Here is a 72,089-nt window from a genome sequence, read left to right as displayed (position 1 = left end):
GGCTAGCCACCCTATAGCAAAGATGCACCAAACAGATGTAGCATGGCAGCATAGTCTATTTAGTCAAACTACGCAGTATAAAAGTTGACAACCTTTCCCGCATTGCGAGATCAGCCTCGATCTAATAAAAAGTGAAGAAACTATACAAAAACCTGTGGACGCCATAGTAGAGTACGTGGCGGACAAGGGTCTGGAATGCTTCCCGGAAAAGTCGGAACTCTTGTTCTACAGTCCGGCGAGTATACAGGCATACGGAACAGAGACAAGCCCAATGTAAAAATTTACGTTGCTGACAAAGAAATACCCACAGTAGACATTAGAATACCAAGGTTAAGAATCGCTTCAAATAGACACAATGGAGAAACAATCAGAATCCTGGAGAACAGCGCACAGCAAACCATTGGTTTAATCAAAAGAATTGCAAGTATAGATACCATAACACTAGAGAGGAAAATATGATAAGACTAATACAGGCATTTCTCATTAGTCGCATCACATGCCCGCCGCAGCAAAGACGAGCGCTGTAGTCGAAAAAAATGCGTATATGTAAGGGTAGCATAGGTGTGAACTTCAGTACATCCGGCAATAGTAAGCGTAAGTCGATTCACAAAGCCTAAACAGCCGTCGCAGATGACGACTTAAGACGAAATTTCTACGATAGGGGTATAGCAGTCTTATACGAACATAATTGTGTCTATCTGCGCCGCTCGAGCTGACGCAGGTAAGCGTTGGAACGCACTGTTGCGGCTGATTGGCAAGAGACCACAACTGATAGCCGAGAATGGCGCGTTCTTATATCTTTGTGGCACGCTCTGATTTATTATCTCAAAGGGCATTCAGCTGTTTCAGTGCATAATTGTATTGAGCCTGCGCTGCTGTGGAAGGCAGAAACATTAATGCTGTGCGGCGAACTTCTGCCTAATGTCTAATAGTCTGTGTTTCCGTATGCGCACAGTAGCCTGAAGTCCCGGTGACCTTATGGGGGCATTGCCCTGGCCTTAAGGCCATACGAACTATATATTATGGAGCTTTTTTTCATTTCCGTAATTAGTATCGAAATAAAGTCATTTAGTAGCTTCGTAATATAGGGTGGTGATCTAGGACCCGTGGGCTTTCTGCGCTCGGGAAGCGCGAGGCGTCTGCTATGCGCTCTAGTTTTTTGCGTTCAGTTTCTGCACAAGACACTTGGAGGCAATACAACTTCAATGGTGTTGTACGGCATGGAACTTACCCATCTCTAAGCGTTGTCTTAGTGCTGAGGCAGCAAGATAATGCAAAAAAGCATGTGTTGAGTGGAATCAGCGCGGCCTAATTCTGGTGCTAGAGTTCGGGAACGGTAATGTGGGAACTGCGCGTGCGTAGAAAGGCGTAAAATGAAGTTATACGCAAAAGGAGAGAACGAACACAAAGCTTTTCGCATGGGTAAGCGGGCAAAAGGGTGATGCATGCAAGAATTAAGAGTAACGAAAAAATTTAATTGCTGGCGCAGTCAATTAACTGCAGTAGTTACGTGCAGTGACAGCTTAGCTCACCACTACGAGCTGATTTATCAGTCACAGTCGCCGGTGGTTTACAGCCATATCCACATGTCTTCATTCGACAATTTGTTAGCCTCGACTAGTACTCTATTATGCAAAGAGGTCAAAAAAAAAGGTGAAAGGGTACGGGAGAAAGCGTAGGGACAGCGCCGTAATAACGACTTTCGCGGTGCTTAAATGAAGCTTGTATTAAATGCAGGCATTAGAAAGAAAAGCAATGCCAGGTAAACAATTCTATTCCACAAGTTTTTTACACAAAAGGTGTCCCACACAAAGAGGCTTTACAGATATCCAGATAAAATTAAAGGCATAAATACCAGCTGCATAAATTACATAACTGCCGAATCAAAAATACGGTAAGCAATGTACAAACAATGTACAGTGTAAGCAATGTACAGTGGCTTTAGAAAATTGCCCAGGAACAAAGCCCTGCTCTATGTAAATAATAATCAACAAATACAGAGATCTCCTATATGTACCGCGCCTGACAGAAATATACCATGAGACAATAAATATACATTATAAACAGGTGCAGACTTGCTCTCCTTCATGGATAGGGAACAGCCGGAGCAGAACACCCATAAAACCGTTGCAGATTACATGCGGTTCGAGCAAGCATAAGCGCAACTTGGAACAAAAACAATAAACTGAAAAGCTACTGGCGCAGCGAGCTTAAATAAGTTCAGTACGTGAGACAGGAAAATGAGGGCAACATTGGAGGTGATGATGCAAAGCCTAGCAATGTGGCGGAGGCTCGTAACCAGAGAATGAGCGAAGTGGGAAAGGAACATCAGGAGCGGTGATGCATTGTGGGGACGGCGTATGATAGCTCAATATGAGCAGCGAAAAAGGAGACTGGAGGTGATGCTGCAATGCGGAGACGACATTACTAAGATTACACCGTATGATTAAAAATGTGTAGGGGCTTTACTCGACGTATGAGAAGAGAGAAAGGAGCGGGAGGGGATATGATGCGGAGACATCCAGTCATTGCGCCAGAAGCACTGAATCTTACATCTGCGTCATCTGCCCGGCCCGGCCCTTCCTCCTTTTCGGCAATTTGCCATTTATACACACGATAACGACATGCTGCCTCGCATCTTTCACGTAACCGGCTAAAATTTGATGCGGACGAGGGAAAAAAAAAACACATATACACAAAAATTTATACACAAATCTATTTTTTTCTAGATTGAAATGACTATAGATAGCTATTACTGGCCCACCCGTTTACTCATTTCTTATGTGAAAGTTTAACTGGTACAACAGTTTTGTTATATAATCCGTGAATCCTCTCTTAAATCATCGACATATAGCTTACTTAATTGTCTCATGCTATCATATGCAAATGGTCCGCCAGTGGGATAGTTATCATCATCATCAGTTGCAGGGGTATTTTATTGCTTAACGTATGATTGTTACGTAAACTAGCAAGCATTTAAGGCGCATGGCGATGGTAGGTGTGTTCATATAATATTGACATAGCTGAGAAAATTATCACCTTTGATGCACTACAAATATTTATATCAACTTTAAATATCAGTACTGCAATGCCTTCAATGGCAATAAAACATGAAAAGTTTACGTTCCTTTAGTAAGTTGTCTCTTTTCATTGTGTAATTACAACTACGTATTAATTGATCAGCAAGTATATTTGTTATGTGCGAACCGGCGAACATACGGAATAAATTGCTAAATTTACTTTCATGTTAAGAAGGCATTCTTGTAAAGCAAATCGAATGCATGAAACAAAAGTAAATGAAGGGCGCAAAGCGTTAGTATGAGCAAACCGGTTATATCCGCTTCGTGCTGCTAGTTATGCGCGCCATCTCGTGCTTATTCTATTTTGCAGCACATTTACGTTCGTCATGCCACACTTGAAGGAGTGCTGACACAAAATTTTTCAATGTTTTTTTCTGCTGTAATAAGTATAGCTAATGACCCAATAATCACGGCACGAACGCTCATTTGCTTCGGAGCGCGACAGGTAATTATTTGGAGTCTTGTTAATTGTAGCGACCAGTCCAATTTTCGGTTTCAGAGAGCAAAGAGATGGGAAAAGAGGGATTGTAAACACAATGGGCACGGGATCGCAGAAAAACTGACGTGCAGAAGCCAGCGCGCGAGCTTCGTGTTGCTAGTTCATCTGCTATACGCCTGCACGTGCTTTGCAATGTGGTCGCCGTCATCGTCGTTTTCGTCGTCCAGCGGCGACTATTTCCTCCAGGCGGTATAGTCGCCACCGTATTATACGTGGCTAACCACTTTTGATTCGATCCACTACAAAGCAGCGACTCGGAAAGTGCGGCCAGTGGCAGCTATATAAATATGCGTCTACGCACCGCTGCAAGCAGTACGAACCATTCGTCGAGGGCGCTTCGGGAATGAAGCATATTCCGGAGCAGGAACAAGGCGGGTAAAAAGTCGGCACAGCATCAGGCTTGGGGCTATCGTAGTCTTGGTGGAAGATCATCGGACTGCTCTAAGCTGATGAAGCAAGCAAGTCTGGCTGCTCTTCAATGGGGTCCATTCTATGCGTCCAGTAGCGCGCACGAACTGGGACCACTTCTGCCGCTTATCGACGCCGACGGCGAGCTGGCGATCGCTGGGAAACGGTATAGGCTTAGCTCGCTGGCCGTCTGATTCGGGGCCCTTGCGATCCGCCTGCAGCTCGCAATAAAGCACCTATATTTAAAAAATAAATTATGGGGTTTTACGTGCCAAAACTACGATCTGATTATGAGGCACGCCGTTGTGGGGGACTGCGGAAATTTGGACCACCTGGGGTTCTTTAACGTGCACCTAAATCTAAGTACACGGGTGTTTTCGCATTTCGCTCCCATCGAAATGCGGCCGCCGTGGCCGGGATTCGATCCCGCGACTTCGTGCTCAGCAGCCCAACACCATATATCCACTGAGCAACCACGGCGGGTCACCTATATTCGCCAAGACGAATAATGCGTAGGATGGATAACCGGTGGACCATTAGAGTTACAGAATGGATACCAAGAGAAGGGAAGCGCAGTCGAGGACGATAGAAAACTAGGTGGGGTGTTGAAGTTAGGAAATTTGCGGGCGCAAATTGAAATCAGCTAGCGCAAGACAGGGATAATCACATGGAGAGACCTTCGTTCTACAGTGGACATAAATATAGGCGGCTGCTGATGATTCGTCAACACAATCAACGTCTGCACATTTATGTCGCTCACAACTGACAGTACAATTAGTTTTGGCGATGCCGTTGGTAGCGATCCGAAAACATGTTAGCAAGACGAGCCGCTTCGTAGAGACGATTGCTGCGGCGGCTGCGCTGACCGCTTACGAGCCAAAATCACGCCAACGATTTACTATGTCGTATAACGTTTTATACCATGCACACTTTCTAGGTCACTTTACTCCAAGAGTTCAGAAACAAATTAGGCCGATTTTTGTGCCACCGTCAGCGGAGAAAGAGGCCAGCGTCTCGACCAGGGAGAGAAAAAAAAAAAAGCACAGGGACGATTGGAGCAGCGACACACTTGTTCGCCGGCCCCGCCCAGACGACAGCGAAAACTCGTGACGTGGCGTTTTCTCGGTTGTTTACAATCCCTGCTTGATATCAATGTCACGAGGTGCTTCGCTTTGTGGTTGGCTGCGCGCACGTACTTTAAAATTGATTTTAAATATATTCTAAGGTATATTCGCCGCTGATATTTTGTAGACGATGTTTGTGTGTCCACCTAAATCGATCTCACCAGTTATCTCGACTTGAAATTTTTGTGTCAGTACTCCTTTAACTAAATAAAAATACATCCACTCCCGATTAAATGTGTGCCTGAAACAGCCGCGTAGCAGAATGCGTACCGTTGCTGTGACAAAACCTGCAAGCATAGATGCCCGTATTTACAGCACACAAACAAGTTCTCTGTGCGGTGAGTGACTGCAGTATTATTTTGCAGTAACGCAGCATTGTAGTGGAGCTAAATTATCGCAATGTTTGCGAATAGCGGACAAAATATCAAGCGCTGCATGCACTTTGGCGCATGAAGCTTCACGCTCCCCCATGTATTCGCGCGGCGCTTTGGCCACTCTCCCAGTGTTATAGGTAATACGTTTAACTCCATGTTTTGCGCCACCTGTTTCGAGACGACACTGTCGGCAGCGTCCGGCGCGGATGTGCGGTGTGGTGGGCTGTGCCCTTGCGGCCATGCACTATACCCACTTTAAGATTGCGGCATCTCCGACCAATCTGCCGGTAGCCATTTCATGCTTACATCTACTCTCGATTACGGGAGAGCCTACATTTTTTTTTTTTTTTTTTTTTTGGTTGTTGGCTACTATTGGGCTATTTCCTACTCTCGCTTCAAACGCTTGTTTCAGGGTGCTTTGTTAATGGTTGTTCTGCCTCATAATTGACGTAAATAATATGCGACCATTAACCGTGTTGTTTACAATGCGATCCCTATAGACGTCTGACAGCCGTTTGTAGGGTGTAGATAACTGGCGCCTCCGAGAGAAACGAAAGCGTCGGTGCGCAGCGGGACTTGCATTCTTTGTTTCTTTTGCAGTATTTTTACTTTTGCAAATGTCTTATCCTATATCTCTTGTTAAATAAACAATCGATTCGTCTTGCTCTGAAAATGAAAGTACGTCTCCTGTCGTTGTGTAGTCCACAAAAAGTGTCTTTTATTCTTCCATTCAACAATTGATATCAATGGTTGATACTACTGCCGAGATCACCGAGTGAAAATATATAATAAAGAAAAATGGTTCGACAATTTTTCTGCTTTGTCTGCCTCACAAAAAGTATGTAAAATAAATTTTTTCTGAGCGTTTTTGTCTTTGGCTATTTTTGGCGATATGCAATTCTAATGTAGGATACAACTTCAAGAAAACAGCAGTTGGCAGCAAAGGCACACACAACGCGCGGGTAGAGTGACCTAGACTAGAGTGACCTAGAGTACTCGGGAATGTCCAAAGCGCCGCGCGAATGCATGGGATGGATGGATGGATGGATGGATGGATGGATGGATGGATGGATGGATGGATGGATGGATGGATGGATGGATGGATGGATGGATGGATGGATGGATGGATGGACGGACGGATGGATGGACGGATGGATGGATGGACGGATGGACGGATGGATGGACGGATGGATGGATGGACGGATGGATGGATGGACGGACGGACGGACGGACGGACGGAAAACTTTACTGAGTGTTGCAAGTACCGGCCAAAAAGGCCGCTAAGTGGGCAGCTCCCACTCCGGGACCCGAAGGCCTCCCAGCCGCGTCGTGGGCCTGCTGGACAGCCCAGAGTTGCTTCTTACTGTCCGATCTACCAATGACGTCCTCCCATCTGGCTTGATTCTTAACTTCTGGGCCGCTGATGCCTTCGCAAGACCAGAGTATGTGTTCAAGAGTGACTAATTCGCCACAATCCCTACACCACGGATCGCCGTGCGATTCCGGGTCTATTTTGTTTAATCAATACGAGGAGACGGATATGTCCCTGTCTGTAAAAGTCTGAGGGTAAGTGCCTGAGCCCTGTTTAACTTGGTACATGGACGTGAGAACGTCCTCCTACCCAATCTGTAGTGTTTAACTAGTTCATTGAAAGAAGACAGCGCATCTCTGTTCTCGCGGAGTCCATCCACGCCGTGGCGCGGGGCAGAGCGGAGGATGAGGTTTCGCGCTGCCTCATGAGCGGACTCGTCGAGATTCAGGACTGGTCCGTCAAAGTTACCCAAGTGAGCGGGAAACCAGTACAGAAAGTGCAGAGCGACCTTTCCCGAGGAGAGGATTCTGCTTGCTATCTTGGAGAATGCGCCACTGTCAGACGCTCTGGTGGCCGATCTCGAGTAACTCTAAATGTTGTACCGCGGCTCATTAAGCAGTACGAGCGCAATAGCTGCTTGTTCTGCCACTTCAGGCCTTGTAGTGCGAACCGAAGCCGCACTGATTACCTCGCCTTGGCCATCGACTACAACTAAGAGGAAAGCCCACCTCTCCTCGTTGTACGCCGCATCTACGAAACTAACATGTCTGTTCTCCAAAGCTCCGGCAGCGGTCGAACTTGATGCTTCGCTCCTCGCCGTTCTCCTAGGTCTGTTCCGCTCAGGGTGCATATTTCTTGGAGTGGACTTGAACCTAATGCGTGCCCTGACCGCTGAAGCTCGTCAATTTCCGTCTGTGGAACTCCTAGGTCACTCAGAATACAGCCCCAAATCAACCTGAAGTCGCAACAGAAGACGTCACCCTCACACACAGAAAAAGAAAGAAATAACACGTGAAACGAGCGGGGCTCAAACGCCGATCGACGTGCGATGCAGTGAAGGCTACACAAAGAGTCTCCGCGCAACTTTGCGATAGTGCAGATCAATTTTTTTTTCTCGCTTCAAACAAAATTTACTGTCTATTCATTTCGAAAGCTTTAAAAGAGTAAAGCATACTATACAATGCTATTTAAGCCATATTTTTACTTGGACCGCTACATTGAGAAAATGATGTCTCAACTTGAGTCAGAACGGCATTTTTTTTTTTCATTTTTGTCATGACTTTACCAAAAAGGTAAGGTTTTATTCCTTATCAAATTATTTTTATCATGTAGTAAACACACATACCAAGCCCACATTGCAAATGTATTCCTCATGGAACAATTAGATATTTTAATAAAAATATTAAACAAGCGGCAATTACCAGCTTTCTCTCGTGCCTAAAAATTATGTGAATTAAAACAAAAATTTACAAACGACATTAGTCACGAAAGAGCCCCGTCTGCAGATTACAGCAAAAAAATCATTCGCAGTAACAGGCCCAATCAATAATTTTGTAGCAATTTTTATTCCTGACATAGTTTCACGTGTGTGCGCAGCATTCGAAGTGCCTTCACGGCATCAGAAATTTTTTTCAGGAAAAAATCGCTTGAATAATTACTATAGTATGATTTTTTTTTCACCAGAATCGAAGGTGGTCCAAAAAACACCTAGTACACTTCAGATGGAATGACCCATTTCTCTCTCTCTCTCTCTCTCTATATATATATATATATATATATATATATATATATATATACTTAGTGACGTCACCACGTTTTCATATATAAAAGGGAGACCCATCTAGCATCCCATTCAGTTCATTCTACGAATGCCATGGGTAGACCACGGAAATTAAAGACACCAGGGCCAGTATTTTGTAGCGATGCCTTGCCGATGCTAATGCCTTTTCGCGCTTGGTCAGTGGTCAGAGCGACGGTCCGCTCACGTTATCAACAGGATCAGCCGGCCGTTAGCGGTGGATAATAAGACTAGTATAGAATAAAGCATGATGCATCGCTACAAAATACCAGTCCAGAAGAACAGCGTCAATACAATGCTTGACCATTTGTGGTGTTTGATACAGCTTCGCTGGACATTCACGTTCGCAGGGCGGCATGGCGGCCAATTTTTTTTCGTTACTCTTATTCTTGCATGTATGGTGCTATTGCCCGCATACCCATGCAAATACCGTTTTTTGTTTTTTTTTTTTACGTTCCTTCCTTGCGCGGGCTCATTTAACGCGTTTCTGCACAATTACCGCATTACCGCTCCCGAACTCTAGCACCGGAGCTACGCCGCCCTGATGAGTTTGACAGTTTAGTTTTTCCATTCTCTTGCTGCCCAGGCAAAAAGACAACGCTCAAAGATGGATAAGCTCCATGCTGAACCACACTGTTGACGTTAGACTAAGTGCTGTGGGTGGAACCTGAACACAAAAAGCTACAGCGCATACAGAGGCGTAGCCAGAAATTTTGTTAGGGGGGGGGGGGGGGGGGTCACGTTGCAGCGCGGCATGCTCCTTATAGACCGTGTTTTCATGGGCGCCGCCATTGCGTAGGCAGTGGCGCCATCTATGGGCAGTTGGCATGCTCGCTTGGGCGAACGCCCGTGTTGTATGCTGTGGTATACGCTCGGGGGCATTTTCTGGTGGATTTTTTCGCACTCGCGCGGTCTATTTAGCATGAAATGGCGTCTTCTACGTGGGGAATGGTCCTGTGAGGTGTACTGAAGGAATTTAAGTCTAAAGTAATTAAGCGGCTGGAGTAACTGCTGGTGTTAGGGCGGACGCAGCACCCAGCGCGAGGTGTGCGCGTTTGTTTGAGCTTACAATCAGCCTGGAATATCAGTTAGGTATTTCTGAAAATTCGTTTCACGAATGTTACTTTACTGCAGCACTCTCAGCACTGTAATTCTAAGCTCTGGTTTAGTTGCAACGCATAGTTGCGAAACATTTGACGATCCTTACAGCGTGGATACCGTTCTGCTGGAGAATCAGTCGTGCTGTTTAGTTTGACAAGCGTTCAAGTTATGTATAGATACACTGAGCGACTGCCTTGTTTTCTGGGCAAGATTTCCGCCCACAAATAAAATAGTTTGATTAATAATAACCGCATACCGTACAGTGTGAATCACACTTTTCGAGTGGTCGAACGACCAGCTGCAGACTGTGCGAGTGCCCGAGGCAGTACTAAATGATGTGTTATATATCTCTCTGTTCTATATAGCGTATGGTCCAAGTGGTCCAAGCATGCGGCACGACCATGCAGAGTCTCATTGAGTCGTTGTGGAGTCTTATTTTGCCGCAAAAGGAGGACATATGAACTTTTTTTTTTCAGTCTCGTCAGTCATTTACGACGCATTCACTCACGTTACGGAAATTGTGTTCTTACAAATAGCTGTTGGATTCTCTTTATGCGATCCCCTTTGTATATTGTGCCTAACAGGGTAAAAAGGCAATGACGATCTAAGCACGAAGCAATTGTGTGTATCGTGTTGGTTTGCCAACCGCAGTGCTCGCTGTGTTGAGCCAAGCCTTCGGCCTCTTGCAGGAGGCTAACGTAGACATAGTGATTTGAAGTCTACTAGACTTGAAATGCGTGAGAACGATGCCGGTGTCCGATGCAAATATTTTACAACTCTTCGTCGAGTGAAAACCGATACATTCAACATAGTTCACAACACATACACACACCGCGACTGATGACGCGCGTCGCATTTTTTGAACATCCAAGAGAAATTTCCAGATACTGTAGCTACTGCTCCACCTAAAGGCTACACAGTGGTTGTTCGACCACCTCGTAAGAACTGACATCTCGTAAATTGCACTCAGAACTAGCTAAAACACCTCCGAATCGTTCCGCAGCGCGCGACCGGCAACACATTCAAGCCGCGCCGCGCCGGCTCGCACAAGCCAGAGAGGAGGAAAGGCTCGTCGTGCGCCCTTTCCTCCTCGCCCGATGAAAAGGTCTATAGAATTTGTCGAGGGATCACATACATGAATAATAACTGTAATACGATTGCCAATGCCATTGTATGTTAGATGCTGCCAACGAATTATTGTACGCTACGCACTGTCAAGTACAATATGTACTTTTTCATAAAAGAATAGATTCGTATGTCCCAAAAAACTGTGGGAGAAATAAGTCATATCAATGATTTTGCGCTTTCTTTTTTTTGTCTATTGAATAAGCAAAGACAATACCACACGAACTTTAGAACTGTATCAGTTCGAAACCAGAAAAACAGTGCGTGCGGCTGACATGGAAAACGTACAGGTCATGAAATGGACAAGTTGAGGACAAATATTTTGATGAATCTGTCATTCAAGAACCTTGTTTACATTTTTGTACATATGCAACGACCAGGGAAAGAGCTTATTGACGCTCTCCTTAGTTGCAATAGATTCCGCAGGAGCAGCTGTTACCGGTCGTGCAATTTAATTACACCAAGATTATAGTCGCAACATTGAGTACATATAAAAAGCAGCAGTTCTGCAATATATACATTAGAAATGTAAAGATAAAATGGAATATCTAAATGCGAAGATACAACTTGATACAACGAAAATGTGTAATTTTCTAATGTAATGTAGATACAACGAAAATGTGTAATTTAACTGCCTGCAGAGCGGCAACAAATATTCTGCACCCAAAATAAAAGAAGGTTATTGCTTCGGTTCAAAAAAGAAGTAAAAGCAGGCAGCTAAAAAAGAAAGGCCAAACGAAAGCCATAGATGATGCGGCAAGTTGAACTACCCAATATCCGAGTGTGTTTGTTGGGAAACGCCGCGTGGTCGATCAAGCAAGGTCGGTCAAAATTAGTTATTGATGTCTTCGCAATTTTCGTAGGCGCATGATAATTTCGATCATGATGCTAACTGTTAGAATAAACCGTGAAAATTTCTGCGGTTTTAAAAGCTAATGAACAGTCATACGTTTTCATATTACGAATTTATGGACCTGAAGAAACAGAGCTTTTTACTTGTATTGATTTTTGCTGCTTCGCTATCTAAAGGACAAACTTGACTCGGCGGGGAAGTTTAGCGAAGCGGTCAATGACTTCGGACACGTTGATGCCGACGTCTCTGTGGGCGTATAGAAGCGCCAGCCCAACCATGCGTTCCTCAGACGTTGTAGAGCGCAAGTAGTTTTTTAGTAACCTCATGTTAAATATATTCGCTCTGCGCTGGCAATGATCACTGCAAGGGTGACTAGAATCTGCAGCAGTTTGTGCACATTTACATAGAACTTGCAGTCGCAATGAGAGAGGGCACATATATATCCCGGTGCCAAAACATAAAAACACTCCTTCGGTGTCGTTGGCATCCTTTTTGTTTAGGTACCTCGCACAAACAGTAAGCGGTTCGATTTTAGCAATATCCGTTGTTTCGTCAGAAAGTGTGGAGAAGCAGCCTGCAGCGTTTACTTTTGCATCTAGGCTTTCTTTGATAATTTCAACACAAATTTTTATAATTTCGTTCTGTACATCTGGGCTTAAATACGAGGCATTACTGGGGCAACCTTGAAAATGGTTCTGCAGATATGTATCTCCACCATCAGCTCACCTGCGAAGAAGTGCTCTGAAAATACCTGTATTTTGAGCGGGGGCTTTGCTTAAATCCATAGCACCACTGTCCCTATGGCGACGGAGAGCCAGACCTTGTCGCCCGCAAACAGAACTCCCCTCAATAATAGGCCGTTAACTTTCTTCTGTTTTCTCTTATTTTACATTGCCTGCCCTGGTCCAGCTGATCGATCACATTGAGCGCGCTACCCGCCGGGGTGGCTCAGTCAGCTAAGGCGTTGCGCTGCTGAGCACGAGGTAGCAGGATCAAATCCCGGCCGCGGCGGCCGCATTACGATGGAGGCGAAATGCAGAAACGCCCATGTGTTTGCGTTGTAGTGCACGTTAAAGAACCGCAGGTGGTCAAAATTAATCCGGAGCCCTCCACTACGACGTGCCTCATAATCAGAACTGGTTCTTGCATGTAAAACCACAGAAAGAAGAACATTGAGCGCGCTTTCTGTAAATGCTTGGAGAAAATTATCAGCTGACAGTCACGGAGATATTTAGTATTTTCGTGTGTGTGGAAGACTGCGAGCGCGTGCTTCCATTTCTGGAACGGCTTGGACACGGGGGCGTCAGTGCGCGCTTATGTTGGCCCAAGAATACTAAACCCATAAAGTTCCAAAATTGAAAATCTAAAGCACGCCTTTGGAAATGTCAGTGCACCTTCCGCGTCAAAAGTTTGAGAACTTTATTGATCCTTTTCGCGGAGCAGTTTGTTTTAGAGAAACGAGATGGCGCTCACGGCGGCGCGCCATTAGAGTCACTGGAAAAACAGAGTACCGCAAAGGTACGCGGCATGCCGGCAACATTGGGTGGCGGCGGCCATGTTCCTTCCAGACCACCGACGCGCTGTAGCGGTGCCAGCGTGCATTGAGTAGCGTTGACTTAACTGACGGATTTCCCCCCTAGATTTCGAGTCCCTATTCGCGAAACTGCATTATTTTTGTGTTTTTCTTCAAGTGGATGCCACAAGTGACATCAGGATATCGACGGAAATGAACGTACTGCGCGGTAAGCGACGGAACGTATAAAATGTGCGGCGATGGTTCCGATGCTCTACGTGTCGCTTTTGGACTTCGTCTTGCGTCAAGTGCTATGTGCAGAGCTGCTGCAAACATACTTGTATGCGCCCAGTGAATTCGCTTGAAACGTCTTTTACATGAAAACTGGGCCCTGAGGTTGTGTTTGCGCTAAAAAGCGCAGCTTGACAGCCGATGGAATATGCAGTGGGTGTTCAGGTTGCCTTCATAGTGCTCGTTCGCGTCCTTTCGAAGTACAAAAGCAAGCAAATGTAAACAGCTTACTGCTGCGCTTGTTTATCTGTATAATCGGAGCGAAGTGTAAGCAGTAATTTTTATGTAGATTTATAAAGTTGCCTGTCACGTATCAGTGATAAAACGCCAGCAGCCTCTGCAAGCAAACTTCGCGTCTTGCGGCTACTAGCGTGTTTGCGAATGCGTGCTTGTAATGTTCTCGTCGAATTGTGAAATAAGCTCTCCGGAGGTAACGTTGTAAACGACTGGTTAACAGCTTTTAATTCACGCGAAACTCAAGCAGGTATCCGCATACGGCTATAAAGAATGTGTACGAATGTTTTTTTTTATACATTTGATAATGTCAACCTTTTAGTGCACTTATTTCCAATCTGTTACTGTGTTCTGGAGTATTGTGTTGACATTGCCAGTACTAAACAGTGGTGCGGTTTTCCTATATTTATTTTCGATCATGCTCATTTTATTGTATACCCTTTATGTGAATCGGATCATAAACAAAAAGATGTTTTCGAAAAAAAAAAGTTGCGAAGACACGGTAAAAACTAGGTTTCTGAAACGGAATTGTAACATTGAGCACTTCTATTTTTTAAATGATGTTCTTATCGCTGCACTCACGGCATAAAAAGATGTATGACGCTGTTTATAGAGGTGCTGTGCCAGTTCACTAGCATTCGTAATCATGCTGTAGCAGGTTTGCAATAAAAATTACTATTTTACAGCCTCCCTGTATAAGGGACACCATACCATTTGTCCCCGAATTGCTTCATGCTGTCAGCAAAATTCCCATTTTCAGAACAGCATGCAGTCACAAAGTAAGATGTGGAGGCAAGCAACATATTTATTTCACAACAGTCACAACAACAATTTATTTCGTCAAGCATGACAACAGCATACCAGTATTCCGATTGGACTCTTGGTTTCTCAAAATCATCAGGAATAAAATGGTCCTATAGTTTGTCCATGGAGAAAACAAACAAAAATAGGAATGTTAATAAACCTACCCTGTGACAGTGCTTAAAATATCTAAAGTGTAAGTAGTCGCAAAAAAAAAGAGTCAGGAAATCTATAGAAGACATTTTGAAGCAACATTTTCTGTATAGACCTGGTGCTTGTTTAAAACACGTTATTCATGGGAACCGCCTCCTTTTACTCTGTAGCACAACATTCTCACTTGAAATGCATGTTTGTTGTTTCCATCGAGCCGCGCGAATCAAGCACTGCAGCTTGCTTGACTGTATGTACGTTTTCCTCAAACGCGGCACGCAAACCGAATGAAACAGTGGAGAGCTTGCTAGAAAGTTCGTAGTGTGATGTTTTCAACAGCACTAAGTGACTTGAAACATAGGTACTGGGCAATTTTTAATAGCGCAAAACAAAGCGAGCCGCGCGAACCGAACAGTTTACTGGAAACAATAGCGCAAAGCAGAGCGGGCCGCGCGAACCGGAGACCTTACTTGAAAGATAGGTACTGGGCGAATTTCAATAGCGTGAAACAAAGCCAGCCACGCGAACAGAACAGCTCACTCAAAACCACGTGTGCTAGCTACATAGTGTTCAATAGCCGCACCCAGAGCGATGAGCGTGAACTGGACAGGTAAAGTTTAGCGGTCACACGCAAGTCTAGTCACTTGAAAGCAATAACTGTCCAGCAAAGTAGTTATTCAAGAAACTTACCTCGCACAAGCGGGTGTCCCTCGAGGTCGCGAAGTTTTTGCGTCCAATTCTGTGGAGCCACGCAGAACGTCGTTCACCGTCGTCCTTCCAGCAGGGAATACAGAAAAATGCCTCCCCGGAATCCGTTCGGTTGCTACACCCGAAGGCGCAGCAACCAGGCATGGTGATGGGTTATTTCTGACGCCCGTGTTCGCAAGCGCAACGCAAGCGTTGAACGAAACGGCGAAGTGCTCTCCGTGCGCGGTGCGTACGCTACGGTTTCGACGTGCCAACTGAAAGGGCTTGGAAGAAATATGGCGGCAAAAGGTCACGTGACACGAGCGCCCCAATCACCGGTGGCCGCGGCAGGCGGCGGCGCGCGGAAAACAAATGCGATACTCTAAAATTTTTCCAGTGACTCTACGCGCCATACCTCTCCTCAGCAACCGCGCACGAATACGAAACCATTACCGCTTCTACCTCGCTTCTGTGCGATCAGCTGTCGGAAATGCAACTGAGTTTTCGTTACCACACTGTGCTCCAATCATGCTAGATTTAATCATGTGGATTGAAGACGCGTGCAGTAGTTGGCTGCAAAAATAGTGACTGGCATGTTAAGGAATAGAATGAATCTGCGTGGCCAAGTTCGCGGACCGGTGTTGCAACTGTCCGAACGTGTTACCGGCACTTCCGAGATGTACGGTTTTCCTCGAGGATACAAAAATTTGCTCGTGCGCCAGCCTTGTATCGCTAACCTTCAAAGAAAGGGCTTCATCTCCAGAACGTCGGCAAGAGTGCATGAGTACCACTCGTTAAACAATGACAAAGGGAGTAGCGCCTCTTCCTGTCACAGTAAGTTTCGCGCACGTTTGTCCCGAAAGGCAGTTAAAACTTACACCCACTATATCGCCGACGTATCAATAATAAGTGAATGGGCGCAAACTTGAATATATGCGCACTGTATACGCACAATAAATGACGGGCTGCACCGATGGCGCACGAATTAACGGTCGAAGCTGAATGTTTCGTGATGGTCCACAAGAGTGAGCGAGTTTCTAGCTGTAATATATATTTGCTACAATTTACCCAATGTACAAAACAGCTACGTTTGAAGCCTTGTGCACAGTAAGAACAAATATATCGGAACTGAGCACACCCGCGAGCGATTAGGCAGGAAATAATCACATAGTGGCCGCACCGAGGAACTTCACTGAGTCAGAAACTGACAAGCCACTGCTTCAACATATTTGCCGAATGAAGAACAAAGAGCAAAACACACTAATACTGACTGAATTCATGAGCGGAATGTTTGAATAGCGTGGAATACATATTTAGCCCCACTTTTAGAACAAGCACCATATACGCTGCTTGCGCCGTTTGGACATAGCTTAATCAGCTCTGAAAGCGCTTTTACATGTTCTCTGAAGCTGTGATCAAAGCTTCGTGTCGTCCACCTAGTCACCGTCTACGATATCTCCGAAAACAGAGGTTTTCTAAGTCGCGCCGGCGTCATACACTTCCATTGTAAACAAGGAGGCAACGGAGGCAGTTGAGGCAAGCAATGGACGCGTGACCACGTGATCAAACATGGCAGCGCCCGCGGGATCGCGCGAAAAGGGTCAATACCCATAAAGTTTTGGAATTGAAATCCATGCGCTCCGTAGATTCCGCTACGAGATGCCGCAACACGCCCGCTCGCTATCGAAAAGCCCTTGAAAGTTTGGGCTCGGATGGGTCTCCTTACGTTTTGTGACTACAGGTGCAAGGGTGTTGCCGTGAAATCCAGCCCGAGTTCGCAATGTTCGTGCCGAAATGTCTTTTCGAGCGTGAAAAAGACATGGTAGACAAAAGCCAGAATCATTCCCGGTGCCAGTGGTAGTTTTGGTTGGCGGTGCATGCCAGCACGACAAAAATTCAAGGGAGGGGGGGGGGGGGGCTGCAGACCCATTAGCCCCCTCTCTCCCCTCTCCCCCCCCCCCCCCTGGCTACGCCCCTGAGCGCGTAGCAGACGACCCTCGCCTTCCGCGCGCTTCGCGAGGTCGAAAAGCCCAGGGGTCCGGAGCAGCAGCGGCGCAGCGCAGCAGTTCCCAGAAAAGGGCCCTCGCCGGAGTCGGCGCTTTGGACCATAGAGTTTCTCACTATATTAGTGCAAAACTATGCTTTGGACACTCCTCTATTATTCTAGGGCTGTGTTCCTATATATACTCTCCTTAGATGGCAAAGTAGACGGCTAAGCGGACAACGGCCATCTTGAATCTCGTTCCCTTTCTCGCGAAGACGCCAAAGTGGACAGCCTCGCGAAGACAGAATCGAAATCGAGAACGATGCAGGCCACCTTCCTGTCTAATCAAGATGGCGACTTAGCAGGACGCTTGGAAACTCGACGGGAAGGTCGTCTGTACACACGAAAACGTAGACACGCTTTTCTATATACCCTTAATGTAAGTAACATCGTGTTTTTCATACGTTCACAGGCGAAAATTTGGGGGCGAAGAGTTATGGAGTCGCCATCTGTCGGAAGCGCCTGGCTTGCGTAGTATGAGGGATAACGCGGCGCGCTCCTCGTAGGTTTAGCTGTCGGCGCTCAATAAAAAGACCACGCTGGAGCCCTCCTGGCCATTTCTGTAAGCGAAGGAAGTGTCTTACTGTCAAAATAACCTTGAGCAAACATAAAACGCAGAATAGTTTACAGGCGCTATCTCATTACCGAACACGTATACAGTGAACGCCCATCGCTCGCGGTCGACGCGCTGGAGTCCCCCGGACTAGCTTCTTGCATGAAAGGTAGGCAATTGCTGAGAGCAGGCTATGTGAAATATGTTCTTATAGTGTGCTGACTGTATAACCAAATGGAGCATAACAGAATGAAGCCTCGATGCAGCGATCGCACGGGTTCGCAGCGGCCGACTGCGCGTCTGCATGTCTGCTTCGCTTTCGCTGCCGAGCGCGTTTTCGCACCGTGCCGTGACCTCTAGGCCGCAGCATATGAACATCTGACAGTACACGAGCAACCATTGTGGGGATGCTATCAGAGCTGTTCAAAAATAATTTCGTTATAAATAGGGACTTCGACGCTATCGGCGATTCGCGATGTGCCATCGCGATGTTTGAATATATTTTTCTTCTAAATTCTTGGACGTCTCAATATCGTCATTTGTCAAGTTCCATCGCACTGTATGTTTGTCGGTCTTATCAGCGAGGAATTTCCCGGTGCTTCTTATAGTTAATCCTGTACATTCATTGTTTGGTGCTAACACCAAACACGAGCATCCGCCATGCCTATCTTGAATGTGGTTCTTACCGTTCCCTTCCCATTCTGGTGAAGTTGCAGGTATCTAGCATCAACAAGTTCATAGACCAAATCTTCATGACATTAACTGGGCAGCGCGTGCGGGCGTAGCAGAAATCTCCCTCGTGGAAGTGCTTGCTACCCTCTCGAGTTGTAGCGGATGGCTGCTTGCCGGTTCCAAGTTTCGCAATCCAAGGTACACGCAGCTTCTTGGCTTGCGGGTACGTGTGAAGGCTGACACCGGTCTTCGTTACGTACGTCCGGCGCTGCGGTACCGAGCGGAGGCTACCATTTTAAACGCCTTCAAAGGCAGCCACTACCTATTATAGTGCTTTCAAGTGTTGTCAAGCAGACACCCGAGGCGGGAAAACATCCCCACTTAATCAGAACCGGAGCGCATGTGGGACTTCACATATTCAGCTCGCTTCGGCGCTTCCGAAGCAGAAGACGCGGCCACGTGATGTCTCATAGTACGTCACGCCGACGGTGGCGCCAGCTTTTCCAGTGGTGGAGCTCGTCCCCAATACTTAAAGTTAGAGTGTACTAGACAATGGTCGAGTTGGCCGAACGGCGCTCGCCCGCTGAGGCGCCACGTGTGGAAAAATTGTACGAGGGCGCTGCGAGCGAACTGGATTGGCGCGGAGACGCGATCCGCGGCATATTCAACGTACTTTGCCTGCGGGCGCCGAGGCCGATTGCACATAGTACGCTCTCAAAATAGTCCTTTATTTCAACTGCAAAATTATGCTTACACCATTTTGCCAAACATATATATTTGAGGCATGGATTATACAACGCGACGTCTTCAATTTTGCTGTCGTTGTCAAGCGCGTCGTCTGCTAGCGAGCGCGCGTTCGCTACGCGGACGCTGGCGAACGCCCAGTTTTTCTCGCAGAACGTCTGTGCAGTACATTGTTTTTATATTTCAGTTGCTTTGGTGCGCTCATGACTCTTGATGACCGGTACCAAATGTGAACTGCCGTTTTTACTAGTCTTCTAAAAGTAACTGGTATCTCTGCAACATGAAGCTATATACGTAAGAAAATTTTATTATTGATGTCGTGTTATTTTGCGCGCGCTTCTTGTTGGTGAATATTCCTCAGGGACAATGGTCGAATAAAACAATATTAGAGTGAAATAAACCAGGCTTATTAACTGCGTGGCGCGAAGAATGGCGAATATATTTCTAGGCAAGTAGATCAAAGGGTATATAGACATATATTCACGATATATGTGTAAGGGGAAAATAACAAATATTCTAAATGCGCTAATTGAAAAAGGGAGAACTCCCGAGCGGGAATAAGCGCACGTGTTTGCAGTAACAAACACACTTATTAGTGAATACTGCACATAAAACTCTCATTCGCAGAAATAATATTCATAGCAGGCAAAACCACCATATATATAACACTCCCAGGGTTAGTTCTAGTTGTAAAACATAAATACCCCAGAAAGCGGATGGGAAAACGGCGCCGCGATAGCTCAATGGTGAGCGCATCGCACGCGTAATGCGAAGACGTGGGTTCGTTCCCCACCTGCGGACAGTTGTTTTTTCATCCGTTTTCATTTCCATTAATTTATCATGTCTTTAATTCAATTAGTAAGTACTAGTAATTTCTCCTATGTTCTTGTTGGTGTCATTGCTTGTTTGCTTCATATATAATTAATAAAAATCGGGCCCCTCGGTTCCCTTTCTACTCGTTGATATATATATATATATATATATATATATATATATATATTTAAGGAAGTGTTATTGATATACCGTACGACGCCGAATAGTCGTTTACGTTCGAATGCAACGCATAACAGCACCATGCATTGAAGTCTCAAAGGTGAGGGACCGATGCACGTGAGGACTATTATTCCGAATGATTGTGCTGCCGGGGAGTTGCGGCTGTTGCGCAGAGGCGCAGTTCCTGAGAGAATTAACGCACGGGTGTTAATAAGTCCTGCTTAACAAATTCCTAGCCTCAATATAATTCAATATAAACGCCCCCATTGGGGGCAGCCTGTAAATCTGCTAACTTGATTCAGGCAAGGAAAACTTTTTTGACAGTCTTACCATGTTTGCAATCCATTAAAACTGGGTGCCCCATGTGGTACCGCACTTTTCTTCAACAAACGCAAGAGATCTGCATATATCTCTACGTACATGTGAGGTATGCCGTTCCTTTAATTGTTTCATTATGGTCGTTATGATAGTGCACCGGATAACTGAAAGCATCCGTTTATAATATAAAAGCTGCTGAGTTGAGCGGTCATACATTTGGGAGCGGCATTACATTTATGTATGAAATATAGGATAAGCGTAACATGTATTTTTCGGAAATCAGACTCGAGAATAATTTACAACTATTTTGTTTACACCCCTACAAAAAAGCCGAAGAACGCAGCCACGTGGTTTTCTCACTCTTTTTTTTAATTTATTTAAATTCTTGTGTATGTTTTGATCACGGGGTGAAGATTCTTCAGGACCTAAATAAATGTTACCACCACCACCATTTAAATTCTTGTGTCTACGTGGCAAAACAATGCTATGATTATCAGGTTTAGTTGTCGCCACCTGGGCTTCTTTAACGCGCACCTAAATAGAAGTACACGAGTGTTTTTCCATTTCGCTCCCGTCGAATTCCGCGACCTGGATTGAACCCACGAGTTCCATGGAGTTTAGCAGCCTAACGCCGTATCCACTACATAGCCACTAATTAGGCTACCGCGCCAGCTTTCTTTCTTTCCTTCTTTTTTTTTCTTTTGAAGTATTCCACGTACGGCTTATACGGTCAAACATGGGCATATAGATTGACTAACTAAAACGGTTTTCGGCGCTCGAGGTCCTACCGCAATAAATGACCCCGTACCAATTTTACTCCGCATTCTGTTACGCGAGGAAGCCGGAAACTTGAATGGAATGTTGCGCTGCAGTTTACTCTTTTTTTTTAATCTATAACAATGCTTCCCGTAAATCTGAGTACAGGGCGCCGGATGGGGCAGATATGCTGTATGCTTGTTTGAAGCGGCAAGCAGTAAGGGTACATGTGTTTCTCCGTTCGCGTTTCGCAATACTATACTGATGGAAAACTATATGCGCAACAATGCACACGAGAGATACATGCTGCTTGAAGAACGAGAAAAATATTTGTTCTCCAAAGGGAACCCTACAATTAAATAGTAGAATGAAAGCCGACACTGCGGCCGCACTGCACGCGCATCACCGAGCGGCATTAAAAAATAAAATAGAAAAAGAAGAGAAAGCAAGGAATTCTTAAGGCATGAATAAAGTCATATGCAATTATAAACACCATTTGAGCGGTCTGAACGCAAATATCAGCGCGCGAAGTAGTACGAATGACCCTGCCGAGCTGTATCGCCAGCAGTTTCCAACGGCGCGACCTTGATGCGGCCCAATCCACTTCGATCGCAGCGCCGTCACAGTATTTTTCCACATCGGGAGCCTCACTGCAAAGCATGAGCCGCCCCAGCCGCTAGTCCCACTGGACTAGAGTGACCTAGAATATGGGAGAGTGTCCAAAGCGCCGCGCGAATACATGTACATGGGAGGAGCGAGGACCTTTTACTGCGATGGCAATTATATATGGACACGTCAACCGGATTTCTGCCGTCGCCGTCGTCGTCGCCGTGAGGTTCCCTATAGATAAAATATGCGCCGCGCGCCGTATGCCCGAGCGGAAGCGTGCGGGGACGCGCGCTATCACGGAGTGCGAACGCACTCAATCTCCCACGCGCAAGCAAGGAGGCGGGAAGCCAGCGCCGGAGAGAGGGCGGGGGGGGGGCACTTCTACTCTGCCAACAACCGTGCTCGTCGCTCCGCCCGCACCGTCTCTTATATCCCCACGGCTCTGACCTTTATGCGCCGTGCATTCGCCGCTCAGTTTCCGTTGAAGCGATAGACCGCACGTACCTTCGCCGTTGCGGCGTATGCGGTTGCTGCCAGCGTTTTGACAGTCGTTGTCTGCAGTCATTCAGTGTGATCTATTCATGTTTGTTTGTGCGCACTCACACCACGCTTGTTCATTCAGTTAGTAATAGTCGGGCCACATTTTCCAACGCACGCTACACATGCAATGCTGCCCGGATCGGCAGTGCAGCGCTACAGGTGTGTCCCTTCGCACGCGCTGCCCACGGGAAGCGCTTCTCATCAACACCACCGTTTCACACGCGCCTTCTCGTGGTCATCGAGTCTCTCTTCATGTCGGTCTACTTACGCCGCAGCACACCTGCTTACTTAATCAGCTCATGTTTACTACAATTCATATTGCTACCAAAGCCGCTCACCTTACTTCGTATGACATTGCTGTGTTGCTATCGCATTCGTTGCTTCGCCCTTAGGGCGAAACTGTGACATTATTTATTTTTCCTTAATTTTTTTTCTTCTATCAGCTTTCATTCCCTTTACCCCTTTCCCCAGTACAGGGTAGCAAGCCGGCACTTACACTGGCTAACCTCCTTGTCTTTCTTTCACTTTCTCTCTCTCTCTGGGGTTTTACACCCAAAAATCCCAATATGGCTATGAGAGACGCCGCAGTGCAGGGCTCCGTTATTTCGACCACCTGGGGTTCTTTGACGTGCACCTAAATCTATGTACACGGGTGTTTTATGCATTTCGCCTCCATCGAAATGTAAGCCGCCGTGGCCGGGAATCGAACCCGCGTCCTCGAGCTTAGCAGTTCAACCTACCAAAGCCACTAAGCTATAGTACGGCGTGTACGTATAGGTAAAGGGTACGCTAGAAGTATACGCGGCAAAAAATAAGACAAACAATAATAAATGAAACGCTAACAGTGCAACATTGTATACGTATGCCTCATTTCATAATTACGAGCAAGCGTCAGAAAACGAACATAATGGATTACGTATGTGGAACTCGTCTTTCGCTTTCTTGTGTTGCAGGAGCGCAAACACTAAGCGAATTTTAACCTGAAAGTAATTTTAGGAATATTTATTGCGTATGCTCGCTGGTTCGTACAAAGCAAATATGCTTACTGATCAATAACTACGTACTTGTAGTTACGTAATGACAGAGGCAACAAATCACCAGAACATAAACTTTTCGTTTTTTTGCTGTTATTGAAGGTAACTATTTTAGGGATATGTAGAATCAATAGCGATATTTGTAGTGCATCAAAGACAGTAATTTTTGCAACGGCCAGCCAAGGCAGCAACACTGTGCGAACAAGGAGACCAACGCTGTGCGCAAGCGCGGCTATATATGCGTTCCCGTGTCATCAATAAAGGCTTCTTGTGATGACGACTGTGTGCATTACGCTCGATACATGGTGTCAGAAGTGTAGCTCGCTCACGGGACCATGACCGACCTACGCCCGCCTGAGCCACTGCAAGTGGGCGACAACGCAGCGGCGTCCTGGCAGACGTTCAAGCAACGCATCGAGCTGTACCTGATAGCAACGGAGCCCACGAAGCCACGCAGTAAGGAGCAGAAAGCTGCAATTTTTTTGCATGTTGCGGGTCAAGAAGCTATTGACGTGTTTAATACCCTGAATCTATCACCGGAGGAAGCTAATGACTACGACACGCTGGTTAAAGCGTTTGAAAACTACTGCTTGCCTAAGTGTAATGAGACTTACGAACGCTATGTGTTCCGCTCGCGTCGTCAGGCACACGGAGAGCCATTTGAACAGTTCTTTCGGGATCTGCAACTAAAAGCAAGAACGTGCAACTATGGGGATTTGCGAGATTCCATGCTGCGGGACCAAATCGTGTATGGCATTTGCAGCACTTCCCTGCGAGAAAAACTTCTTCGAAAGAAAGACCTGACGCTGGTCACAGCAGTAGAATGCTGCAAAGCTGAGGAACTTGCCGAATCGCAAAATAGGGCGTGGATGGAGGAAAACAAGATTGAACCTGTTTCACGAACGCAAGCTAAACGCGGACGCCAAAAATGCCGGTACTGCAACTTCTCGCGCGCGCCAAGGAAGTGTCCGGCTTTCGGAAAAACATGCAACAAGTGCACGAAGCCTAATCACTTCGCCGCCTGCTGTACAAGCAAGCGAGCAGCTGTTGATGACGTGGTCAAAGGAGCGGAGCGTGACAGTGACTTCGACGTTCTGGAGATCAGCACGACGGAAAGTAAGCGTGGCCCCGAAAGTCGCGACTGGATTGTAACAACGAACATTGAAGGAACTGATGTGCAGCTGAAGGTCGATACGGGAGCGCAGGCTAACTTATTGCCGCGTTCGCTGTTCAAAAGGCTCGGAACTAAGCAGCAGCCGTACCCCACGAGGCGCATCCTGCGCCATTATGGGGGTGGCGAAATACCACACAGTTGAAAGGTTCGCCTCGCCGTGCAGTTAGACAAACGGCGTGTGCTACTTGAGTTCTTCATAGTAAAGAAGAAGCAAGCGATTCAGGCAAGTGAGCAACTTGGTCTGGTCAACAGAGTGAACGCGGTGGACAGCAGCGAGGCATATGGAAGCCTAAAGCATGCATTCCCGAGGTTATTCACTGGCATTGGCAGGACGCGGCGCGAGTTCAAAATGGTGCTTCGAGAGGACGCTGTCCCTGTGGTACAGCCAACCCGGCGTGTACCTTACGCCCTCAAGAAGCCACTTAAGAAAGAACTCGACCGGATGAATGCTGCGAACATCATCGAGAAGGTGGAAGAACCATCAGACTGGGTAAGTCCCCTGGTTATCGTGAGGAAGAAAAATGGGGACTTAAGAGTATGCATGGACCCGCGGGCAATTAATAGGGCGGTGAAGAGAGAGCACTTTCAGTTGCCATGCCGGGAATAAATCGAAGGGGATCTAGCGCATGCAAAGTATTTCAGCAGACTCGATGCCAACAGTGGTTTTCATCAAATTCCTCTCGACAAAAAGACATCAGAAATCTGCACATTCAGTTCGCCGTTTGGCCGGTTTCGGTATCTCAGACTGCCGTTCGGTATTGCATCTGCACCCGAAGTTTTCCAGCGTACAATGAGCCAGATATTTGACGACCTCCCGGGAACACGTGTGTACATTGACGATGTGCTAGTGTGGGGTTCTACGCAAAAGGAACATGATGAACGCCTGTACAAAGCGCTGGAAAGGGCACAGGCAGAGGGCCTAACTTTGAATGCAGAAAAGTGCATTTTTGGACGCACTGAAATCAGCTTCTTGGGTGATAAGATTAGTTCCAAAGGTATTGAGCCCGATTCCGACCTGATAAAGTGCGTTTTAAACCACCCTCCGCCAACGACCAAGAAAGACGTTCAACGTTTGCTTGGTACCGTGAACTATTTCGGGAAGTACTTGCCACTGTTATCAGCCCATACTGAGGCCTTGCGCAGCCTGATTAGAAAGGACACAGTTTTCGAATGGACGCATGTTCACGAGCGTGAGTGGGCGCAGCTCAATATGACGCTGACGGAAGCGCCCGTCCTGGCTATCTTTAATCCCGAGCTTCCCACAAAACTGTCGACGGATGCGTCAGCATTTGCACTCGGAGCAGTGCTTTTCCAACAACATGGAGGAGAGTGGCGACCGGTAGGCTACGCGTCGTGGGCACTCACAGAAACCGAGCGAAGGTACGCCTAAATAGAAAAAGAGGCCCTGGGCATAACATTCGGCTGTGAAAAGTTCAATGATTATGTCATAGGAAGACATCGTTATCGAAACCGACCACAACCCATTATTGGCAATTTCAAAGAAGGAAATAGCGACATGCCACCGCGTCTGCAACGACTATTTCTTCGACTGCTGAAGTACGAGTTTGAGTTGCAGTATGTTCCAGGCAGCAAATTGGTTGTTGCTGACACCTTGTCACGAATCCCATCACGGGAACAACCAGAAAAAGGCACAACGGACGTTGAAGTTCATGCCGTGGGCGCCCCGACTGCCGTTGTCGGACCAGCCACCCTATCCCGTCTGCCGGCAGCAACTGCCAGTGATGCAACGGCGCAAGACGTCATCTCCAGGCTGCAGTCATCAATGCCTATAGAAGGTGAGCTAAAGTCCTTCACACAAGAACTTTCTGTAGTCAACGGAGTACTCCTCAAGGGAACCAAAGTAGTCGTGCTGGCAAGCATGCGAACAGAGATGCTGCGACGAGTGCACCAAGGGCATCTCGGCTTAGGAAAATGCAAATCGAGGGCTCGCAAGTTGATGTATTGGCCAGGAATGTCAACAGGTATTGCCCAGTTCATTGACAGGTGTGACGTTTGCAAGAAGTTTGCTTATCGACAGCCTGACGAGCCCCTGTGCCAGCGCACCGTTCCAGACCTGCCATGGGCCAGAGTTGGTACAGATCTTTTTCAACACGCCAGAAAGCATTTTTGGTAGTCTATGACGCCTACTCTAATTTTCCAGAAGTCGAGCACCTGAAGGAGACCTCTGCAACAACTGTCATTCATAAACTACGTCAGATCTTTGCAAGGCATGGAATACCACTTGAAGTTTGCAGTGATGGCGGCCCGCAGTTTGCGTCAAAAGAGTTTAATGATTTTGCGGCTCGTTACGACTTTGCGCATACGTTTTCAAGTCCACGTTTTCCCAGGTCCAATGGGCTCGCCGAGAAGGGCGTACAAGTGGTCAAGCGGCTTCTGGGCAAGACTGAGACCAAGAAAGAGGACTTCTATATGGGCCTTCTCAACTACAGGGTGTGTCCTCTCGAAGATGGCCGTTCACCATCGGAACTGCTAATGGGACGAAGTCTAAGAACGCTACTTCCAAATTTTTCAGCGTCATCCTCAGGTCTCGTTCAAAAACATGTTCAGGCAAGGACCGCAGGAAGACCACTAGCTCCGCTACAGAAGGAATACGTCGTCCGAATCCTCCGAAATGGTAGATGGGATATCAAAGCGCAAGTCCAAGATCTCGTGGCCCCGAGATCGTACACCGTTCTGACTGAGGATGGCCGGATTTTCCGTCGAAATAGACAGCACCTTCGCAAAGCACCAGAAGCGTTCTATCGAACCATCCATTACTAGGCGGACGACTGCGACGACGCCCCTGATTCATCTCCGAGCGCTGTCACACAGCAGAGGCAAGAACCTCCGCAGGCCACACAGGACCGACCACCAGCAGGCACACCAGGCGTGCCCAACATTGCAGATTCACTGCGACGATCTACCAGACCGCGAAGACCCCCAGACCGCCTGACCTACACGCACGGGTTCCAGCAGACTGAAACAGCCTAGGAGTGTCGACTGCTACGCATCGATGTTGAGTGCTTTCAGTGCTATCTGTGTTTTCAGTGTTTCCATTCTTCAAAGAAAGGAGGATGCAACGGCCAGCCAAGGCAGCAACACTGTGCTAACAAGGAGAGCAACGCTGTGCGCAAGCGCGGCTATATATATGCGTTCCCGTGTCTTCAATAAACGCTTCTTCTTGTGGTGACCACTGTGTGCATTACGCTCGATACAATTTTCAAGACGATTTTCCACTCACTCGACCATTGCAAGCACAAACATCGTCACGCGCCGTGAATGCTTGTTAGTTTACGTAAAAAAATCACACGTTAAGCAATAACTATGTTATCATGAGAAGTTACATGTTGGTAATTTCAGAGAGGATTCACGGATTATTAAAACAAGGCTATTGCAGTAATAACTTTTACATACCAAATTAGTAAATGGCTCGGCCAGTACTAGCTATCTATTCATTTCAATGTCGAAAAATTTATATTTGTTAAGCTATATTGGCTGGATCGAATGGCTTTTCTTTCTAATGTTTGAATTTGAAGAAAGCTTCGCTCACGGTGAATCTTAAGGTACATCATGCGCGAAGTTTGTATTGAAGAGATAGCGTACAGCAAGAATTGTTCGTGTACGCAATCTCTGAAGCGAAATAAGCCAACAATATTGCGGCGTTAGGGCCGTCTTTGCTCTTTCTCTTGCTCCCCTTACACCTTCTCACTCTGCTCTGTTCATAATAAAATATTGTCGTGGCTAAAAAATATTCGAATAAATACATATGCATATAGCTGTAAACCACTACTGACCGTGAGCGAAAAGCGCGTAATGGTGAGCGAAGCAGTCACTGCACGCACGTAAGTATTTCACTTGACTTCGCGAGTAATTTACCTTTTTTCGTTACTCTTATTCTTGCAAACATGGTGCTATTGCCCACGTACCCATGCGAATAACGTTTCTTTTTTACGTTCTTTCCTTGCGCGGGCTTATTTAGCGCGTTTCTACGCACGCACAGTTACCGTAATACCGTTCCCGAACTCTAGCACCGGAGCTAGGCCGCGCTGATGAGTTTGATACGTTAGTTTTTGCATTATCGTGCTGCCCAAGCACAAAGAAACGCTCAAAGATGGGTAAGCTCCATGCAGCACCACACAGTTGAAGTTATAGACTTAAGTGCTTTGCGTGGAAAATGAACGCAAAAAACTACAGCGCGTAGCAGACGACCCTCGCTTCCCGCGCGCTTCACGAGCCCGAAAAGCCCACGGGTCCGGAGCAGCAGCGGCGCGGCGCAGCAGTTCACAGAAAAAGGCCCTCGCCAGAGCCGGCGCTTTGGACACTCTCTCATATTCTAGGTCACTCTACACTGGACCGTATTCTAGTACACTCTATCTGCTTAAAATAGAGAAATAATGTCTGCTTTTCTCAACTTTTTGTCGCCGCGAGGTGGCGTCACGTCGCAGAAGGTAAATTTTTGAAAAAGAAAAATGAGAGGTATACAAAAATGCTAGATAAAGAACATGTATAGTATACCTGATTAAATCAAGCAGGCTAGGCGACTATTTGTCGCCGCCCCGTTTGAAAGGGGATGCCAATAAATCATCATCATCAGCGTTCCATTACTTGGCCTCGAAGCTGTCTCTTTAGCTGTCTACGTAGACTGTCTCCGAAGCTGGCCAGAATTGGAACACGCCCACTCTAGCGCGGGTAGAGTGTACAAGAATGTGGCCCACGGAGGAAGGAAGCAATTTGGAGGACGCTTAAGCTTCGCCTTCAAGAGTGGAACGCGATAGCATTCAAAGATCCTTGACTGTTTCTGACACTTCCTGGTAATTGCAGCTTATAATGTTTACCGGGAAACGCTGGCGGTGAATGCTATGCACGAAGGCGCGCTTCCTGGTAGAAACGTGGCCTCTTTCGTGGGCCGTCCGTCTTTTATTGTTTGCACCTTTAATATTTCAGCCTGAGAAGATTTAGCATAAAAGGCATGCGCTGTCGGTGTTTTGTTGCATGACAATTGTTTGTGGGCTGTCACTCAAAATTCCGAGGAATAACTTTGTAAAGAATGCAAGACAAAGTGCGAGCAACTTTAGTGGTAAAATATATTTGGAGGGCCTGCGTGGTTGAGACAATTTTCTCGGCCGCGGGCGGCATTGCCGACGCCAGATTTTATGCGACGCGGGGCCCTAAACGCTATCGCGTTAAAACTGAGGAGGGGCCCTGACGTCGCTCTTAATTACTCCGCCATCATGTCGGGCCATATTCTCCTCTCTCGCTTACATTTCTCGCCTTCGGCACGCAGCCACGCCGGGCTGCGCGCACGTTCGCGCGCCGTAGTGATCCGACCAAGGAATCCAATAGCGGGGTATTATATCGCGATACGACCCATGGCAAGTCCATCTGCAATTCATGAGAACGAAGAGGTATGCTGGTCGCGGCTTTATAGGAATCTTCTTGCTTTATTGAATAGGTTTCGGGCGGCCTCGCACCGCGGAGATGTGACGAGCCATAGCGCGCCGACGAACTGTCCGGCAGAGAACGTCCTTACGGGTTTAAATACACGGACTGCGGCCTGAGGTATACTGTTCTTACGGTAAGTGAAGCTTCGCGGAAACAAAGTTCTGCGGTGCCGAACAGTGAGCGCATATGCGCGCGGCTAGTGGGTTGACTGTTACGTGCGACCATCAGCCGTTTGATGTGCTCACCGGCGTACGTTCCTTGCGGAGTCTTGTTCACTCTTATACCGCATCCGCCAACCTTGACTCCCCTGCGCCCCTCGAGCACACGAATAAGATTACAGAAGTGGGGTTCGTCCCTTTAATACTCACAGCAGCCGGTTCTTTCCCAACCTCCACGTGGCTGTTTTACGTGCCACAAACGGCGGACGTCCGCTGTCAAAAGCAGGAACACTGCGCAGCTGTCACTGAAGCGCAAGGAGTTTATCGTACACATTCTGAAGCACAGCGGTTCCAGACTGTGATGACACGTTAGCATGAATCCACCGAAGACGGCAAATATATTCCCAGGTGTCCTTCGTCCGTGGCGTGGTACGTGGTGCACGGCGTTGCATGCGCGCTCGTTCCACGCTTTTACTTCTTCCAGTCCCACCTGGCCCCAACAGCAGCTGGGAGAGCATGGTCTAGATAACACAGCGGAATAAAACACGGAGGCTAAAGCAATCCTTGCACGCACGACGCCTTTGCAATGGTACGAAACCTACGGAGCAACACGCGCGAACGCACAGAGCCATTACAAAGCCGCCATTGTGGCCCAAAAACATGGCGGCTACAGCGAAAAAAAAAAAGTTGCAGTGGCTTAGCTCGGCTATGCCAGGATATACGTAGCGTTAGCAAAGGTTCAGCTGATTATTCTTAGCTTTCCTGGTTGTCTAGATTGTCAAGGATTAGCTTGATTGTCATGCTTACTGCTGCTCCAATGACACACACGCGGTATACGTATTATGTGGCACATGTATTCATTCCTCCTACGCTCAACCGCTAATTGCCAGGCAACTACTTCGGGATCCGATGAGTCAAGCTTCTCCGTTCTTCTGCGCTGTTGAGCAGCATTTGCGCTCTCCTTCTCCATTGCTATACCACACTGGCAAACGCCAGTCAGAAGCGCAGCGGCTCCAGCGCAGTGTCAGACGGCGACTGCACAGCGAGCGCGCGCCGGCGCCAGTGCGTCTACCACGGCTACGACGTCACTCCTCTGGAATGCGCAGACCGGCGGCGGTGAGTCGCGCGCGGCGGCGGCGGAGTGCGCGAGAGGTGCCGGCTCCGGTGCGCAAGGCGTGTGACATCACTGATCCTTGCGCATGCGCAGCACGGCTCTTGATGTGCCGCGCGAAATGGGCTTGGCTAGGCCAGTGTAGCTAACGCTACAAAAATACCACGCGACTTCCTCCACACTTTTTTCCTAGCGCGCGGAGGGGGTAGGGCCTCTCCCATGGAGGAAGAAAATATAGGAGGGAGCATATACCGGCAACGCGATTGTCGCCGACTGTGCTGACCCAACACGTGATAAAAACGTCAGAGCACGGAGGATACGTCGGAGCGCGCGGTAGGTTTTAGTACTCCCGGTTGTTGTTTTTTTTAGTTTTTTTTTTCAATACCCATTCGAAACCATTTGAAGCTCTTGAAGTAAACAAAAACAAGAGAAAAAAAAAACAAAGCAAGGAAATATCTTTTTCCTTCCTGCATGTGAGCAGCTGGCGGCCGAGCGCGTACCGAATAAAAACTGCCGGTAAACAAACGTCTCGGCAAATCTCGATTCTCCGTGATCTTGACGCAAGAGGTCACGTGTTGGGCCACAACTGCTGGCATGGAGGAAGAAGAATATGGGAGGGGTCGAGCATTACGTACTTCACGCAGCCAGCCTTGGCAAGCGAACGCTTCGTGTAGCCAGCAGGGGTGGCCCAACACGTGACCTCTTGCGTCGAGATCACGGAGAATCGAGATTTGGCGAGACGTTTGGTTATCGGTAGTTTTTATTCGGTACGCGCTCGGCCGGCAGCTGCTCACATGCAGGAAGGAAAAAGATTGTTCCTTGGTTTGTTTTTAGATGCGAAGCATCTTATGCTCGGGACTATGTCACTCCCTCCCTCCCTCCGCCGTGCGGCGTCCACTTCCGGTTCCACTTCCGGTTCCGCTTCCGGAAGCCCGCTTCCGGCTTCCGGAGAACGCTTCCGGCGTTTTGCCCGAATGATCCCGAGGTGCTCCGCCCACTCATCATTCACTTCGTCCTCTCCTCCTCCCGCAACGCCGCGATGAGTGTCAGACAGCGCCAGCGTCAACGCCAGTGTCAGCGCCGTGGACAGCGCCGCGGAGAACAGGGCTCGAGCCGCTGCCACGAAACGGCAGCGGCGGCAGGCCGATCTGAAAACTAATGGGAACTTGAGTCGACCCCATGGCTGCTTCGCATACTACTCAGGGTTCCCCTACGGGAAGATGGTCTAATTTTTTTCCCTTAGTTTTGTTTCTGTTTATTTCAAGAGTTACAAATGGTTTCGAACAGGCATTGAAAATAAAAAACTCAACCGGGAGAACTAAAACCTACCGCACGTTCTGACGTATCCTCCGTGCTGTGACGTTTGTATCACGGGTTGCTTAGGCGCCGACTACGGGAGGGGGGGGGGGGGGGGGGCTCACTGGATGACCTCGAGCACTCGCTTTCACAACGCAAGCATTGTGAAGAACGCCGGCAGCGGAGGCGAACGGTTCGCACAGCCGCGCGATTCACCGCAACTGTGAAAATTCGATTCATCATCATTATCTGCCTATTTTTATGGCCACTATACTGACGGCCTCTGTGTGTGATCTGCGATGGCGTCTGTCTCTTAACTCTGCAACACTAGGGGCGCAGAAAGACAGCCCGGCAAGGAAGACAGCGCACATGAAGTTAGCAGCTATCCCTGGTCGCCCGTTATCATTGCACCCACCAATGATTACCAACAATTAGATATGACACGCGGGCCCCATAAGCGTCAGCCGCGCCCAGTCATTCACAGCTACGGCAGGGCTAGAGGAGAAGACGCATGCTCTCCTTCCCATTCGCGTTTGATTACGTGACCTACAACTAACCCGAATATTGAGCGCGTGGGAAATAATGCCATCAAGCCGCCATCCTTTTGGGCTTACTGTTACGTGCTTTGTCCCGCACCCACAGGGTATGGGTCGCTCATGTATATGGCTTTTGGATTTAATGCGGAACATCACGGCGACGACAACCGCGACAATTTGCCTGAAGTGTCGATAAATTGCATTCGCCATATAGTTAGAAATGGAAAATTGTCAGCAGAGGGTGTATATATATATATATATATATATATATATATATATATTGTTACGTGTGGAAGGACACAGACGAAAGAGGCTATTTACAGGCTATTTACACAGAAGCCAGACAGCCAGGCCCACAATCGCTCGCACCAAGAGCACAGACACACTTCGTCGTCTTTCGCGCGGCGGCTCGTCTCTTCAACATCTTTCGATGTTATCGTAATACTACCCCCCCCCCCCCCGGCGGCAAAAGCGCCGTCACGGTGCTGTTAAATATCCAAGGTGCTTGGAGAGGTGTAGGGTTTGAGCCGGGCGACGTGGACAATATCACTGGTTGTCACAGCGGAGGACGTAGTGGGCGTGGCTAGAACGATTTCGTAGGTGACATCGGTCACTTAGCGGAGCACGCGATATGGGCCTGTGTAACAGGAGAGCAGTTTTTCACAAAGGCCAACTTTACGCGATGGTGACCAAACCAACACGAGGGTGCCGGGCGCAAAATGCACATCACGGTGACGGAGGTCGTAGCGTTGTTTCTGTTTTTCTTGAGACACTTGCAGACGAGCACGCGCAAGTTGGCGAGCATGGTCAGCACGGGCGATTGCATCACAGGCATAATCGCTAGTTGAAGCTGTGGGGAACGGGAGCACAGTGTCTAGTGGTAGCGTCGGTTCTCGGCCATACAATAGGTAAAACGGGGAAAAGCTAGCAGGTTCGAGACGGGAAGAGTTGTATGCAAAGGTAATGTAAGGTAGAGCGAGGTCCCAGTCACGGTGGTCGGCGGAAACGTACTTCGATAGCATGTCTGTAAGCGTGCGGTTCAAACGCTCAGTGAGGCCGTTCGTTTGTGGGTGGTAGGAGGTGGTAATTTTGTGCTGTATTGAGCAGGCACGCATGATGTCGTCAATGACTTTGGACAAGAACGTACGGCCACGGTCGGTGAGCATTTGACGCGGAGCACCATGCATCAAAATGATATCGTGGAGGAGGAAGTCCGCGACGTCAGTAGCGCAACTGGTCGGAAGAGCGCGTGTTACGGCGTAGCGGGTCGCGTAGTCCGCAGCGACGGCTATCCACTTGATTCCTGATGTAGATTCCGGAAAGGGGCCGAGAAGGTCTAAGCCAACACGATGAAAGGGCTCGGCAGGGATATCGAGTGGCTGCAGGTAACCAGCGGGGAGCTGGGAAGGCTTCTTGCGTCGTTGGCAAAGTTCACAAGCAGCGACGTAACGCCGTACGGAACGGGCAAGGCCCGGCCAGAAAAAACGGCGACGTACTCGGTCATAGGTTCGAGAGACGCCGAGGTGTCCTGCCGTTGGGGCGTCGTGAAGCTCTTCTAGAACGGTTGAGCGGAGGTGTTTAGGGACTACAAGTAGGAACTCGGAGCCGTCCGGATGAAGGTTACGACGGTATAGAGTACCGTCGCGGAGTACGAAGAGGCATAAAGTAGTATCGGCCGGAGAGTGTTCCAAACGGTCGATGAGTGCTCTGGTGTAGGCATCACGACGTTGCTCGTCGGCGAAATGAAGGAGCTGGGATACTGAGAAAACGGAAGCAGCACTGTCAGTATTGGAGAAGTCAGAGTCGTCAACAGGGTAACGCGACAAGCTGTCAGCGTCTTGGTGCAGGTGGCCAGACTTGTACGCCACGGAATATGAAAATTCTTGTAGCCTCAAAGCCCATCGACCAAGCCGGCCTGTAGGATCTTTGAGCGATGAGAGCCAGCAGAGAGCATGATGGTCAGTGACGACAGAGAAAGGGCGACCGTAAAGGTAAGGGCGGAACTTCGCAACTGCCCAGACAACAGCAAGGCATTCTCTTTCCGTAATGGAATAGTTGCGCTCCGATGGTGATAGGAGGCGGCTTGCGTAAGCAATAACGCGATCCTGGCCACGCTGACGCTGGGCTAAGACAGCGTCAGACAGCAAACACCATGACCGCTGGCATCTGTACGCAATTCTGTAGGCAGGGGCATCAGGGTCGAAGTGGGCGAGAATGGGCGGTGAGGTGAGAAGAGTGACGAGACGAGAGAAGGCGGTGGCTTCTGAAGTACCCCACGAAAATTGTACGCCTTTCTTCAAAAGATTAGTGAGGGGTCTAGCAATTGCCGCGAAATCCTGAACAAAACGACGAAAGTACGAGCATAGCCCAACAAAACTGCGAACGTCTGCGGCTGTCTTCGGAACCGGAAAGTCTCGGACGGCGCGAGTTTTGTCGGGATCAGGCTACACTCCGGAAGCGTCGACGAGATGGCCCAGAACAGTAATTTGGCGGCGGCCAAAACGACATTTGGACGAGTTGAGTTGCAGCTTCGCCTTTCGAAATATATCAAGTATAGCTGTTAGACGCTCAAGGTGAGAGTCGAACGTTGGCGAGAAGACGATGACGTCGTCGAGGTAACAGAGACACGTGGACCATTTAAAACCTTGGAGCAAGGAGTCCATCATACGCTCAAAGGTGGCCGGGGCATTGCATAACCCAAACGGCATTACTTTAAATTGGTATAGGCCATCAGGTGTTACGAACGCGGTTTTTTCTCTGTCCATGTCGTCGACAGCAATCTGCCAGTATCCAGAGCGAAGATCAATAGAAGAGAAATAGCTGGAACCGTGAAGGCAGTCAAGGGCGTCGTCGATTCGTGGGAGCGGGTAGACGTCCTTCTTAGTAATTTTGTTCAAATGGCGGTAGTCTACACAGAAGCGCCACGTGCCGTCCTTCTTAACCAACACCACAGGTGACGCCCAGGGACTCGAAGAAGGCTCAATGATGTCTTTATCTAGCATTTTGGTCACTTCATTTTGAATTACTCGGCGTTCCGACGTAGAAACGCGATATGGTCGTCAGTGAATAGGCGTAGCATCGGCAGTAGGAATCCGATGCTTGACCGCGAGCGTCTGGCCTAAAGGGCGATCGTCGAAGTCGAAAATATCTCTGTAGGCCGATAACACTTTGGAAAGGTCTTCAGCCTGAGTAGAGGACAGGTCCGCCGCAACCATTTTCTTTATGTTGGGATCGGCGCCCGAGGCTGGCGCGAGGGGCACGCCAAGCTCGGAAGAACCATCGGCTGATAAAGCTGCCACTTGATGGTCGCCGAGGCAGTCAACGTTGGCAAGGCAAATACCTTGCGGGAGAATTTGTTTTGCCAATCCAAAGTTGAAGATAGGCATGCGAGTGCAGTTATTAGTAATGGTAAGAATACTGTGAGGCACGGTGACGTCATACTGTAGTGGAATGTCGGGCAGAGGGGTGACGAGGTACTCGCCATCAGGAACAGGTGGGGAAGACAACAGTTCAAAATAGGCTATTGACTTTGGTGGTAGGCGAATAAAGCCTTTGGGGCGTAAGCGGCACTGGGGTTCATCAGGAGGTTCTGCGAGAATCGGCAAGGCGAAGGGTGCTGGCAGAGCAGTCAATAAGAGCAGAATGTGCAGAAAGAAAATCGAGTCCGAGAATTAGGTCGTGGGGGCAATGAGCAAGCACGGTGAAGAGGACAGGAGTGTGGCGGCCGGCGATGCTGACACGTGCCGTACACATGCCGACGATAGGGACAGTACCGCCATCCGCGACGCGGACGACGCGTGCCGACGCTGGGGTGAGGAGCTTTCGGAGTCGTCGTCGGAAGGCAGCATTCATAATGGAAATATGGGCCCCTGTATCGATCAGTGCAGTGACAGGATAGCCGTCGACGTCAACGTCAAGAAGGTTTTGGTTCGTAGGCAACGTGAGCAGAGGATTTGAGGGCAGGGTCGACAACGCAGCTTCACCTCCAGAAGCTGCAGTGTCTAGTTTTCCGGCGGCATCCGGGAGGTGATAGGCGGCGACGAAAATCGACGGGGTTGGGGCGAACGAGACCGGTGGCGTCGAGGTGAGGGCGAGCGGCTGTAGCGACGGTTCGGAGCAGGGGCATCAGCGACAGTGGGTTCATGGCGGGAGGCATAGGGAACAGAAGGTCCGAAGGTGCGGGGATAAGCGGTGGCGTATGTCCGAGGAGGAGGTGGCCATCGGTTGCGGCAGTGACGAGCGACGTGGCCGATGCGACAGCAGTGGAAGCAGATCGGCCTGTCATCAGGGGTACGCCATTCGGACGGGTTGCGGCGAGATGTGGCAGAAAGGGACTGCCGAGGGCGAGGAGGGCCACTAGAGAACTGGGGAACGATAGGTTGAGACGTTGAACACACGGAGTTCAGACCCATGTTTTCACATTCCTGTCTGACGACGGCCTGAATCATCGCAATCGTGGTAGCTGGCGGATCAGGAGGCGTCGTGGAGACAGCTGAGGAACAGGCAGCCTCGAGCTCGCGACGAACAATTCGGGTTACGTCGTCACAGGTGGTGGCCTGACGCGGTCGACCCTCACATGTCGACGTAGCAGCAGTGTTGGGTAGCCGCGTGATGTGGGGTGTGATACGGCAGCTCTTAGCGTGTTCAAGGCGACGGCATTCTTTTATGATGGCGTCGACAGTCGAGACGTTGCCGAAAACAAGCAAATTGAAAGCGTCGTCGGCAATGTCTTTTAGCACATGGGCCACTTTATCTGTGTCGGACATATTATCGTCAGCTTTGCGGCATAGAGCCAAGACGTCGAGGATGTATGAAACATACGGCTCTGTAGAGGTCTGCACACGAGACGCAAGAGCCTTCCTCGCGGCAACCTTGCGCCCAAGAGGGTCGCCGAACAGTTCCCGAAGCTGTTCTTTGAAAGTGTCCCAACTGGTGAACTCGTCGTCATGCGTTTGGTGCCACACGCGTGGGGTGCCGCCGAGATAAAAGATGACATTGGCGAGCATAATCGTTGGGTCCCACCTGTTATTAGCACTGGCGTGTTCATAGAGCTTGATCCACTCGTCAACATCCTGTCCCTCCAGGCCAGAGAACACACCAGGGTCGCGATGTTGGGCAACCGTGACGATAGGCGTAGTCGGGCGAGCCGAAGCCGTTGCAGAGGCGGTCTCGTCACCGGGGGGCATGGTGACAAGCTCGATGTACCGACCACTTCGGAGTTCCGTGGTGAGGACGGGGATCGCTAACCTCCACCAGAATGTTACGTGTGGAAGGACACAGACGAAAGAGGCTATTTACAGGCTATTTACACAGAAGCCAGACAGCCAGGCCCACAATCGCTCGCACCAAGAGCACAGACACACTTCGGCGTCTTTCGCGCGGCGGCTCGTCTCTTCAACATCTTTCGATGTTATCGTAATACTATATATATATATATATATATATATATATATATGGGTAGGGTTCGGACAGCTGGACAGTGGCCGTACCGAGGAACTTCACTGATTCAGAACTGACAAGCCACTACTTCAAAATATTTGCCGCATAAAGAACAAAGAGCAAAACAAGTGCAAAACACTAATCCCGAATGAATTCGCAATCAGAAAGCTTGGATAGCTTGGAATACACATTTAGTCCCGATTTTAGAACAAGCACCATATACGCTGCTTGCGCCGTTTAGACATAACTTATTCAGCCACGAAAGCGCTTTAGCATGTTCTATGAAGCCGTGATCAAAGCTTCGTGTTGTCCACCTAGTCACTGTCTACGATATCTCCGAAAACAGAGGTTTTCTAAGTCGCGCCGGCGTCATACACTTCAATTGTAAACAAGGAGGCAACGGAGGCAGTTGAGGCAAGCAATGGACGCGTCACCACGTGATCAAACATGGCAGCGCCCGCGGGATCGCGCGAAAAGGGTCAATATCTTCCTTCCTTCATGACTGCTGGCTACATGAAGCGTTCGCTGGCCAAGGCTGGCTGCGTGACGTAATGTTCCTTCCATGGCCTCCCCTCAGTTTTTTCCTTCCTCCATGATGTAGCCCAATCTAGTACACTCTAGCGCAGCGTTGTGCACAAGTACGTTACACTATAATAGACCAATGCCTCCTAAAAAACTATGCCTGGGACGTGAGCCGCAAAGGCGCTGCCCTACCCTTTCCGTTTTCTTCCTCTCCACTTGGTAGAGTCACTAGAGCCTCTTGCGGCGAACGCTCGCAACACACCTGCGGCGGCGGCGGCGCCTCGCCGCGCCAGCGTAACTCGAGCAGACGACGCACGCCCGCCCTTGCCTGCCGTGACCTTTGCTTCAGCAGACGACATTCCTGCAGCATATTGTCACGTTCAAGTGCCGGTCTTTGTCAGTAGGCAAAGAGAGTAGGCAAAGTGACTTGGGAAAACAGTAGCCTTTATTTGGACGAACATGTGCCCATAAGCGAGCTTCTGGCGAGACTATTCGGCAGTGGCGAAAACAGCATGCACGGTTGATCGTTGGCGGAAAGAATGCCAGCGTCCTTCAAACACATCTCCAATGGGCTAGCGACGCGACGCTGTACACGAGTTGAAGACGGCGCAGCGCAAGGAAACGCACGCCAACGAAATCAACTTATATGTGGCAATATACAGCTAGACGCAGTGCGCTCGTTCCACGTGGTTCGTTCGTCCAAAGCATTGGTTCATCTGTTCACTCTTGAACTTGGTGCTTGCTGTAACATTCGTTCTTCGGGAACTTTTTGCGTTGTTTTCACGCTTTCACGCAAAAATGTTTTATTGGGCCGTGTGTTTTAACCGCGTATTAAGGGCGGCATCCTCGGCTTGCCGGACGGCCCTTAGCTGGTACTGCTTCAAAGAAAAATTTTGTGACGGAGCAGGCGTGTGCTCTACGTCGTGCCTCCAGTGCAAGCCACGAGCGCACAAGCAACCGCCTGCAGAACGCGTAGTCAGCTGCGCCGACACAGTGTTGCCGACAGCGTCACTCCGGCGGTACAGTCGCTAGCGCCAACACACGGCGCCCGCTCGCAACGCACCTTCAATGGCAAAGCAAGCGACGTCCCAGGCATAGTCTATTTAGGAAGCGTTGAATAGACATGCGAAAACGTACAAACTTAGGCTCTTATAATTTTATTTTTGTGGTTACCGCCTTATTTAGGTAACAGGGAAAGTCTGGGGCGCGATCTTGTACGCGTTCCAAAATGGAACGGAGGCGGTCCGTCCCATCGAGCCGCACACGATTGGTCAATTTAAACCGTGACGATCAAATTGACCAATCGTGTGCGGTTCGATGGAACGGACCGCCTCCGTTCCATTTTGGAACGCACACAAGATCGCGCCCTTGAAGTACGAACTATTTGCAGCCTCGCGGAGGAACAGTGGCTGGTGGTTATGAGGGCCGAGATTTGACGGGTCAGTCTGAGCACCTGGCAACAGTGACATTCCGGCCATTGTGCAGTGGTGTTATAGCACTGTTCCAAGAATTACGTTTGCCTGGCAGAATAAAATGTCAAGTTGGGCTCAGGAAGCAGACCAGCAAGAGAAACTACTGTCGAGCCTCACTCGCAAGGTAAGGAGAACGTTGTGAGAAACTGAAGTCCCTATATTTTCTGCTCTTTTTTAAGTAGCAACATCTACCTCCGTCGGCCGCCATGTTCTTACTAACCTCCTTGTTGTTCGGCATCGGCGTGGCGGCAATGGATGCCACGCCGATACAATTGGCGACGAGGTTTATCTACATGCATCGCAGCCAAACGTAAGTAGTGGACTGCGAGCTTACGTCCGCGGCAAGCCCTTACGCCGTGCTTCTGCCTGCAACAATTATTTTGCACATCCTCTTTCGTCTTATTCGGCAAACCTGCTTCATGGTGCAGCATTCGGCCGTCAACGGCCGCTGCTGCACCACGCTGCTGCATACGCTTCAGGCATGAGGCCAGACAACCAAATGCGAAACCAAAAGCGGCTTAGTACTGCGCTGTTGAGGCCGAACGCAAAATTTGTCTTTACGGCGACGCCTACCGCGTTTCTAGCTGCGGTCGCGCCGACCGCAGAAAATCCTTCGCACAAAGAAAAGACAAAAAGATAAACACGCACAGAAACATAATGCGTCTTCAGCCTGCCCTCAAGTTTGCTCGCAGCAGCATGCAAGTGACTGCGGGGAAACAGCATTAGGAAGAACATGGCTGCCGAAATGAGCGCCGACCAATGAGATTCGTCGGCGGTGCTTCAAAGCTTGTCGCTGCTTAAACTTTATGAGAAACGGCAGTGTTCGCCCGCCGCGGTGGCTCAGTCAGCTAAGGGGTTGCGCTGCTGAGCACGAGATCGCGGGATCGAATCCCGGCCGCGGCGGCCGCATTTCAATGGAGGCGAAATTAAAAAACGCCCGTGTGCCTGCGTTGTAGGGCACGTTAAAGAACCCCAGCAGGACAAAATTAATCGGGAGCCCTCCACTATGGCGTGCCTCATCAGAACTGGTTTTGGAACGTAAAACCCCAGAAAGAAGTGTTCGCCGACACTCGTTTTGCAGGTGTCCGGAGTTAGCATCGATGGGTCCGGAGACGCTGGTCCGAGCGAGTACCGCGGAAAGTCCAACAACGCTGGTAGCAAACCAGCGCCTTCAGAACACGATGAGCCCAGTAAGTATTGTGAAGCGTGATTTACGTGAGCTAGATGACCACGTGGTTACACTACACACTCCTCGTTACAGTGGTCACCCCGGCGGAGATTTCACTGATGCAGAAAATACTCCGGATACATCTTGTGCCCACATCACACAACGTGGAGGTCCGGTGCAAAGACTCTAATTCGCCATTGCACTCAATCAAGACGTTTGAAGAGTTGCACCTGCCCCGTCAACTGCTGATAGGCGTGTACAATTGTGGCTTTAACCAACCATCAAAAATACAAGAAGCGGCTCTGCCTGTTCTGTTGGCTGACCCTCCACAGAACATGATTGCTCAGTCACAGAGCGGCACGGGAAAGACAGCCGCCTTTATTCTGGCCAGCTTAAGTCGAGTGGACGTGGAGCAGCGGTACCCGCAGGTGCTGATCCTGTCACCCACGTACGAGCTGGCCGTTCAGACTGGCAAGATGGCTGAGAGGATGGCACGGTACACCCGTATCACCTTCTGTTGTGCCGTGCGCGGAAAAAATTGTGAGGTTCCTCCTCTTTTTGGCCGTTTACTTATGCATGCATTGTCTGCCCTGCCGTGTTACGTGGTGTCTGCTGTATTGCAAGCCTTATCAACCCCCTATATGAAACCTGGAATAAATTTGTTCAATCGTTACTTGTGCCATATTAAGGCTGCATACATAGTGGAAAATATTCTGTCGAGCTTTAAACTGAATGTGGCTTATCTTTGCGTGCAGTTATCTGAAGTCCCTGCCATCTTTCAGCTGACACGTCATAGTGAATTAGCTTAAAACAGACATTGGCAGCCATTCTTGAAATGTCGGGCAATGACAGCCTGAGACAGAGGAGCAGAAATAGAAAATGATTGAAGGGCAATGTTGCTACGAAATGACAGCCTGCAAAGTGCCCCCCCCCCCCGCCCAAAGTTTTTGAAACTTGTGCACCAAGTGGTTAACCATGTGACAACTTAAAAGAACAGCCTAATGTGTCGCTGGGCAGCAGAGCGTTACTGACATTTAACGACATTTGCAGCTTTCAGCATCCTAGCAATTCTGATAAGACGGGATGAGCCTTAAGTACAGCAATATAAAATATGTAGAAAATTGTGTGAGGAGCAAGGGGGGCAGGTGGACATTATAAGAGCATTGTTTGTTAATGAACAAATCAAAACAGTGTGTAAGCAAGTGAGTTAAAACTAGGTTATCTGCCATATTTGCTACAGTTAGCTTGCATGTAATGTAATTACAAAATGTTTCAGTTGCGTTTGCACTCTTTGAAGCACAGGCACAAATAAGCTTGGGGATAAATGTATTTCGAGAAGTATAGCATACTAATGTGCTAGCACTGTTCTAATAAGGCAGCTGTCGTGACATTGCTGCAAGCTATCAGTACTGTGTTGCATGCAAGGCTTTCTGGTTGACCAAACAGTGCTTTCATCCTTCAGAAACTGTGTTATTAAAAGCAGTTTCAGAGTAAAGCTCCAATAATTCAAGCAGTTGAACGAATACATGGTACACAGCCGAGGCTGACTGTCATTTTATTACCTGTAAGTGAAGATGGTAGGAATTTATGACTTCTGAAGTCCTGCTTTTAGGAACCAGAGCAGCACTGACATTATTTCAATCGTTGCTGTGGCCCATATATCACTTATGCTTCATGTGTGTGGTCGGCAAAAAATTGTGAACAGACAGCATATTTATCTACATGTTTTGATTGGCCTCATGGTGTGTACTGAGGCTGTATTCGGGATCGATCACTTTTGGGATACAACTTTCAATGATTGGCTAAGCCAGTGAATAGAACACCCAACATTCCAGCAATTCGTTGTTCTGGTTGCGATGTTACACACAAGTGAGTTCTCAAAATTGATCTCTTGGAAATTTCACGCATGATGCAGAGGCGAACATAGCTACAAGGTTTACTGTGTGGAGTTCTGCTGAAACATAAAACCATGCGCAGGTGGAGGCATGCCTATGTTGGTTTCAGGCCAAGGCTAATTACTTTTGACCTTCCAGTCTAATGCAGATTTTTAGAAAAACGTTGCTAGCATGCATTAGTTTGTGTTGGTATCACTCTGTACCATTTGACATGAAATGTCATTGAGGGTATGATTTAGGACTGGAAGACTGCTAGCACTATGCTATACATTATGTGCATCTCAACATAATGCTGATATTCCTAATATGTACAGTTAAGGGCGACTTGATATATACATGCTAGCTGTGTTGGGGAGAAATTAAAGGAATACAGACAAAAATTTTCTAGCCCACCTTTTTGCTTGATCAGATAGCTGTCAACTACTCTGAATTCTACACAAAATACTAAGTTTGGTCCCCTGCTGTTATCATTGCTTTTTTTTTCGATACTTGTGGCTTGTACCCACTATGAGGGATTTGGCTGTCCTTTCTGTTGAAATGTGCAACACCTGTTACCCTTTTCACCTTCTCTCCCCTATTACCTCATCGTCTAAAACTTTCGACAAGGTGATCACAATGTGGCTTCGACTGCGGCATTGACCCACGCATCAGTAACCCCCCCCCCCAAAAAATTTCATGGCGTATACAGATGGCTTGTAAACAAACCCAACATTGAAAAATATGGTGCGCTTTTTGAATACGTCACATTAAAACCTTATAATTCGTGATTTCTTGCATGTTCGACATATTGAGTCATCGTACTACGATTACAGAGTTGCCGATTATTAGCAAAGCGACAAAAGGCTGGACAAAAAGTTTGCATCAGTTCCCTCTTAATGTTAGACAATAAGGTGAAACTGATTGTACTGGGACATTGGTGCATTCTATAAAAGACGCATGTACTGGCTACCATCGTTCACAATTTGTGAAGGTGATGTTTCTGTGCTTTTCAGTCTCGCCAGGAGCAAAGATCCAAGAACAAGTAATCCTAGGCACACCAGGAAAGATCATCGACTGGGTCTTTAAGTTCAAGTTCTTCGACCTGTCACGCATAAAAGTCTTTGTACTGGATGAAGCAGACATCATGATTTCCATGCACGGGCATCATGACCAGTCCATACGCATCCACAAGTGAGTTCCCTCAGTGTTTATATTCTTGTGCACTGGCTCATAATGGCTGTGCAGCATTTGCTTAGCGGTGTGTTATGTTTTCAGAAGGCATGCTACAGCTTAGCGGACATGTCCTGCTGTGTATAGCTACAGCACTATGCAATACTAAAGCAGCAATCATTTGTAGAACTGCTATCACAGGCGATTGGATAAGCTTTGATGTGTCATACAACTGTATAAAAAGATGTATGTATATGGCCAATATTTTACTGTGTAGCTTACAATGGTAGAGTTTTTTTAAAGACTTAAACCAAGAGAAGCAGATAATCTAACACAACTAAATACAGCATATGCAGTGCCCATTTTGGTATATAAATGCATCTGTAATGCTTACTACTTACTTTTGTTTCTGTTATATTCTTTGTATTCATGATCAGAATGCTCATTTGTTGCACTGGTGCATTTTTCATTCTGTTTGCATAATTTTTCAAAATTAATAAACACGTCTGGCATGTCTATACGTTTCCCCCTTCCCATTTTCTAGGTGTGCTGATCTTTAGCAACCCCATTACAAAGTGTCACAGTAGCTAGCTAGTCTAATATGAAACATAAATGATTGTTTAAGTAGCATCTTTTTGTTGATTAATGTCCATTTGGTAGTTTAGCGGTCACATTGCAATGTGGCATATGTCCTTGCAGGCGGCTTTCTACCAAGTGCCAGAATATGCTGTTTTCAGCCACGTACGACAAGGATGTGATGCAGTTCGCAGAGATGATCATCCAGAACCCCGTGGTGATCCAGTTGCGCAAGGAGGAAGAAAGCCTGGAGAACATCAAGCAGTACTACGTGGTGTGTTCAAACAAGGAAGAGAAGTTCTCGGCTATTTCAAACATCTACGGTGTGCTGGCTATTGGGCAGACCATTATCTTCTGCCACACACGTCAGGCAGCTGCATGGCTGACCACACAAATGACCCAGGAGGGTCATGCTGTGGCCCTGCTCTCTGGTGAGCTCAGCATTGAAAAGCGTATTGCTGAACTCAAAGACTTCCGCAATGCTGTCAAGCGTGTCCTCATCGCCACCAATGTCTGTGCCAGGGGTAAGTCTCAAGTTTATGGCTTCTTCCTTCGCCATCATGTGCTCTGGCCTCGCTATTTCCACTGCCTTTATCAATAGCAAGAAGGAGGGTGCTGTATCCCAATCTTCCCAAAAGCCTATTATTGGTTTCACACGTGGCCACATCCTGTTAGCAGGTTCATTGTTTTTGGTTGTGTGCTTAGATTTGGTTGACAACCATTGCATTCTACTGGTGCTAACATATGGGGCAGAAACTTGGAGGTTAACAAAGAAGCTCGAGAACAAGTTAAGGACTGCACAGAGTGATGGGACGAAACATGTTAGGCCTAACGTTAAGAGATGGGAAGAGAGCGGTGTGTATCAGAGAGGAAACGGGGATAGCCGATATTCTAATTGACATTAACAGAAAAACAATTGAGCTGGGCAGACCATGTAATGCATAGGATGGATAACTCGGGAACCATTACAGTTATAGAATGGGTACCGAGAGAAGGGAAGCACAGTTGAGGATGGAAGAAAACTAGGTGGGGTGATGAAGCTGGGAAATTTGCAGGTGCAAGTTGGAATTAGTGCAAAAAAAGAGTAATTGGAGATTTGGAGATTGCAGGGAGATGCCTTCGTCCTGAAGTGGACATAAATATAGTCTGATGATGATGATGACTGATTTGGGTGCGCATTAACTCTGTAAATTCCAAAGTACTATACATATGCTACGTTTAGTTCGATACCTCAATTTTCTGCTTTAAGCATAGAAACAATGTATAGCCCATAGTAGCACTTTCAATAATCTGGAGTGAGTCTTCCCAGTTGTGGATGGCTCAGCAAACCGGGCACTAAAGAAATTACTAATTAAGTTTTAATTCAAATAACAATTTTACTGTTTATTTTTTTGCACGAGTTCACTTCCATGGTGGGAAATAAAGGCAACAAGTTTTTATCATTTTCGCCAATGTAGAACTGTGTTTGGGCATTAGAGAGTTAAGCAATCCCAGGTAGCCACAATTAATCTGGGTGCCTTCACTATGGCATCAACCATAACCTATTGCGCAAATTCGTGATTTGAAAGCCCAGAATTTCATTTTATTTTCTTAACTATATTGTCAACGTAGATTGCTGTAGCTGTTATCCTCTATTCATCACTATAACTCACAACGCAATCTTGCACGCACTCTGCTTGCACAAGTGATTGTTCATTCAAAGCTGTGGTGTCACCAAAAGTGCTCTTGGGAGCAGCCCCACAAAGCATGTTGAAAAAGCGTTTCTGTGTGACTCATTGCAAGTTTTATGTCATAAGCATTGTTAGAGCTCACTAGAAGTACATAAATCTGTTACAGCTTTCTTAATTGCAATTTTATGGGATGCTTCTCAACATGCTTTACATCTACATTGGTACATTACAGTAAAACCTCGTTAATTCAGATTTCATGGGGCTGAAAAAAATTTACGAATTAACAAAATGTAAAATTATTCAGGGTATCAAGAAAACAATGAACAAATGCCTATTACGTTAACACGCATTTATTTACTGAATCAATCTGCAAATCCTGTTATTTCATCCAAAAGCAGTGCGGAAGCAGCAATTCTCATCTCCCGACTGATTAGCGCTCACAGTGGCAAAGGTCTCGCAACTTCCTTTGTGGGATGCCTCTTTGCCGCGCACATCCCAGTTAAATTTTTTTTTCCGCCGGTGAGCTGGTTGCCAGAAGATCGACTGTCCATCACAATGTAGCCTGCGCTCTTCATCCTCGACAACGTCCACTGTGTTTGTGTAATTGCATGTGCAGCCATTGCAGTAAGTTAAACCCAAACTACTGTTTGCCGCAACCACTGCGGACGAAACCGCTGTCGCTGTCAACGTGATCATGGGCAGCGACCACACAGTTTTGAAGGCACTCGGCCAATGTGGTGTTATGCGTAGACTTTCCTTTAACAATTACCAGGGGGAACTCTGGCGATGTGATCATTCAGCCACCATGGAAATGATGGTTAGTACATGGATTTGTCTGATCTTAGTGCTTGTGGATTCAAACACACTTGTGGCTTTGTTTATTATGCTTTATCTATCTTCATTGTCAAAAATTTCAAAGCAATGTATGCTTTTCTAAATGCAGAAGACTGCAAAGATGCATAATTGCTAATAATTGTACCGGTTCAGCCTGTCGAGGTGGTCCAATCGAAAGGTGCTGGCTTGCCCATGAGAAACTTATTAGGGTGTTTTATGCAGATTATCAATGCACGAGTCCGTGGTGTAATGGCTTCTGTGTTTGAATCTTGCCATCAGACAATTTTAATAACAATCATTTCATTATTTATAGCCGTACTTTGCTGAAGTTTGGAAATTCATGAAGCCAGAAGGACAAAGTTTAGGCAAATCCAAGTAAATAACCACCATTCCCATGCCGACTGAAGCGCCTCGCTTGCTGCTCCTGTAGACACTAGTGCCAGAGTTCCCTCTAGTAATTATAGAAAACTCTATGGTGTTTTGAATGGCGCGAAACACAGGGATAAAGGCTATGCAGGTGCAAATAAAATCAAAGCGTCCCGGTGTTGCCTGTCCACGTATGATTTCTGCTGATGACTATGGCAATGCGGAATCTGCCGCTTCGTTTCGATTGCAATATGGTGTGTCGATACATTGTTTCAATGCTAATCGCAGTAATGTTGACAGTCATCGTGAGATGGGGTTTTGCCGAATGTACTTGGCTTGGTTCAAATTTATGTAAAACACAGCAAACATTAGTGGTACACCATTCAGTGTCATTCTTTTACTGGATCTCTTTCTTTCTCTTTTTCTTGTTGAGAGTTATCTGGCTTTGGTTTGTTTGGTTGCCAAATGTATGTTTTTGCATCTGTTATGTTTACTTACTTGTAGGCATCAACGTGGAGCAGGTGACCGTGGTCGTCAATTATGACCTTCCTGTTGACATGAAGGGCCGGGCCGATTGCGAAACGTACCTGCATCGCATTGGGCGCGCAGGCCGTTTTGGCAAGTCTGCCATTGCTGTCAGCATGGTGGAGGGCAACCACAACTTGGCAGTCCTGAAACAGATTGAAGAGCATTTTGGTAAGTTCAATATGTCATTGCATGCGATTTAAGCTTTGCGCGGTTGGGTGCTGCCACATCGAAAGCACTCCATGGGCTCTCGATAATTTTTTTTATTAGTATGTTGCAAATTTTGGCACAAAACTAGCGTACTAATGCAGTGCCAACGACTCCTGACAATCTATTAGCCTAACTGACATTACACTGGGTGACCACAGCTTCTGTATTAGCTGAGCATGTGAGCATTGCATCATTCATGTTCTTGAAAAAAAATGGAAAGAAAATTAAGAATGCTTGTTGTAAGCTTGAAAGCATTGGCATGTTGCCAGGCTTGGCATAACCGTGGAGTTACTTTGTTTTCTGTGACTGCAGTCAAAAATTGAGAAACGTGTCTGCAAAGTAATGTAGTTAGGCTTGTGTGAATGTTCAATATTTTTGAATAGTAGGTATTATGCTATTTGGTATTCACTTTGGATCGAATTTCTGTATTCCGAATTTTCTGATTATTCTGAATAAACAAATATAAATTTGAAAACATGTACAATCTACAGTTTTGGTTTCTCTGACAAAGGCACATTGCCGTTGACATGGCTCATAGCCAAGACAAGCCAAAGATGAAGCCTCCATGCTGCTGACTGATTTTTTATGTTATCTAAGTTGCAGATATTGTACGGTGTCTCACTTGAGTTCTTGGACGTCATTTGCATGCATGACATCGGAAATTGGTACCATTTAAGAAGCCTCCCGCACGCACCACATTCTCGCTTTCTTTGGTGAAGTAGTAGTTTGTTGGTGACCAAGACCAAACGTTTGGTCACTAGCACGTGATGCAGTGCTGAAATGCCTAACATGCAAGACAGTGTCGCCGTGACGAAAATTTGCCACTCAACTGTGCGGTGTCAATTATGGAGCTGTAGCGCACACCTCACCCAACTCCCACCCTACTGATCACTGGTTGTAAATGCATCTTTAGTCATAGTCATGCCAGGCATAGCTGACTTTCTACTGTCATGTGAATGTAACACTGAGAAGTTGAACTTGATTGTCTTTTCTTGCAAACTGTAACCTGGTAAATGTACAGCAATTGGTGATACAATGGAATTTGGGAAAGCAGGCTTGTGTGGCAGCCTGTTATGTAAGACTCTTCTCTTGTTGTTCTTGGCAGGGCGGCCCATTCAGAATCTGAATGCAGAAGACATGGAAGAGTTGCAGAAGATACAGCAGTGAGCAAGAAACCTACTTAAGAACGGAGGTCATTTTGTTGTCTGAATTTGTTTTAAGTTATTCATCATGTTGGTGCAGTGATATTTATGGTGATCTCATCATGCCACAAGTAAAGATAATGACAGCCTGGGCATAGGAGTGGTCAGCCCACATTCGCTGGTGAGCCTAAAAACTAACCTGCACCAAATTAGTGCAGTGATAGTTGGACCAAATGTATAAACACTTGTTTTGCCTACAGCTGCTGCAGGGCATGATATGCTGTTAAAAAGGTTGTGCCACAGTAACCTGGAATAAAAACTGCAAAGGGTAAGTGTGCACTGAGCGTTACAATTGCACTAAATTTTTCTGTGTGATGACATTTTTCCTTTCTCCCCTTTTAATAATGCTGTATCATAAACTGTTCCTGTAGGAATGATTGATAGCTGTAGGATTTGCATATGTAAGTAGTGTGAGCGTGTATGCAGCCAAAGTGTTGCTTTCTGTGCAGGCTGGCACTTGAGAGAAAGAGGTGTCTTCAAATGCTAGTCTGCTTGCAGTCCTGGCATGTTACTTCAGATGTAGAGTCAAAGATAAAACTGCTTACAACCAACACTAACACACAAGCTCTGAACCATGTTGCAGCTTCCCTATTTAAATATCGTAGTTATTCGAATGTAAGGCAAGGTTTTTCCCCAGAATCTTTAGCCTCAAAGTCACCCTACGCCTCATATGTGGGGCTGATAGATACAGTTACTGTTTCAATATAGTGACCCCAGCACGATATTTTGGGCGATCCAGATTTTAGACGGAAGTGCAAATTGTTGCAACTGATGAACTTTGGCAGGTGAGGCAGTACCGTACCGTATTTTTGTGCATATAACCCACACCGATAGTATAACCGCACCGAATTTTAACAGTAAATGTGCGGTGTGGGATATATGCGAATTTCTCCTTGCGGTATGATTTCACAGCAGCGTAACACACGGCACGCTACCACACTGCACATGAGAATCTGACTTTGCTAAGGGCATAACATCAATCCGCCTTCTACATTTTCCTGTGCTGCCCTCTTCCTCATGCCGCAGGAAACGTTTTGGAAGGGTGCCGGGGATTTCGCCGATTGATTTGTGTGTCTGCGCCCATGTAGAGTGCACATTGGTTGTCCGTTTCGTGGATCACGAATAATTATTAATGGCTTCTCCGGGGCAGCATGCCATTCCTGGACGCAATGTATCACTCACCGAATACTGGGTGAGGAGGTCCGAGTGCGCTGCTGTGCTAACAGTGCGACCAATAGAGGCACACTGAGTTTCGTCTGCCGACGCGGCTGCCTTGGAGTTTATTGTACCTGATTTCTACACTTGGAGCTCGCTTTTTTGTATTCTTTTTACACATTCCTTAGACATTTCACATATTCAAGAAGTCTTGAGCGCAGCCTTCCACGCCGGATTTATCAAAGTGGCGCACTTGTATACATGGACATCTACAGCCACAGATCGTTGTTAGCGTCATATATTGGAGCGAATTAAGGTACATCGCTGATATGAAATAATGTTAAAACGTAGCGATACATACATTTCTGTGCATGTGAGCCGTGTTCCACCCTCAGACGAGTCGATATGAGCAGCCAAACTATTTAAACAACGGCAATTGTGATCCAGATACATACATTACGGGCTGTTGATTTATAATTGATTCTCGCTTTTCTTTACCTTCATGATACTTACAGTTGGCACGTGCTATAAAACATTATTAGAGAAATTTGTGCTCGCATAAGCCCTCATTTATAGGTCGTGTTCTCTCACGAAAACGCGGATGCAATCGCAGAGGCCGTTGGTATAACTGAGCGAGACGGTTGTTGATGCACAGAGGTAAACAGCACATTACTGGAATTGTGTCAGCCTAACAACACGTACAGATCCACCCATCTACGTAGCGAATGCGACCGGCAGCCTACGGGTACGGTGACGTATAGGTGTTGGTTGGCATAGCTAACGCTGTGTCGCCGCTTGCCGCTTACTTTGTACGCGCCGTGTGAACTGAAGAGTCGTTGATTTCAAATCAGTAAGGCCAGAAATGAACAATAAAAGCAGTTTCCTTCGCCCTAACTGCTTACATTTCAGTTCAGGTGTGCCGATAGCAGGCGCGAGAACTCGACGGCACCAGGCCTGACCTGCACTGAACATGATCAACATTAGCCCACACTTCATGTCCTCAGCATGAGAGCGTTGAAGTGTATGCATTTCAACTCCGTAGACATCTTTGACTCATTTTGAGCACGATTAATACAAAGATATATATATACATGTATATATTACACAATCATATCTGACAGTGAAGGCGCTGCGGATATATCGCGTTGTCAGTTCGATGGCCGGTTGCGCGGGGTTCGGTCGAACGATGGTCGGCTCGCCGATTTTGTCGGTGCCGTCAACAACAAAGCCCATCACAGTACAACTCGCGCTTGTCGGCTGCGTCGTTGTCGGCCTGGTATAAGATGGTCTCAGCGACCCAGGCCAATCGTTGGTGTGAGCGTCTTGTCGGTCTCGTATCGACCCAGTGTTACCGCGATTTAAACATGAGCTCAGGCGCCTGCTGCCACCACCAGCAAGTGAGGGCCCACGCTGCAAGAAGACTTCACCAGCAACGGGATGTTTTTAAGAGTCGCCCAAGTGTAGCGCAGGGGTTTTTCGTTAAATTTACTAGCCATCAATGAAAGGCGGCAATTATGTGGCTCAGGGTGCAGTCCAAACCACTCAGTGGTCCGGACGACACACTGACTGCTTTCTGTTTTAAATTGGAGTTGCACTTACACTGCGTACGTTTTCGGCACCGCACCGACGCCGAGGTACCAGTGGAGTTTCAACGCGGTACACGGCACGAGTGTTTGCAGTAGCGCGCGTCTGAGTGCTTTTTTTTTTCGGGGGATCTTTCCTCGAGACAGGGCTGCGCGGCCACACACGCATCCCTTCCAAAACGTTTCGCGACTAATCCGCTAAGGCAGGGTGCATGCGCCGTCGCACCGTGAAAAAGGCGGATTGTGCTTTAAAAGGGTGTTCATGCATATAAACTCTATATGAGACGTGTATATACACTCCCACACCCTTATGGGAGTGTAACTTAATTTTAACGAAGAAAACGTATATGAGTAATATACATGAATAAATGTGATGAAGAGAGTATACCTTTGAAGAGAGCTTGCTACCAGGTGCGGTATCTAAGCTGGTGCATTGCGACTCCTGACTCTTTGGCGAAAGCTCCCTGGATACGAGCCATGTTTTGAGGCAACAAGAGCCGAACAAGGCCGAATCTGCTCCTTGTAGCTGGCAATCCCTTTCTGCCAATTGTGTTTTTACTTGTCATATTGTGGGCTTTGCCGTTCCAAGCGAGATGTGCTTTGTGGTAGGGTGCACAGGCTCTACGCAGGTGTTGCTGTTGCTCGCATAGTCGTATTTACTGGGGCACTCTCACCAGCTTTATATAGGATAATTTATCGCATTGAGCTTACCCTTTTCTTTTTTCTGTGATAGTTTGGTTCATTAATTTTGTTGACACTGAAACATGCTGTCTTCAGATTCTGCTCTTCAACACTGTACTTGCATGAAGTGCACAGAATAATAAACTTTAGAGAAGCGCTCTAGTAAAGGTAAAACAAAGATGTTGTTGTGACTATGTAAAAATTAATAGAGTGCATTTGTGGTTCAAACAGAAATGGAATGATACTTTATCCGTAATATCATCCAGATAGACATTTCAGATGAATAATAAAGAAAAATGTTACTTGGTAGATGAAACAGTTGCACTATATATTGCATACATTCACATACACATGCATGCTCATCTAAGCTTTCCCTTCCCACCTTTGCCATGTGACTGGCTTCACACACCTACAGTTTTAACGTGTTGCATTAGAGGTGTCAAAGCGGAAAAAAGTATGTGTGTGGGAAGCCGGTCACTTGGTAGAGAGAGGAGTGTTTATAGAGCATGTATGTGTGCATGTATGCACATATATAGTGCAGCTGGTGGTTGGTCTGGTCTAAACAATTGCAATTTGCTCATCGAAGAGGCAGGATGTGTGTCGAGTGAGCTCCTGAGCAACACTTTGAAATGTTATGAAAGTAGTTTAAATCATTGATCCGGACCACAAAGAGGTGCGACGTAACGCTTTCTCTCGCATTTACCGCTAAATCGCCAGCAAATTTCTTGCTATTTGCACACTCATGATGCTAATGCATAAATAAATTGTGATGCGCCAAATTCTATATGCCAGAAGGGTACTTGATTCCAGCAAGTTTATCCAGACTGGTTCTTGAAGCAGGCAACATGGGCAGCATCAAAGGGGCAAAAAAAAAACGGCTAAAAACAATGATGTCAGTTTCTGCTGTTCCAAGTTTACTGCTGCTCGTGTGAGCTGCTGCTCATGTGAAGCAAATATAAGAGCAGCTAAAGATAGATAGCTTAATGATACTTTAAATAACTTTATCAAAATGGCTCCCCATAAATTCTGGCGATATCTGAACTCCCCAACTCAAAGAAAACAACCTACCTCACACTGAAGCTTTAAAGAAAGCGACAAAGTTTAATGACTATTTCAACTCTGTTTTTACCATTGATAATGGCGTTTTACCCCCGGTAGGAATTGATGAAGGGTCTAGAAGGAAACCAATGGGCGAGATAATTATTATGGAACCAGGGTTCTTTTCACTGCTTCTTAACATCGATGAGAAAAATCCAGTGGACCTAATGGCATTCCAAATACTTTTCTGAAAAGATACGCCAAGTGGATGGCAAAATACCTTTTACTTATTTATCAAAAATCTATCAACACTGGTGAATTACCACATGAATGGAAAAATGCTAAGATTATACCGTTCCATAAATATGGAGATGCTACAAACCCCTCTAACTATCGTCTGGTTTCTTTAAACTCTACTGTTTGCAAAATATTTGAACATATCATACTTATACACATTTACAGTTCTTCAACGACAACAAACTTGTATGTAAAAATCAACATGGGTTTAGAAAAGGTCGGTCGACGACAACGCAACTAATAGAAATGATCCATGACCTCACAACCTCCATTAATAACCGCAGACAAACTGACGTTATCTTTCTTGATCTATCAAAAGCCTTTGACCAGGTATCGCAAACTAAGTTCTTCTGGAAACTTGACAACTTATTTGGTAATTGCAAGGTCACAAAATGGATTAAAAATTACCTTTCAGATAGGACCCAGTATACTCACTGCAACCGCTACTCATCCAAACACTCACTAGTTCTATATAGAGTACCGCGAGGCACAGTACTAGTTCCTACTCTTTTCCTCATTTTTATTAATGAATTAGCTGAGAACTCGGATGTGATAGTCCGCATGTATGCAGATGATTGTATAATATTTAAAGAAGTCAACAATACCACAGACCAAGTTATTCCGAACAATGCACTTAGAAATGTTACAAACTGGTGGCGATCATGGCAAATGAATATTAATCTAGATAAATCTGTCTGTATGACAATATCAAGAAAAAAAAGAAGCCTCTGTCGTTCACCTATGTAATAGATCAAGTACCGTTAAAAGTAGTTGACCTCGGGGTAATTATTTCCTCATATTTAAAATTGGATAAACAGGTGTCATATTTCATGTAAGGCCTCTTCCGCTCTGCTCGCTAAAACGGTCACTTCAGACTGCTTCACCAAGTACAAAACTATTAGCATATGCATCATTAGTTTCATCAATTCTTGAATATGATATTATAGGTTGGTTTCCACACATGAAAAAATGTATTGATAAATTAGAAGCAGTACAAAGGTAAGCAATTAGATTTGTGCACAACAAGCATCGACGCCGTGCTTCGCCTTCTGAACTCCGTGCAAGAGCAGGTCTTTTCACAATAAACAAATGAGCGAAGCTTCTATGTCTCAAGTTCGTATTTCAGCTCTTAAATATTGAAGTAAACGGAAATAGCCGCCGACTCCTATCGTTCTCAGACACCAAGCCTGCTAGAAAAAAACATAGTAGACACTTGAAAGAGTATAGATTCCACAATGATACATTTAAGTCCTCATTTTTCCCACAGACAATAACAATAGAATGCACTACCTGAACATGTCGTTAGTAGTAGTTCAACTGATATGTTTGTCTCAAGACTAATTATATTTCTCTACTGCCTTAGCTTGAAAGATTAAATGTATGTATCTGTGTTTTTCATGCCAGTGATTGTTCGTGGAAAGTTTTCTTTTTTTTAATGTTTGCAGTGTTAATAATGCCTTTTGTGTATACGAATTGCATACATTTACATCAGTTGCAGGAAAGTGTCTGTACTGCCCTTATCCTTTGTCCACAATATTTGGAATTGTTATTAACAAACTGTTAACCATGTTTGATACCACTTTCACAGTTGTATTTGTGCCCCCACCCTGCTACAGCCTTATATATAAGGCTAGCAGTATGTGTTAAATAAAAAGAAAAAATCTAAATATCCATCATGGACGTCCATAGCATGTACAAGAAATGTTCATATCCCATTCAGATGTCTGGTGGACATCCTGTTTTGACCGTGCCCTAGCTGTACATAAATGGGCATGCCTAGGACATAGGTTAGAATCAGAATCCGAATTTATTATTAATGATTGGGACATATTACAAGTATTTAGTATACAGAAGGAGGTCCCATAGTCAAAGACTGTAATGGGACCTCCTGTACAAGAATAATTATGATAGTTAACATCTTAAAGCAACAGCAGCACACAATAAGGTAGTATAAAAATCAAAAAGAAAAGAGGGTTAACAGAACGAAATACGTACTCAGTAGACTAAAGAATAACAAGGTTTAGCATATCGGATGGTAACAAGAACAATTGTATGAAAAGAACATATATAAAAAATTAAAAATTAACTTTATTCACTTTGTTAGAAGAATAAAGAAATAAAAAACAGACGAAACAAAAAATATACATAAAATAAACAAGACAATAAATCTTCTCGTTAGTCTTAATTGTAATTTCATTTTTAGTTGTCCTTTAAACTGGTGTAGAGATCTTGCGTTATTCATTATATGTGGAAGAGTGTTCCATATTGATATGGAGCTGAATTCTACGGTCTGTTTACCATAGTTAGTGCGGACTCTTGGTATAAGAAACTTGTTGTTCAAGGCAAACCTGGTGGTACTGTGAATCATCAGGTTAGATGGTGAAAATGTGATCAGTGGTAACTCGTTATTCAGAAATCTGTAGAAAAAGATACCTAGGTTGTACTTAGTGAGTTCAGAGATGGTAAGGATGTTATTCTCATGTAGTAGAGATTTGGCATTAGAAAAACGTGAACTGCAAGTAATTATTCTTATGGCTTGGTTCTGAACTATCTGGAGAGACGCAATACGAGTATTATAGATGCTTCCCCAACACGCTATACCATAAGTAATATGAGAGTGGACAACAGAATGGTAAAGTGAGAGTAATGTGGTATGCGTGAAGTAAGGGCATGTTTTAATTAAGATGCGTATACCGTAAGCTATTTTTTATGTGAGCTATATGATTCAGATATTTAAAATTACAGTCAAGTAGAATGCCAAGGAAAGATGAACATGAACTTGGAGGAAGACAGTGGGGACCAAACGTGATAGTTGGAATGGATGTTAACGTTCGCTGATGAGAAGAAAATACAACAAATTTAGTCTTAGTTGCTATAATAGATAACATGTTCACATTACACCACCTTAAAATATTTTCTAAATCAGTACTTAGTAACGAGAGATATCTTTATGAAAGGTGAATATAGTGCTATCATCAGCGTATAGCCCACTGAACACACATTGGTCTAGAAGCCGTCTTCAAGACGTCTTGACAAGATAAGCAAGACGTCTTCAAAACCATTTTAAACGTTTACAGGACGTCTTGGAGACGTTCTGGCAAGATATTAAGACTTCTTGAAGACATCTTACCAGGATTTTGTCGGACGTCTTAAAACGTTCGGTAGCCGTCTCCAAGACCGTCTAATGCACCGCCAAATTTGGGATATCAGACATCTTGCAAGACATCTGGTAGACGTCTTAAAGATGGCTAGAAAGCGTCTTGCAAGACATCTTGCGAACGTTTTGAAAACGGCTACAAAACGTTCTGCTGGACGTTTTGAGGATGTCTTGAAAACGTTTTTAAATGCTTTAAACATCTACTTGCCAACTAAGGCATGACCTTTTCTAGCCGTTCGTATTTAGCTAATTAAGCCCTAAATTGTTTTACAGTATTTACAAAAGATAGTGAGTGTAAATATACTTAGTCTAAAGTGCAGAGGACGTGAAATCTGAACACGACGTAGGTTATTTCAACACAATGTATTCCATAAAGTTACCAAGTCTTCCCGTTGTGGAAAAAAAGTGAAGAAACAAATAAGGAATAAACACGGTGACTGTCAATATATACACACTATATTAAGTACAACGGATTTGAACTCTCTAAACTTTAGTTCAACACGTAATCTATTGTGAGCTAGGGGAAGCACTAGCATACTTTAAAGTCTCTAGAAGCTGAAATTACGTCATATTACAATCCAGATGGTCTGTCTCCTTCCGATGTCAACTATCCAACGAAATGTTGCGTAGCTTCAGTGATCTTGCTAGAAACGGCATACATTGCCCATTATGGTCCGGGAAGACCCAATATCATTTTACTTACGTTGTCAACACTGATCAAGATTTGCAGATGGAATAATATCAAAGACTCCTGCAACATTATTACAGAAGTTTTCCTTGCATGGATGTTTGGCACACTCAAGAATTTAGATACACCAAACACCCTTCCATTATAGCATTAATTATAAAGGAATTGAGTGTCTCCTTGTTATCTGCTATATAGAGAAATCAATGAGGATGTTCGTATTCTTTGCAATATTGAAAAAAGGTTGGCTTTACCGACAGTACCAATCCCTATGGCCCATTTCTTACAACCTACCATAGCAACACTGAAACATTGGCAAAGCCACAAAAGCGATAAACACGTGTCAAAGCCACGTAGGCTTAACATAAAGCAAGATTGTTCACACAAATGAATTGCTAAAGTGGTCAAAGGTTTGAAAGAATTTTTAATAAATCAGTAACATGCCACTACATAAGCAAAATGTTTCTAATGCACTTCCTAGAGTTTTGCATTGTGGCTGTCTGTTATAATTGGTCACTTCACAATTCAGGGAACTGGCTTAGACATTTCCACAGGCTGATGATGCACCCGCAGAAAATTTTAGCGCGTTCTAATGATGCTTGGCCTCAGATTTTGCACCTGCAATTAGAAGGTAAGACAAAAGATTAACAAATATGTTACAGTGAAACTTCGTTATAACGAAACAGGATATAACAAATTACTGTATACAACAAAATGACGTTCCCGCTGAAATCACCGAAGAGATGAATGTTTTTATAACCTCGTTTCAACGAAGTAAAATTATCCTGCCAATAGATACACCAAACTTCAGTTTTCTCCGAAAAAAGAAATGCCCGACCCTTGCAGGCTCGCTTCTGCTTTCCGCAGGGTAGAGCACACATTCCTTGCCGATGTTTAAAACGTTTACGTATTTGCGTTGAATCCACCGTTCAACACTGGTCCTTGTCACCACTACGCGTAGGTGCGCACAAGCAGACTCTAGATCGCCGTGGCAATTCCTCTCACTGCGGCACCGCGCAGGCTAGTTAGTGCAGCTATAGGCGAGGCCACAGCGATTGCGCCGGTGCAATTTCAGAGGCCACGCCTCCCTTTGTGTACCACGTGCTGCTCGCACATGACGAGCATTGTTGGTGTCGCAGCGTGCAACCTATTCAACCGTCACCGTTTCAGCGGTTTCGCGATGCCGGAGACGACCCAAATAAAAGCGGTAACGAAAGATCATCACATTGAAACAGAAGGCAGCTATCGTAAAGGCAATCGTGTCAGATGCTAAGAAGTGGTGTGTTAAGGACACCGAAGTTTCTTTTGCTGTTTTATCAGAAGTTCAGCGAGCACGTGGCCATGTAGTGGTTCTGCTGGCCGAAAAGCCGTCTTCTTCTATACAAGTTGAAATTTGTGCGCGACATTGCGCATGTATTGCAGTGAACGGCAGTAATGGATATAATGACGTAATTTTGGCTCCCCCTTGGGCTTCGCTATAAAAAGATTTTATTGCATATGACTGGTAAGAGTTCCGACTCATTTATACCGCAGCCTTGTTTGGAAACACTAACTGTTAGAAATCCGACCTAGGTATCTTCCGTATGCAGATGCAATAATGCCATCGCTGCGATTCGGCCTTATCTGTAGCCCCGGTAGCAAGCTCCCGATATACTACCGTGAAATCCGGATTCTTGGCGATAAAAACATCCTTGTCCAAGAAGGCCAGTGCCATGGTTGGAGGTTGCCACGTCATCCACAACTACATCGCAAGCGACATTTTTCGTTTTCAAATCATACACATGCTGCAAGCTCTTTTTCGAAATTGCATATTTTGTTGATTTAAATGTAGTAGCAGTTTGCGCCGAAAAACAATTCTACACCGTCTCCTTCACATGTTCCTGATGCAACGTGCAGGCAGGAACATATATGCGCCGCGCGTCATAGGTTTTCAGAAAACGTGACAAGGCCTCCTCTTGGGACATGTTGAATGGCAGCGTCGACTCAAGGACGCGCGGCCAAGCGAGGTCACTGGTCAACTTGAACGATGTTCTACGCAACGAATGAAACACTTCCGGGGTAACCGCACTCAGAATGTTCGCGACGTAATTTGAGCCAGGCGCATAGCCCGGATATTTTTTTCAGGGGTGGGGTTGGGGGAGCTAAAGCACTGCGATCGTCCTGACTGTGGTGCTTCGTTCTTTTAAGCTCCCAGGCGTCGGAGAAGCGTTGAGACGCGAATGCCCATAATAGCCGCACGTTCGAAGGATACGCGCCTTTGTTAATATAGGCGACGTGCCAGGCACAAAAGGGAGCAGGGCGCCGGCCTAAAGAAATAGACAAAATTTGGAGAGGGGAAGGGGCGGAAGCCCGGTCACCCACCCCCACCTGATACGCCACTGCCCTGAGCGTTCTGATTAAGAGCAAATTTGCCGGGATCGCCGTAAAATTTTTGCTTTAAAATCCTCGCGACCAGATTTCTGACAATGACTTGCACAGATTACGTCCGAGTGAGCATAACCGGAAATGTTCATTCGTTCCATGAAATATCGTTGAGGCCTGCCCCATTGCCCGCCACGCGCGCTCTCGAGCTCGCACGACCCTCGCCTATGTCACTTGAGTGAGCAAGGCCATCGCAATTGTTCTGAAACCCTATGAAGTCAATGTCCCACGTTTAGGCCCGCTAGTTGCAGCATGAACAGGCAGGTGTGAAGATTCAGAACATATGTTCCAAGCATTGTATACAGAACAGCCTGCGCGAATCGCGACTATCTTTACATCAGCGAAAGCAGTCTCTCTGAAACCGCTTGAAGCAAGAAATTATGTCAAAGAGAAGAATTAGAAATGAATCAGAAGTGAAGAAACAATGTCGTTTACATTGCAGTTGCGGAGCACGTGGCAGGCTGAATATGCCACCGACGAGAAAAGGCTTCTATCATTGGTAAAGAAACTGGATTTGAAAAGAGTTTCCCGAATACCTTGCTATCGAGACTACAGAAAACTACAGAAAAAAAAAAAACGCTGTATCGCAACGATGGCAATATCCTGCCTGCAGACGCAGAATGCCGTCGTTTCGAGCAGTTCGTGTTTTGATCAAGGCTTCCGTACGTCAAATTCTTATTAGCACTTTTTGATCGGCGTCCTTTGTTTTTTTTTTTTCTTGTAACATGAACTCCAGAACCAAGAGAAAACATAAGCCAGATGCAGCATTGAATTTGAACTGATTATCCTAGCTGTTGCAAAGTATGCAAGTCAATGTGAGCAAAATTCTACGTATTAATCATTCTTGTGGTTTAAATTAGGACTGATAGATTTGTCAATAACCAAGTGAAGAAGCATAAAAAAAATTCGGTCGAAACTAGCAGTTAATGAGGACACAAAAATGCATATGCCGCACATACAGGCCACACTTAGAATTTATTTATTTAAAGGCGCAAACGATTTGACATTGCATCCGTGTGTTATTCTTAAGGCCAACATCTTGTTCTGTCATTACTGAGGCCTCAATGGCGTATTCACTTTCTTCTGTCATCCTCGCCTCAGTGGTAAGCTCAACCTACTTAGCGGTTGGTTCAGCTTACCGGTAACAACATACTCAATTAAAATGACAATTACATGACAAGCGCCATAGGCTAGTCATATCACTACTTCAAACCATTACGTTATTAAGCACCTGGGATAGCATGTCAGGCGAATAGCCAGGCTACCATCTCCAGCATTTCATTAAACAATGTTTCTCTCTCTCTCTCTATGTGACACAGAAAGCAGCTTAATAACGTAATGGTTTGAGGCATGTGATATGACTGGACCATTGCACTTGCCTAAGTGCTATCTGCCACATGCAATGTTTTTTTTTTTTAATTTGGATCAGTTAAAAAAAATAAAACCTTGTAGAATGAGAACATACGGTATGTTCTCATTCTACATGGTCCTTTTTATTTCAGCTGAACTAAATTTTAAGAACATGTGGCAGACAGCACAATTGTGCTGTCCAAATTGTTCTAAATTACTCGATGAGGTGGCCTATTACTTCTACGAAAAATCAAAACTTTTAATTGAACAATTGACAGTTACATTAAAGAACTTTTATTGATTACCTCACTGCACATATTTTAATCGTAGCTAGTGATTATGCCAGGCATATCGACTTGGAACAAATTCTGAGGATGGTAACGGTTTCGATATATGCAGTATCAAACTTGCAGTAAAAATGCACAGTTTTTAAACTTAATTTTTAAGAAAAGGCTGATTCATACATTGAAGCACACACTAACTGGAACGCCAATGCATTTCGGTGGACACATTCAAAATTATTATATCGAAACTAGCGTAGTCCTCAAATCTCGTTCTAAGTCGATATGCATTTCATACCCACTAACTACAATGCGTAGATTAAAATATGTGCTGCAAAGTAGTTAGTGTTTATTAGCGCAATTAAGTAAATTATTCGAAAAGCATATTGGTTTCTCGTAACGTAATGGCCGCCTTATCGAGTAATTTTGATCAAGGGTTATAATTGTGCTATCTGCCACAGGCATTTTTTTTAATTGTTGCCGCTAAAAAAAAAAAGACACCATGTATATGAACACATAATCCGCTCTGGAACAATAATGCGGCCTGACTTTTCCGCATGTCTATGGAACAATAGGAATAAGAAATGACCTTTTCAGCGGTGCAAATAATTAGTCTTGCGATAACAAAGGCCCATCGTTATGCGCATCACAGGAAACCACTCTCTCATGCATCGGTCTGTTTACCAGCGCTTCAGCTTGCTGATACAACGCTGCAAGTGTCTAAGTTTGCTCAACGCTTGACGCTACGCGCGAGTAGATTATGAGTTGAGGTTATAACTTGCAGTACAAACGCCGATGCGAATTAATTTAAGCCACGCACAGTTACTGGGTTAAAGTGATAGTGCGAAAGAAAATTATGCGCAAAACGGCGTGTTCCTGAGTCTGCATCCATGAGCAGGCACCCACAAAGTCGCAATATTTTAGAAGTGCCAACCAGCAATCAATAGATTCGAAACGTGGGTCACTGTAGCTCGACCGAATGCATATTACAAGTTACATTACCGTCACTAAACGGAAATCAAAATAATAAAACAGGTGGCCCACACGCAAACAGTACAATACGAGTCAGGCGCGTAGCCAGGGGGGGGGGGCTGATGGGGCTTCAGCCCCCCCCCGAAATTTTTTCGTGCTGTCATGCACCGCCGGCCAAAACAACCACCGGCGCCGGGAATCATTGTGGATTTTGTCTACAATGTCTTTTTGACACTCGAAAAGACATTTCGCCGCGAAAATTGCGAACTCGGGCTGGATTTCGTGGAAACGCCCATGCACCTGGAGTCACATAACGTAAGGAGCCCCAGCCGAACACAAATTTTCAAGGGATTTTCGATAGCGAGCGGGCGCGTCGCGGCATCTCGCAGCGGCACCGAAATCTACGGAGCGCATGGATTTCAATTAGGAAACTTGATGGGTATAAAGTTCTCATACACTTTTGACGCGAAAAGTGCACTGACATTTCCAAAGGCGTGCTTCTGATTTTTAATTCTGGAACTTTCTGGGTTTAATGTTTTTATAAAATTGGGCCAACATGCACGCACTTGAACGCGTGTGTCCAAGCCGTTCCAGAAATGGAAGCACGCGCTCGCAATCTTCCACACACACGAAAATATTAAATATCACCGTGACTGTCAGCTGGCATCTGATAATTTTCTCCAAACATTTTCAGGAAGCGCGCCCACATGTGATCGATAAGCTGGACCAGGGCAGGCAAAGTACAATAAGAGAAAACAGAAGGAACTCAACGGCCTATTTAATTTGAGACAGTTCTTTTTTGCGGGCGGCAAGGTCTTGCTCTCCGTGGCGATAGGGACACTGGTCCTATGGATTTAAGCAAAGCCCCCGCTGAAAATACAGCTATTTCCAGAGCGCTTCTTCGCATGTGAGCTGATTGTGGAGATGCACATCTGAAGAACCATTTGGAAAGTTGCCCCAGTAATGCCTCGTATTTAAACCAGACGAACAAAACCAAATTATAGAAATTTGTGGTGAAATTATCAAAGAAAGCCTAGATGCAAAAGTGAACGCTGCAGGCTGCTTCTCCGTACTTGCTGACGAAACGACGGATATTGCTGGAATCAAACAGCTTACTGTTTGTGCAAGGTACGTAAACAAGGATGGCAACGATATCGAAGGAAGGAAGGAAGGAAGGAAGGAAGGAAGGAAGGAAGGAAGGAAGGAAGGAAGGAAAAAAAGTTGTCGCAGTTTCACCTGAAAGGCGAAGCATCAATTGCGATAGCAAATTTGTAGAGAGCTATACGGAGTAATGATAGTAGCTTTATCAGCTGTATAAACTTGGACATGCAGCAGCACCGGCTACACGCAGAACTGTTGTCGACGCCGTCGGCGTTTTGCCCGCGTTCGCTCAAAATGCGTGCGGCGTTGTTGACTGTTGCCGGAGCCTCTGATATAAATAGGCACTTGGTGCCGCAGCTAAACGTCGCCTCCCTTCCCTCCCCCTCCCCCCCCCCTCCTCCACGGCCTCTCGCGCGTCGGAAGAAGGCGCGTTTGCTCTACATATATGGTGATTGGAAAGAGACGCCTACTTCTGCAGCCCTTAAGGGAGCACGGCGCAGAACTCGCGTTTGTTCTCCGCCGTGCGTTCACTCCACGTGAAAGCGCGCGCCCCTCGCGCCCTTTCACTCGCACATACAGCGTTCGGCGCGCGGCGACGATTTAATCTCCATTGACGTCATACGGAACCTCACGGCGACGGCGACGGCAGAAATCTGCTTTTGAGTGTACATATAATTGATATCGCATTATTAAGAGGTGAAAGACAGAGAGGTCAACCAGGTTAAGTGTCCGATTGGCTACTCTGCACAGGGGGATGGGGTAAGGGCAGAAAAGATTAGAAAACAAGATTAAAAAGAAGAAAAGAAAAAAAAACACATCTGTCCGCACAATTCTATAGTTTTCACTAAGTCCTGTTTCTTTTCAAAAGCGTAATAGCGCTTTTAAAGCAGTTCGTTCCGACGTCGGCTGGGACCAGGGACCAAGAATTGTGGCTTCCGTAAGAGGACGGCTGTCTACCTTGTCGAGTGTGGTGCTGAAGAAACGATATCGAAGTGTTTTTAGGTTTTAGTACAGGAATAGATGCCCCCTCTCATGGAGACTGCAGGTTATATGTACATGTGTACAAACTAGAGCACTGCACGGGCTCGGGCTTACCCGAAAGCCCGGGCCCGGCCCGGCCCGTGGGCCGGGCCGGGCCGGGTAGAGCAGTTTTTTCACGGGCTTGGGCACGGCGTGTGCTTTTTGACCCGGGCCCGGGCCGGGCTCGGGCTTTCTGGTGGTGTGCATGTAACGTGCAGCGAGTTATTCTCGGGGGTGTCAACTCTGAAAAACATGTATTTTTCGGTCTCGGGCCGGGTTCGAGCCGGGCTCGGGCCGGGCCTCTGGCCTAAGGTAAAGGGGTGGCGGGCCGGTCGGGTAACGTAGATTATTTCCGGGCCCGGGCCGGGCCCGGGTCTCGCCATAAAAGTTTTGTTCGGGCTCGGGCGGGCAGCCCAACGTAAAAACGGGCCCGGGCCGGGTCCGGGCTGAAAAAATCGGCCCGTGCAGTGCTCTAGTACAAACTGCTGCATATTCTAGTCGCCCTTCCAGTGCCACTGCCAGCGCAGAGAGATTTTCAAATGTGAGATTACTAAAAAAACCACTTGCGCTTTACAATGAGGAACGCATGGTTATGCTGGCGCTTCTATACGCCCACAGAGACGTCGCCATCAACGTGTCCGAAGTTACTGAACGCTTTGCTAAACCTCCCCGCCGAGTGAAGTTTATCGTTTAGATAGCGAAGCAGCAAAAATCAATGCCTGTAAAAATATCTGTTCCTTCACGTTCCTATATAAGCTCATAATTATGAAAACGTATGACTGTTCATTAGCTTTTAAAACGACAGAAATTTTCACCGTTTATTGTAACAGTTAGCATGATGATCAAAATTATCCTGTGAATACAAAAATTACGGGGACATCAATAACCAATTTTGACAAACCTTGCTCATTGAAAGCCCGGCACACGCGGCGTTTCCCAAAAACGCACTCGGGTGTTAGGTAAATCAACTTGCCGCATCATCTGTGGCTTTCGTTTGTCCTTTTCTTTCCTTTTTAGCTACATGTATTTACTTCTTTTTTGAAATGAAGCAATAGCCTTCTTTGACTTTCGGTGCAGAATAATTGTTGCCGCTGTGCAGGCAGTTAAAATACGCATTTTCGTATTGATTTCTGCATTCTTTTTCTCTTATTCTAGCCACATGGTGCTGTCGCGATCGCAGCATGGCTCAAATGCATATCACAATTTCTGAGATCATGGTTTTGTTCTTGTCTGGATCGTCTTTCTTTATACTCGTATGCGTGAAGTTTACTATCTGTGACTGCGCAACATGTTTATTTGTCTTGTTTGACGCATTATATACAATGACGTTTCCTTAGATACGTAGATTTATTGCAGACTTATACGTATATTTAAATATCTTGTTGCGAGGTTTTGTGTATACAAGCAGTGAACTTGGTTTCACGCGACACTTTCTTGCCGTTTATCTTGGCATATGTATATTCCATTCTATCTTCGCATTCCTAATGTATATTTTGCGGAACTTCTGCTTTTTATATGTACTCGTTGTTGCAACTATAATTTCGGTGCACTTACAATATACGACCTTTATATTGATATCAGCTATTACTGCCACAATTTTTGGGACATACGCAATCCATTGCAACAAAGGACAGCGTCATTGTGGCTTTTCCCTGGCCGTTGCATATGTACAAATATGTAAACAAGGTTGTTAAATGACAAAAATTCATCAAAATATTTGTCAACTTGTTCATTTTATGGCCTTTACGTTTTTCATACCAGCTGCATGCACTGCTTTACTGGTTTCGAACTGATATAGTTCTAAAGTTCGCGTGATATTTCGTTTACTTATTAGATAGACAAAAAAAAAAAAACGCGGAAGCATTGATATCAGCTATTACTGCCAGCATTTTTGGGACATACGAAGCTATTCTTTTATGAAACAAAGACATAATTTACTTGTATTGACTGTGCGTAGCGTTAAATAATTCGTTTTCAGCACCTAATATAGAATGGCATTGGCAATGGCAATGCAGTTATTATTCATGTATTTGATGCCTCGACAACGTTTATAAGGAGGAGGCCGCGTTGCAACTTGAGCCCCCCCCCCCCCCCCCCCGAAAAAAATTTCTGGCTACGCCACTGATACGAGTTGAAACGTAACACATTGCAAGCAAGCGCAGTAACACGCAACAGAAAGCGCGCGATTTTACGCAAGAACAATGGGCATCAAGATTCCAGGCGGGAATATTTTTGAACGGCGCTACCGCGCCAGCCAGGAATTGAATAACAATAAACATGCCAAACAAATTATGTCGGCTACGCAAGTTTGCCTGATCGCGTTCGTGATCGCCAACAATGCGGGAATGGTGGGCCACTATAAGAGGAAGCAGCGTTCTGTATCGCCAAACGAGCGACGCTAGTTGAAGCCCTAAAGTTTCGGCATGCCTACAGCAGCAGCTGTGATAAACCTGTCATGAGTATTTGACTCTCCTTAACGTTCAAAAATTATGGGGTTTTACGCGCCAGTACCACGATCTGCATTATGAGGCACGCCAAAGTGAGGAATTGCGGAATAATTTGGACCACCTGGGAATCGTTAGCGTGCACCTAAATCTAAGTACACGGGTTTTTTAGCATTTCGCCCCCACAGGGACACTAACTGTCCCGAACGCATTCCACGGACCATGGATGACTGCAATATAATAAGGAATTAAATTTGTCAGTGCAGCGCTATATCTCGCACGTTGCCAGGATCATCGAGGAAAACACGAAAACGCGTCATGAAAGTTATTCACAAATGGATATTCGCAAGCATTATTTGATCTGTGACAAACATGTATCAACGTTTAATTCAAGACAGCGGCAAGCTCACAGTATACTTTTCGAACGCATCGCGCAAACGTGGCATGCCCATACAAAGGGCATTTGGGGGTAACAATTCCCAGAAATAAGGCACTTTCGTGCGGTACTCACTTTTTTTGTCCGTATCGACGAGGCAGGATCCGCTTTCCGAGTCAAAGAAGCGACGCCGCGTACTCCGAGGGTCAGCAACGGTCCTTGGTTAACGCATCGTAGACACAAAATGGAGAGCACGCTCTGCTAGTTTTCAAAGACAAAAATAGTTGCAGTGGCTTAGCTCGGCTATGCCAGGATATACGTAGCGTTAGCAAAGGTTCAGCTGATTATTCTTAGCTTTCCTAGTTGTCTCCTACGCTCAACCGCTAATTGCCAGGCAACTACTTCGGGATCCGATGAGTCAAGCTTCTCCGCTCTTCTGCGCTGTTGAGCAGCATTTGCGCTCTCCTTCTCCATGGCTATACCACACTGGCAAACGCCAGTCAGAAGCGCAGCGGCTCCAGCGCAGCGAGCGCCGGCGCCAGTGCGTCTACCACGGCTACGACGTCACTCCTCTGGAATGCGCAGACCGGCGGCGGTGAGTCGCGCGCGGCGGCGGCGGAGTGCGCGAGAGGTGCCGGCTCCGGTGGCTCCGGTGCGCAAGCCGTGTGACATCACTGATCCTTGCGCATGCGCAGCACGGCTCTTTATGTGCCGCGCGAAACGGGCTTGGCTAGGCCAGTGTAGCTAACGCTACAAAATAAGGAGGAGAACCGACTTGCCCGAGCAACCGGCGCCGCTTCCCGCCGTGAAAGATGTGAAAGGGGAAAGATTCGAAGGGCAGGTCGTGAAAGAGAACGGCAAAGTGAGGTTGGAGGCGTCGAGAGAGAGTGGTTGTGAAGAGGCAACGGCGCTATGCAGCCAGGGCCGTCGGGCATGGGGGGAGGTAGAAAATTCCAATCTCATCCTCCTTCCATGTCTGCCAGTCACGGCGCCGTTAGCCTTTCGTTAGCATGGAGAAAGGAAACTCCGGAAACGCGCTCGTGTAGAGCGCGCGCACTGAAATGCGCAATGCTTGCAGCGTTAGCTCCGGATAGTTAGGAATGGTGAAATCGACATTCTCAGGAATCGCTACACCGATTTCGATGACGTTTTTTGCATTTAAAATAAAATGTAAAATCAAGTATGGGCTGGAAGCAGATGTTGATTTAATGTCGGCGCTGTCTTTCGAAAGAGTCTCGAAAATTGGAAAGTGTCAAGTTTAAAACTCTGCGACATAGCAATACTAAACGATATCGCAATTTTGTAATGCGCACCTAAGAACACGTCCAAAGCAGACAGAGTAGATTCAGTATACGCGGCTCTGAAAGATACCGCGAATTATCGAAGGTGTTTTATGTTGGGCAAAGCCCTTGTAAACGTTGTGAGAAGTGCACGTGGACTACAAACTTACTTCGAAAGCAAATTTGCCCGCCTTAAGCGCTCCAATCTAGGTAGACGCTGGCATAATACCCCCCCCCGCCATGCATCGGCTGTATTTGGCTGCACTGAGCTGCTGGCCAACCGTGCGCAGTCCTGGTGACTGCAATATCGGTTTTGGTGCAGTGTTACGAGTTTGTTAAGTGCGCGCTTCTATTGTGAAAAATATTCCAAGTAAATATACAAAGCAAGGTCATTCAAAACATTTCAAATATGTCGCAAATAAACGTTGCAGTATTAAAATTTCGGGCAAAGCTTACTACAATATGTGGTGCACTTCTAAAATCGCCGTGCGGTACGTGGTTGCAAATAATTGGGCAAAACGAACACGTCTAGACGAAATGCCATGATATGCTGCTCTCCCCCCAGCGTGCACATCATTATTTATAGCGCCAGTTTTAGCTATAGCTTTTGAGCGTATATAGGTATTTAATTTGAAAGAGCGATGAAATGAACGATTCAGTCTCACAACTTCGGAGTACACGATGGTGAAAAGTGTAATAAGAAATTGATGAAGTTGCGATACTATAGTTTTTTTTTTTTTTTACTACTGGATTGAACAGCTGACAGCGGAATTTTGATGCAGCTCAATGTGCAGATTGCCGTAGGAGCTAAAAACTGTCAAATAACGCGCTGGCGGGGAGGTTGAACTAGCATCGTGCGAAAAACGCCCATTGTGGCAGCCTGCAGAAAACCGCACAGGTTTTGTGCAGGTCGATCTTCTGCCACAAAAATATATCATCGGACTCACCTGTTCATCTATCTGAAATTAACGCTCACACTAAATTTGCGCCGCTGCTCAGCGTAGGCACACGTTTTTCTGTTACCCGCCACGGTAGGTAAGTGGCTATAGCATCGCACTGCTCAGCTAGAGATCGCGGGTACGACAGGATCGAAACGCAACAACGATCGTGTACTTAGATTGATGTGCATCTTAAAGAACCCAGGTGGTCAGAATTAATCCGGAGTCTCCACCTACGGTCTGCTTCATATTTTAGGCACGTACAACCCTTGAATTTATTTTTCACTTTTTCAGTTTCCTCAATTAACGTGGTTAAAGGCCTTAGGTCTTGCATGTATGCTGCCTTCAATCTAGCACATTTTTTACGTTTGCTTCATGTTTTTTTTCTTCGTGAAATACGTATAGACGCTACGACCGGACGTACAGCGCAGCCAATGGAATTGTACACCTTACAGGATGGTAATATGACAAACCAAAGGAAAGGCAGTGCATGTACATGTTTTTAAGTACAGACTGCGTGGCCAGTATGGGTGCTAAATATATAACAACCGTATAAAGCAGCGGAAAGAACTGAAATGCATATTGTATACATATACCTGGATAAGGATCCGCACAGATATCTTCGAGACGTTTTTACAAATCGTTTTGTAGCCGTCTTAGCAAGATGATAGCTTAAAACAGCTTAACAAGACACCTTCAAGCCGTCCCTCGCGAGACATCTTCAAGACGTACATATAAAGACGTCATGTAGCCATCTTGAATAGTTGTAGACGTTCTAGTTCATTTTGGCTGGTCCAAGACGGCTACAAAACGTCTTGTGTTCAGTGGGTAGAATGCATTTTGTGGAACAGAGACAATTAGTTAGATCATTAATATAAATCAAAAACAGAAGTAGCCCCAGGATAGAACCCTGTGGCACATCAATAATAGTAGTTTGCTGTCGAGAATACAC

General features: G+C 46.3%; 1 protein-coding gene and 1 pseudogene across 1 annotated transcript; both read left to right on the top strand.

The window, feature by feature from the left end:
• The first annotated feature begins 25,136 nt into the window (after positions 1–25,136).
• On the top strand, positions 25,137–27,489 carry LOC119440257 (uncharacterized; annotated as a pseudogene).
• Positions 27,490–40,776: 13,287 nt separating this feature from the next.
• On the top strand, positions 40,777–50,343 carry LOC119437154 (DEAD-box helicase Dbp80). The gene is made up of 7 exons (XM_037704229.2): positions 40,777–40,887; positions 41,845–41,953; positions 42,025–42,471; positions 44,819–44,996; positions 45,675–46,075; positions 48,926–49,117; positions 50,262–50,343. The coding sequence occupies exons 1-7, from the start codon at positions 40,825–40,827 to the stop codon at positions 50,321–50,323; spliced, it is 1,452 nt and encodes a 483-aa protein (XP_037560157.1). The 5' UTR covers positions 40,777–40,824; the 3' UTR covers positions 50,324–50,343.
• Positions 50,344–72,089: the final 21,746 nt, after the last annotated feature.

This window comes from Dermacentor silvarum, chromosome 1 (genome assembly GCF_013339745.2).
Source record: "Dermacentor silvarum isolate Dsil-2018 chromosome 1, BIME_Dsil_1.4, whole genome shotgun sequence".
Taxonomy (NCBI): domain Eukaryota; kingdom Metazoa; phylum Arthropoda; class Arachnida; order Ixodida; family Ixodidae; genus Dermacentor; species Dermacentor silvarum.
The sequence above is the reverse complement of the archived record's forward strand: the minus strand, read 5'-3'. Positions and strand labels throughout refer to the sequence as shown.

What these genes read in the sequence shown, in the direction of transcription:
- LOC119437154 (XM_037704229.2), top strand. Translation starts at nt 40,825, where the DNA reads ATGTCAAGTTGGGCTCAGGAAGCAGACCAGCAAGAGAAACTACTGTCG. An exon ending in TTCAGAACACGATGAGCCCA is followed by an intron (nt 41,954 to 42,024) that starts GTAAGTATTGTG and finishes TCCTCGTTACAG; the next exon opens with TGGTCACCCCGGCGGAGATT. An exon ending in ACAGATTGAAGAGCATTTTG is followed by an intron (nt 49,118 to 50,261) that starts GTAAGTTCAATA and finishes TGTTCTTGGCAG; the next exon opens with GGCGGCCCATTCAGAATCTG.